The 71,775-nt window shown below is 46.3% G+C and overlaps 1 protein-coding gene and 1 long non-coding RNA gene across 2 annotated transcripts; one reads left to right on the forward strand and one right to left on the reverse strand.

The window, feature by feature from the left end:
- Window positions 1–4,594: 4,594 nt before the first annotated feature.
- On the forward strand, window positions 4,595–41,083 carry KCNJ5 (potassium inwardly rectifying channel subfamily J member 5). The gene is made up of 4 exons (XM_080983586.1): window positions 4,595–5,016; window positions 14,946–15,088; window positions 17,583–18,529; window positions 40,265–41,083. The coding sequence occupies exons 2-4, from the start codon at window positions 15,024–15,026 to the stop codon at window positions 40,639–40,641; spliced, it is 1,389 nt and encodes a 462-aa protein (XP_080839712.1). The 5' UTR covers window positions 4,595–5,016; window positions 14,946–15,023; the 3' UTR covers window positions 40,642–41,083.
- A 10,897-nt stretch (window positions 41,084–51,980) lies between these two features.
- LOC308464403 lies at window positions 51,981–60,314 on the reverse strand. The gene is made up of 4 exons (XR_013980015.1): window positions 60,275–60,314; window positions 59,836–59,955; window positions 53,427–53,520; window positions 51,981–52,483 (listed from the first exon to the last, which is right to left on the reverse strand). It is a non-coding gene; the product is annotated as an uncharacterized lncRNA (long non-coding RNA).
- Window positions 60,315–71,775: the final 11,461 nt, after the last annotated feature.

The following is a 71,775-nucleotide window of genomic DNA, read 5'->3' on the forward strand; positions in this document are numbered from 1 at the left end:
CATTTACCTTCCTGACACAGCAGTACCTGTTTATTTACTTGTGGTGGTATGCTTTCAAACTGCTAGGTTGGCAGGAGATGGGACAGAGCAACGGGAGCTTACCCCATTGCGCAGATTCAAACTGCCGACCTTATGCTCGGCAAGCCCAAGAGGCTTGATGGTTTATACCACAGCACCACCCGCATCCCTGGTTTGATCCCCTTATGGGGCAGCTGCATATTGGACTAGATGATCCCTTCCAGCTCTGTTCTTTTAAGCCTAAATCTAAGCCCAGCATTGCAATTCCTGCCGATCAAAACTCCTGAGGCACCCTTCAGTGAATGAAGCAAGTTGCCCGGGACCCAAGAACGGCATAGATGGGAGAGATGGATTCAGTGCAAGGAGATGCCATTGAAGAATAGGGATGAGAAAGTCAAAGTGCCAAATGCAGGAATTGCTTGATTATTGGGAAATGGCTATTGTGGTGATATCATTGACGGTTCTGATTTATCACCTAATTGCTTAGCTGTGGGAGGCAAGCCAGATGAAAAGAGTTATCATTTGAACAGCAGCACACAAGGTTTCATTTTTCATGCGACTCTCCTTTGTTTGGAACTGCATGACATCAGAGAGAAGAGTTAACCAATCTCCGGTGGCAGTTTTGCAAACTTGAATTCGCTGTCCTTAAGCTGTGAGAGGGACTGGAAAGTGCCATTAATCATTGGGACATGACATTGGATGCCTCCATCAGTCTGCTGCACACATGGAGCAGGAGAACTGAAGAAGAGCCTGCTGGATCAGGCCAATGTCCTAGCCAGCCTAGAATCCTGTTCTCACAGTGGCCACCCAGATGCCCCACTGGAAAACCCACAAGCAGAGCCTGAGCCCGCCAGCCCTACCTGTGGGTTTTCAGCAGCTGATATTCAAGAAGCGTTACTGCCCCTGGCTATGGAAGCAGAGCAGAGCCATAATGGCTAGAAGTTATCAGCCTTCTCCTCCATGAATTTATCCTGTGCTTTTCTAAAGCCATGTAGGGTAGTGAACATCACTGCCTCCTGTGGCAGTGAGTTCCACAGTTTAACTATGCTCTGTATGAAGAAGGACTTTCTTTCATCTGTCCTGAATCTTCCAACATTCAGCTTCATGGGATATCTGTGAGTTCTAGTGTTATGAGAGAAAGGGGGGGGGGACTTTTCTCTATTCACTTTCCCCATGCCAGGCATCATTTCATAAACTTCTTTTTTATTATTCTTATAATTTTATTGTTTATTTAAGATAATTATTACAAAATATAAGCAAAATGTTATAAATACAAACAAACATATATATTTCAAATAAGCACATATATATTGAAAAAAGGAACAAAAGAGAAGAAAAGAAGAAAGAAGAAAAACAAAGAGGAAAAAAGAACATTTCCAACATTTCATTTCATAAACTTCTATTATGTCACCTCCTACCAGCCTTTTCTCTAAAGTTCCACATGCTAAATGGCAGGGACAGGGAGACTGTGGCCCTCGGCTGCCATCAGCTGTGACCACTGGCTATGCAGAGACTGATGGGAGTTGCAGTCCACTGACATGTGGAGAGCCCTGCCCAGATCCTCATCTCTTGAGGTAGGTCTTTGGTTTCTAACAAGCTCTACAGAGGAGATTCTAGAGCAGGGTTGGAGAATCTGTGGCCCTCTGAATGTTGCTGGACTCCAACTCCCATCACCCCCCTTCCCATTGCCCATGCTGCCTGGGTCTGATGGGAGTTGGAGTCCAACAGCATCCCACAAGTCCCCTTTCCCTGGCCTAAAGGTTGGGCTTCTTCCCAGACTACTGATATCTGCTAGGTTTATATATATTTACAACAAGAGGTGCTCTCTTCTGAGCACCTGGATCCATACTTTTCCATATTGTCTCACATTTGTACACACAAACAGTACCTATAGCAAAGGAAAACATCTCTGCTTCAGTTGCCAGGAAAGGTTTGGCAGAATTCAAGGTTGGCAACACAAGCGAAAGCTGAGAATAGAGAGTAGGAGCCAAGCATCTGAGGCCAGCTGGCTAAAGCCAACAGACTAGAAGAGGTGAGTAGGATTGAATAATGGAAAAAGATGCCATGCTTTTCTCCAACCATGGGACATTTTGAAAGGCATGCAAGGTGAGCACGTGGATGGGAAAGAAGAGTCCGACATTCCGGTTGCAACCCTCTGTACATTTATCTGGAAGTAAACCCCGCCGAGCAGGGTGGCCCTTGCTTCCGAGGAAGCCTGCAGAGGTTCAGGCAATGCATGTCAGAGCCTCCTGCCAATTTTGAGAGACATCCTTGGCTTAGAGACCCTGTTCAAATCATCCCTAATGATGCACGGAGCTGCTTAAGGCAAAAAACCGAAGAAAGTGCTCACGTTCATATATTTAAGTTTGACTCCTGGAGGAGGTAATTTGTCATTTGCTTTTTAATGGAGCAGATAAACATGGACATCAAGAGTGACAACATGGGTCATTAGGTATGCCTCGAAGGTGGGGGGGGGGGCGGGGGCAGGAATCAGATGCCTGATCCTGTACAGAACAGAGGAAACATTTTTTTTTAAGAGCCATAAAATTAGCCTAGATTGTCTTCTTTGATCATCCTCTCTATTTCTTATGTTTAGGAGTGAGTGCCATTGTTTGGGAAGTTCAACTGGCATGCACACACACAGAAAAGAGAGGCAAGAGAAGGTAGGTACTTAGGTAGGTAAGTAGGTAGATAGGGTGACCTGATGGACAGCAAAAACAGCCCAGTAAATAGCTCAGCTGGTAGAGCGGAGGACTGTAGAATGTTTGAAATCATCATCCGTAGGTAGCTGGTTCAATTCCGGCTCAAAGGACAATGTGTGTTTTTTAAAGCTGGGATAGCTCAGTTTTGGGCAAAAGATTCCTGCATTGCCGGGGGGTTGAACTAGATGAGCTTTGGGTCCCCTTCCAACTCTACAATTCTATAAGGAATGCTAACTGGCTGTTGTGAGGTAGGAGGAAGCCAGGTGGAAAGGGGAATGGAATGGAGTATCCTGAGGAGGCTACGTCTGGACCCCTGAACAGGAGCACTCCACACTCAAAGGTTTTGTTGCACGTCCCACTTGTATCAGAATAATGCAACCTTTGGGGATTTCATTGTGGTTGGTGGCTCTCCACCCGCACACCCTCCTCCTCTTCCACCCACATCCTGCTCTTCCTGTTCTCCTCATTCCTCTTACTCTTCTCCTCCACTTGCCGCATAACCCGACAGTGCATTACCTCTCCTCTTGTACACGATAAAGGCCCACATTGAGGGCGCCACATGAACAAATAGTCATGCATTTCCAACAGCTTCGGATGCACCTCCGGGCCCTATAGAACTGCTTTGATACGTCTCTTGAGAGCCAGTGCACTATAATGCTTGGAGCGTATCCAAGCACAACCCCCAACAACCTAACAAACCTCTCTCTTCCCGCTGAGATGATTGTAATGCATTGCACCCTCCAAAACACTTCAGAAACTGTAACTGGTGCAGAATACCACAGCAAGCGTACTGACTGAGCCTGGGCCTTATGAGCACATGAGGCCAGTTTCTTGCCATCCATTTCTGAGCCCAATAAGTAACTGTTGTTTTGACCTCTAAAGCTCTTTATGGCTTGGGAGCCACACTATCTGACAGACAGCCACTTCCCCTACGCACCCACCTGTGCCCCCCCCAACAAAGATATGGCAGATGACCACTAGACAGAGGACCTTCTTAGTGGTGGCCCCTCATTTGTGGAAGGCCCTCCCCCAAGAGGTTTGCCTGGTGCCTTCTGTAATGTTGTTTCAGCACCAGGAGAAAACAAACAAACAAACAAAAATTCTCACAGGCCTTTAAAATATAACCCTTTTGCAATTGCTTTACCTCTGAAGTGTTGAAGCTGTGATTGTATATGATGTTTTCTTGTTTTTTACAAGGATGCCTGGGAGGCTGCTTTTCAGAATTGCATTTTGCACAGTGGAGTTTTGTCAGTATTACTAGAGGCTGTGCAGGCTGCCCAGAGGATGCTGAGAAGCTAATTGGGCAACTAATAAATACAGCAACGTAGCCTCCTTGGATTTGCCTGGTCTCAGCACAGACAACACCACCTCTGCCACCTCTTCCCTTCTGAATTCCACCCTTGAACCCTTCCTTCCCTTTGGTGGGTGGCTTGTCTGTCTGTTTGTTTGCAGAAACGGATGTGTAAACACCCACCATGTCCCTGTCTCCAGCATTTCCTCTGCCCGCTGCCGCTTCTTTCTGGAGATGCATCTGCCGATGAAAGAAATAGGAAGCCCAGTTCAGAGAGGCAGATATCTCCTCTCACGCTCTCTTGCTGTGCGCTTGGAATGAGAGATACAGAACTGTCAGCCAGGCAGCCTTGACAGGGAGAGGACGGGCATCTGTGTTTTCTCAAGGCGACTGAGGTTTAATCTCTCGCCCACCCCGCAATCTCTCCGCGCCCCACATCGGCCGTCCTCCTCCTCTCCGTGCAGCCTCTGAAAGGCACACTCTTGGCACACAAACCTCTCCTCTCCCCCCGCCTTCCTTTTCCCTTCCTGCTCATTCAGTACAGATGATGCTCTGATCACATGGATCAACCTCCCTCCTCGCCTAGCCTCCCCTCCCCTCCTCTCCACCCCTTTAAATAGCTATATTACCCAGATAAGTCATTTGTACTATACACAGAGAGAAAGGGAGAGGAAGAGAGGAAGCAGAAGCAGGAGGCATGGAGAGGGAAATTTAACAAGTCAAAGTGGCAGCTGGGGAGGGGTGGGGAGGGGCAGGTAGCAGAAGGCAGAGGTGGCTGAGAAGGAGGGGAGACAGGAGCTGCGTGGCTCCTCTATGCATCTTTTGTTGTAGCAAGCAGGAGGTGAGACGAGGAGGCTCCTCAGCATGGCCGAGAGCTCGCCAGCGTGCAAGCAAGTGGTGATGATGGCATGGACTGGGCAACTGTAGGAGCAGCTGCCCCCTTCCTCCCAGCCTTGGTACCACCGGCTGACCCCGGAGAGCCACACGAGGCACCACCATTTGCAAGTAAGTTGCCTTCCTTTCTCTCGCTCTTGATTGATTTCTCTCTCTCTCTCTTCCTTTGGCTGAGGAGGGGCTGGGAAGTTCTCAGAGCAGGCAAGTGGCAGCCGTTTGGGGAAAGGGAGAAGCCCAGGAGAGGACAATCCTACCCACACAGCTCCCTGCTTGCCTGAGGACATCTGGGGAACCCGTAAAAGCAAGCTAAGTTTCGGGTGGGTGGGTGGGTGTGGGGAGTTCTGCTCCATTGTGGAAACTAGCAGGGCCCAAATAATGCAAAAGTATCACGAAGTTGTTTCGGATGCTGGCCCTGTGTATGTGTGGCAAGGAGGGCAAATTAACAAGGAGGGTCCAATGAAGAAAGATGGGTTTGGAACTAAACCGCTGTGTAGTTGGAAATGCACCCTGGAGGCACCCATTTCAGCCTCAGAAATGTTGCGTTTTAAGAAAAGGAGACTGTAAAGTACAGCAGGGACTTGTTAGCACAAGGTGTGACAATGCCCAGTAGTAGTCAGGAATGAGGAGAGTTGTAGCCCAACAACATTTCGAGAGTGCCAGGTTGCAGAAGGCTGGATCAGATGAGTCTCGGAGGATAGCTAAGGGGAATTTCCGGGTGCCGTATATGCTTTGAATACAAAGTGCTTATGACATTCAGTGGGGAGAAGCATCACCTTTGTGCCCTGCCTATGGGGCAGAGTTGGAACCAGACTCCGAGCCCTGGGGAATGTTGGCAGGATCCAGCAGGGCTCTGCTTTTCTGCTAGCATAAGAGATGATTTGGGAACTAACTGCTTAATAATAATAATAATAATAATAATAATTCAACTTGTTCATTGCTTGCTACCTAAGAAGGTCTCCATGTGACTTCCATTTCAAAACAGACATGCATCTCGCTCCAACAATCCGACTGATCCCATGGATGAAGTGGATTGGAAAAAGTGTTGGGAACATAGAGTGTGTGTGTTTGAAGTGAGCAGATGGGTGTCAGAGGCAGTGGGAGCCATTGTGATCTCACAGGACTACAGGATGTGAGTTGGAAAGTCCTGGATTCAAACCCCTTCAGCCAAGGAATCATCAGGAGGCCTGTAACTGAGCTCCTATGATGGCAGCTGGCACCACGTTGGGGTTCCAGGAAGGGCTTTCCTTACATTCCTTCCTCCCAAGCTCTCCTGAGAACTCACCTTTCCCAGGATGCCTTTGGTTTAGCCCAACCTGGTGCCCTCTGGTGTTTGGGGCTACAGCTGCCATCAGCTCCCTTGCTGGCTGGGGCTGGTGGGAAGTGCAGTCTGAAACATCTGGAGGGCCTCAGGTTGGGGAAGGAAGGCTGCTGAACTGAAGTCTAAACCCATGTCCACATTCTTCGCTCATATTTATCCCAGGAGATTTTTGTTTCGCTCCTTCGTCTTTTCCTTCCCTCTCTTTTTCCTTCCCCACAAAGGACCAAACTTAGATGAGGTGGCAGCAGTCCTGTTTCATTAAACCAGTAGTGTATAAAAGGGGGAGTTCCAATTTTTAGAGGGGGGAGGGATCCAAGATCAAGGGAGCTGAGCCCGCCCCCCATTCCCTTCCCCAAAGATTCCCAGCTAACTATAGGTCTTCCAGGTGAGGCTCAGAGCTCAGCTGAGAAGCAGGGGAGGTAGCAAAGGAGCCAACTGCTAGGGGTGGAGGTCTCTTTGCCCCCCCTAAAATATTTGAGGGGGCCAGGGCCCCCAAAGTTGATGGGCATTGTCATTCAAATGGTGTGCGTGTGCCATATATTGTGGGATGGGGCTTACCTGGGAACTCTACATTGTTAAGGGTGCTGGGAATTGTAGCTCAGTGTACAGTTCCCAGAATTGTTTGGGGAAAGCCATATGCTTTAAATATATGCTGCACATGCAGCCATTGTGACTGGAGAAGACCCAGTTATCATATCTAGTATGTCTTTGCCTAGACTTTGATTGCAAGCTTTTAGGGGCAGGGATTTCTCATTTTGGGGGTGATCATGTCATGCTATACATCAATACCACTAAACACTTCTTCTTGCTGTTGATGTTCACAAAGACAAATGAAAAAGTCATTTTGTTAAATTCCAGCAAGACCTAGTCGTGCGGACAAACAATGTCACCGTTCAGGCCATCTAAACTTTCCGCTGCTGCAGAAGTCACTCTCTCCCTGGCAAAACTGAGTCCAATAAACTGACTGCAAGCCAGTGAAGTTTGAATCAACCTGAGCCAGAGGTCAGTGCTGGCACGACGCCGCTGGACCTGGCTCGACTGGGCTGGCATATGCCAGGAACTTAAGGGCAAAACTCTGTCCTGCGTGCTCAATATAGAGACAGGAGCTGATGCCTCCCACCTCCGACACCTGGCCAGTGTCTCCCAGCAGAGGGCAAGGTAAGCTCACCAGTGGGCGATCCCCAAGGACATTCTACTGTGCAAGTCCTGCTGAAATGAATGAAAGACCTGAGCAGGTTGCATTTGGTGCAATGAGGCTTGTGCAGGAAAATATCCTAATGGATTGTGAATGTGTATGGATGCAGAAGGGGGGTCACTTCAGGCCAGGCGAGTGGGACTTGCTTCAGCCCAGGAACTGCATTCCCTTATGGAAGGGGGTGTGGTGGAAGATGCATGCCTGTGGCTGCAGGATCCAAAGGCAAAAACAGGCAGATGCAACTTTCATCTTTGTGTGTGATGCTGCAATCCAGCTGTGCAAAACCAGAGGTTTCTTTCTACAGAGAGAGAGAGAGAGAGAGAGAGAGAGAGAGACCATCTCCAGGACAAAGGATGGTGCAAAGAAAGGTCAGAGAGAGGTGTGGCTTAGGTAGAGGGCGTGGCCTGAAGAAAGTTCCAAGAGTTCAATGGAGAGACTGTAGGGTGGGGCACATTTGGCCCCCAGGTCTGAAGCTCCCAACCCCCTGCTTTAGGTTGTTCCATTTTCCCTCTGGAGACCTGAATCCGCTCCAGTGGACCTTTTACATTCTGCATCCTTGAAAAGTGACCAACCAGATGTCCCATTTGGAAACCATGACTTGGCCTCCATGACTTGGCCTAATCCTCATTTAAAGACATCTAGGTTATTGGTCATCACTGCCTCCCAAGGGAGGGAATTCCATAGTTTCACTATGCCTTGCCTGAAGAAGTCATTTCCATTTCTTCAAATAGGATGCCCCTATTTTAATCGGAGAAATGTTTGATGGTATGATAATAGTGAATGGGATTGGTAAGTGACAGGTGTTAAATCTCAACCTTACCTTTTGCAATATTTAGCGAAGGGGCAAAGGGAAGAATCATTTGTGGGTTAATTTGATGGCCACACAGAAGAAAACCTATCACCAGAATCCCCCCCCCCCCCGTGTGTGTGTGTGTGTGTGTGTGTGTGAGAGAGAGAGAGAGAGAGAGAGAGAGAGAGAATTAGTGACGTCCTGGGAGTGGTTTGCACATCACTTGATTTTTCTGTGCTTGATAAATGCAACTCCAGGGATGAATGAAAACTGCACTGGGCATGGTGATTCTGAGGTGAGACAGGAGTTTTTTCTCTGTTTGTATTATAATCCCTGTTGGCGCAAGCCATAGTTGTGGCAGTTGTGGAGTGACAGATGGGGCAGCCAATATGATCCAGATGTTTTGGATGACAGTTCCCATTATGCCTGACCATTGGCCATGTTAGATGAGGTTGGCCCCCCTTGGCCTGCATTCACTTGCAGTGGATCTTGAGCTTTCAGGCTGTGTGTGTGTGTGTCTCCAAGCCATACCTGGAGATGTCAGGGATTGAACCTGTGACCTTCTGCATGCAAAGCAGATGTTCTGCCCCTGAGATTCAGGGCCTCCCCAGTCCCATAATCCAATGATCTGGCTGATAATTCCATTCATGAGATTCTGTGCCCTTAACTCCCTTGGAACAAGAATTGACAGTCTCCTTATTATTGCATCCTCCCCGTTCTTTGAAAAGATTTCTTCCTGGTCTATGATTTTGTTTTAATTATACCCCTAACGTGTAAACAGTGAGATGGCATCAATCAGCAAGTGCGCTGCAAATATTGATGTACGGGGGCGAGCAGATGCAGATTTGGGGAGCTTTGCATTGCCATTCTGATACTGAGAACCTTGGATTTGGAACTAATTAAACTCTACAGAGGGCAGGTCAAGTAGCTGGCCTCATTATTCTGGCTGGATCTCTGTCTGGTTTATATAGAGAAAAGCATTTGTTAATTACTGCGCTTGGTAGCACCACTAACACTGGCATTTATGCTTAGAAATGGTAATATTGGAGTTTCTCTCTTTAACTCTTCCACTACCATCGCTGCCACCGCTGCCAGTCAGCAGTGCTTCTGTCACACATTTCCTTGCACACACACTGCAAAAAGCCCTTAACCAGCTTACCTGAGAGATCACCATATTCAGTGCTATTTTTCTAGAAAAAGAGGTGCTGGAGCTCATTATGAACTTCTCCCTTGTTTTCTGAGAATGGCAATGTGGCAGAGCTGAGCTCCTGCTGAAAAAAAGCCCTGACCTTATCCTGTATATGCTCATTTGATTACTTGGCTCTCACTGTTACAGGTGCCACCTTTGTAAGAAATCAATCTTTTAATCTTTTACACTTTGGAGCCTTCCCTGTACTCATTTTTGGCACCTGCTAAAAAAATTTGTATTTTAGGCACGCCTATCCAGACATGTAGAACGTTGACATATGCTTTCATCTGTCTTTCATTTGTTGCTGATTTTATTTTTAATGTGTTCACTGATGATTTTATTGTTTTATTCTCATTGAGTTTGTTTTGCAATCAAGTGGTGAATGCATTTTATGAAGTAAATAAATGAAAGTCAGGTCTTGGGAGAAGGTTTTGACCTCTCCTACCCGGAACAAGCAAGCCTTAGGGTCCCTCATTCATGCCTGCGTAAGTGAACCACCATGACATGTTCTGCTTAGGGACAGTGCTTAAAATTGTCAGGGGCTTCCTCATCCCAGCTTCAGCCAAATCGTGCCTTCTAAAAAGAGTAGTTATGCAAGCATTAAGGAAACAGGAAAAGACCTGTTAGATCTAGTCCAGTATCCTGGTCACACAGAGGCCAACCAGACGCCCATCATGGAAATCCAGCAAGTAGGATTTGAGTGAACAGTGCCTTCTCTGCTTGGGATTCCCGACAACTGGCATGTAGAGACATACTAACTATTTCAGTATAGTATGGCAACACAAGAACGGGGCCTTCTCTGCAGTGGCTCCCTGTCTGTGAAAAGCTCTCCTCAGAGAAGTTTGCCTGGCACCTTCATTATGCACCATTAGGTGCCAGGCAAAAATGTTCCTTTTTAACCAGGCCTTTGGTTGATTGGATTGACATCCTATGCCCTTTTAAAATGTGTGTGGGGGGGAGGTTATTGGGTTGTTGTTTTTATTTTGGTTATGGATTTTGTGGTTTTATATTTTGATTTTATTCTGTAAACCACCCTGAGACCTGTGGGTATAAGGCAGTATATATATTCCAATAATAATAATAATAATAATAATAATAATAATAATAGGAGAACACAGGCATCATGGCTAGTAGCCATTTATAGCCTTATCCTCCAAGAATTTCTCAGAATTACCCAAGATATTGGAGCAGGGGCAAGCTTGTTTTCTCCTGCTCCGGAGGGTAGGACCCGAACCAATAGCTTCAAGTTACAAGAAATGAGATTTCGACTAAACATCAGGAATAACTTTCTGACAACAAGTGCTGTTTGATGGTGGAACAGATTCCCTGCATACAAAAATGTGCTTACTTAAGGGAGATTTCTTCTGAAGAATTTTCCTCAGGGTATTAAAAAAAGGAAATTCAAAAATTGTGGCACAAATGTGGAGAGCTGAATCAATGGTGATTGGAAACAGAGAGAACAAAAACAGACAGGTCTTCCCATCCCTGATGCCAAGGGATCCTAGCCCCCAGGGGCTGATGGGAATTGTAGTCCAAAGCATCTGGAGCATCCTAAGCACCAAGTTAGGGAACGAGGCAGTAGGACCATCTTGTGAGCTTGTGTGGTATAGTGGTTAAGAGCGGAAGACTCGCAATCTGGTGAACCGGGTTCACGTCTCCGCTCCTCCACATGCAGCTGCTGGGTGACCTTGGGCTAGTCACACTTCTCTGAAGTCTCTCAGCCCCACTCACCTCACAGAGTGTTTGTTGTAGAGGAGGAAGGGAAAGGAGAATATTAGCCGCTTTGAGACTCCTTCGGGTAGTGATAAAGCGGGATATCAAATCCAAACTCTTCTTCTTGTTGTTCAAGGCAGCTTTTTGACAGCCGGGACTTGAGTAGGGGCAAGCAGAGTGGTTTTAACCAGTATTTTTAATGTCACCCCCCCCACACACACAAACAAACACCACTACTACACACATTCAGGGATTTAAACCTGCTATTTCTGCTCCACTTTGCGTTCTAAACTGTTCTGGCCAGTTCTCCACCCCAGAGGTGAAGCAGGATAAAAAAATTTAAAAACCGAACTACATCAAAATCAAATCAGAGAAAGAAATGGACATCTCTGCCTAGGTTTGTGTGACTTCTTGGCATCTGAATTGGCCCACTGCCTGTCCAGCTCTCACGGAAAATAAATGTATTGTTTTAATCCAATGACTCTGTTTAAAAGATGGGAAAATGTATTTCAGCCAGTATGTACAAACCTAAGAACAGCCATGCTGGATCTGGCCCATCTAAGGGGGGGAGAATCTAATCCTGTTCTCACAGTGTCCAACCAGATGCCCCAGTGGGCAGCCCAAAAGTGGGGCACAGGGACCCTCTCCCCTCCTGGGGTTTCCAGAAACGGGCATTCAGAGATATTGCTGCCTCTGATGGCAGAGCCAGATCAGGGCTGTACAGAGTGGAAAGCTTTCTGAGAGCCCTGATGCTTTTCCCCAAAGCTAATGGAGAAAGCACGGAATGCTCCCTCCTTCCGCTGCCCCAATTTCCCTCCATCATCGCAGTGTTTCCAAGAGGAAGACGAGGAGCCCAGCTGCCAAGCAGCTGGAGTCCCATTGTCAGAGACAGAGAGGCTACCTGGCTGCTTTGCTAAGTAAGTCTCCTCCATCAGTTCCCTTTGTACTTCTGGAGGTGGGCATCTCATCAGCAGCCCTTAAAGGATTCCATTGTGAGCCAGCATTAATTCCCCTCTCTGCTATTTGGAAGTGTTCATGCCAAGGTAACAAAAACCACAGAAGATGAAATGCAATTTTCATTACTTCTGCACTGAGCCCAGATTACATTTTGAATGGGAATTGCTCCCAGAAGGTGGGGAAGACATGTAGGGATCCATTTTGTTGTGCTGCAGAGGGCACTCCATTGCTTGTCTTGCTCTGTGCTTCCTGAGAAATAATAATAATAATAATAATAATAATAATAATAATAATATTGCGGTGTAGGCTAACCAGGTGCAACAGCAAAGTTGTTTTCACATGACACATTAAGTTGTCAGGAGTTCCTAAATGGAAAGATCAATAATGATAAATGAGATTCCCTGAAAGTCGGCTTTTGTGCTACTAATGTTTCCCCGTAATAAGCAGCCACAGGGGAGGGGAAGCTGCGTTTGAGCACAGAGACAGGCGGAACAAAGGTTGGCAGAAAGGAAGGATCCCCGAGGCCCAAGGGGAGCAGCTGAACAGGGGCTTCGGGGAATCCTTTTCCTCAGGCAAAGACAGAATGCAGGTCAAATCCCTGCTCCAAAGAATCTTCAGCAAGGAGGGCACAGCAGGAGGGGGGGTGCATTTGATGAATTGTTTGCAGCTCTTAAAGGTGACCTTTTAAAAAAACACACCAAGAAAGCAGCAGTCTGGGATAAGGGGGTGGAAATGGCAAAGGAGCAGATTTTGGCTGAATGTTTGGAGACACTTCCTAATTGGAAGGGCTGTTCAACAGAGGAACAGGAAGGGCCTCAAGAACAGGGGGGCTCTCCTTTGAGGGAGTTGAGGGGCCTTTTGCCAGAGATGCTGAAGTTGCGCCCCTAGACGGAGCAGCAGGTTGAACTAGATGATCCAGAATGTCAGGGATTCTTTTGCCATGATTCCTATGTTGCAGAGGATTGGACTTGGCGATCCTTGGGGGTTTCTTCTAACTCTACACTCATATGATTCTATGATCTCCCAGGTCAACATCCAACTCTTTGATTTTACACACAGAGAGAGAGAGAGAGAGAGAGAGAGAGAGAGAGAGAGAGATCCCATCCAGCACAATGCCCTTAATGGCCACAGGCCACTCAGCAATACAGTGGTACTTCAGGTTACAGACGCTTTAGGTTACAGACTCCGCTAACCCAGAAATAGTACCTCAGGTTAAGAACTATGCTTCAGGATGAGAGCAGAAATCGTGCTCTGGCGGCACGACAGCAGCGGGAGGCCCCATTAGCTAAAGTGGTGCTTCAGGTTAAGAACATTTTCAGGTTAAGAACAGACCTCCAGAACGAATTTATTTAGAGTTGCCAACTATCCAGAACTGAACGTTTTTCTCCTAACCAGTTTCCAGACCAGGAAGATGGAAGGTCAAAATAAAATTGTATGGTCAGCTGGCTTTGCTGTTTCTGAACTTTCATTATGGTTTGTATTTAGAAGAAGAAGAAGACGGCCTTCAAAGTGCGGTTTTCTGCACATGCACTACGGCACGTTGTCCTTGCAAATGTTTTAACTTTCCTTTGACTACAAAGTACTCTGCAGCACAGTCAAGAAATCTTTGTGCTTAAGAAAGATGTGTGTCTTAAGAAAAGAAAGGAATTGTCAGAATGAATTCTGCACGTGCTCTGTGACACCCAGTCCTTGCAGTTTCACCGCTTCCCATCTGAAGGCGGAAAGCACTTTATTTTGCACTAGTTTATACTCCTATCATTTTTATGTGCAGTCGCCAAGGCCATGCTAAAAACTAGGCTGTGGGACATAGATTGCAAGGAACTAATCTCAGCTGTGGAAAAAACATGTTCCCCTCTTTATTTTCGGCTCTCTTGGGCGCAGGAATTTAACCTTAATTATTTACAATTTTTGTTTAACCCTCAAGAAAGAAGGGCTTTTTCGCTGGCTAGGTTCAATTCTAATTCTTCTAACCTCCTTTGGGGTAGGTTTGTGGGTACGGCAGAAGGAGATAGGATCTGCCCATGTGATGCCCACCTGGTGGAAACTCTAGTTCACATGGTCCTTAAATGTAAAATGTATGATGATCTCTGCCAACAATTTTTAGAGCATCTATGTATCCCAATATGAAAACCAGAGACAGAGGTCATACACTTCTTATTACAGGGGAAAGATCAGGAGCTCACCAAGACAGTAACTAAGTTCTTCTATTTGATTTTTTGCCACCAAAGTATGCTACAGGATCCTGCCCTTGCTGGAGACCCATAGAGGTGAAATAGAGTGCTTGCCTCCTCTTCTTCCCTTTGGCAAATGACTGTATTGTTGAAATGGCGATGAGATTGCACTGGCCTATTTATTCTGAATGTTTGTAAGTGATGCCAATAAAGGTTTGATGATGATGATGATGATGATGATGATGATTTTTGTGTGTGAAAGGATAAATATTATAAACTCACCTAGACATTCCCTTGGAGGACAGAGAAGCCAACTTGCTTAGCACAGGGACAGGGAAACTTTTGCAGCCAGAGGGCCGCATTTGCTCATGGACAGCGTTCCAGGGGCCACATGCAGGGGGTTAGACAAGATGACCCCTGAGATCTCTTCCAACTCTACAGTTCTATTATTCCTCCATCCTGGCAAGCAAGGGACATCATCCCAGTTCACAGTTGTATTCTGGACCCGCAAAAGCAGTCAAGGAGGATGTGGAGGAAGGGAAGGGGTGTGGACTAGCAAGGGGTGTGGCCTGTGGATAGTCCTGGGGACCTGATAGAAAGCTCTGAAGGACCATGTTTGGCTCCTGGGCCTGAGGTTCCTCACCCCCTGCTTTAAGAGAAACTGCCCCAAGTCATGCACATTCTTTGCTTTGCTCTTATCTTTGCAGCCGGAATGTGGAGGCTGACAGAGAAATGGTGATGATGCCAAGCCTGCCTCAAAGGTTCGTGCGTGAGATGGAATTTGAATGCAGGGCTCCCAGGATCAAAGCCAACCTCTTATGTCTGGTGCCACACTGCCTCTCATGCTGAGGTAAGGACTGTGTGACAGATGTACTTGAGTGAACTTCACTGGGCTTCCTCAGAGGCTTTGACTTCTTCTGTGAAAGCCAAGGTGGGAATGACAAGTGGGGAGAGTACTCTTGCCCTCGAATCCTTCTTGGGGGCTTCCCCAAAGCATCCGGTTGGCCACTGGGACGAAAGGATGTTGGACTAGATCGGCCCTCTTTGGCCAGATCCAGCAGGGATCTCCTTGTATCGATTGGTAAAAGGTAAAGGTAAAGGGACCCCTGACCATTAGGTCCAGTCGTGACCGACTCTGGGGTTGCGGCGCTCATCTTGCTTTATTGGCCGAGGGAGCCGGCGTACAGCTTCCGGGTCATGTGGCCAGCATGACTAAGCCTCTTGGTACTTATAAGTTAATTTGTTAGTAAAAGCTCTGACCTCACCATGTCTGCGCAGAGGTAAATCTTATGGAATTCAATGTGGGCAATTCAGTGTCAGAGTTTGGATCCAACATTAGTTAGTTAGTTAACATTAGTGAGTTGGGTAATTTATCAACTTCAATATTTACTTACTTATTTATTTGGCAAAATGGACATACTTCTTGGATATAAGGAAACCACTAAGCAGTTTGCAAGAACATAAGTGTGACTTTTGACCATCAAGGAAGTCTCAAAGTGACTTGTAAAGATTACAGAGAATTTGCTTCAGCTGCTCCTTGATTTAGACTTTCGCTTTCCCCGGGGCTCATCTCCCTAATCACATTGCTTCATCTTACTCTATCCATAAAGCCACAAAAAGATCAAAGATAGAGAATTAACAGCATTGGTTAGGGTTTAATAGGATTTGCAATGTTTGGGCATCAGGAAGCCTACTGCTGTCTTCTCTCTTTCATGTACAGAGGAGGTGGTGAGCACGTTCTCTACAGGGAATCCTTCCTTTGTCTGAAGCTCAATGATAAGTTTTCTGGCAGGTTCTTCTTTTTCTGTTTTCCACCACAAAGGGCTTCCATTAACAGACAAAGTATCTGCAAAAGACCCCTGGTTTGTTGGAGATGGTCCCTGAGAAGATCTGACAAATAATTTGCACCTCTGTGTTGTTATCTAACAAACACAATTCATTTGTGTCCAGGCAAAAGTAATGATAGCTGTATAGTAATGAGCAGAGTGTCTATGCTTTAATGAACAAATTTTTTTAAATGGCACAGCTCTGCACATATTTGATTCTGGCTCCACCCAGATGTCATTTAAGTGGTTTATAAAATCAATACATTATTAAAATACACAGTAACAGTCAATTAGGTCATGAAAGCACCCTTAATTAAAATATACACTAAAACAAACAATTAAAACAAGAAAACCAGTTCTGGGAAATGTTTAAACAGGTGTGTGTATTCAGTAGCTGGTGGTATGCCAATGCTCATAGAATCATAGAATCATAGAGTTGGAAGAGACCACAAGGGCCATCGAGTCCAACCCCCTGCCAAGCAGGAAACACCATCAGAGCACTCCTGACATATGGTTGTCAAGCCTCTGCTTAAAGACCTCCAAAGAAGGAGACTCCACCACACTCCTTGGCAGCAAATTCCACTGTCAAACAGCTCTTACTGTCAGGAAGTTCTTCCTAATGTTTAGGTGGAATCTTCTTTCTTGTAGTTTGGATCCATTGCTCCGTGTCCACTTCTCTGGAGCAGCAGAAAACAACCTTTCTCCCTCCTCTATGTGACATCCTTTTATATATTTGAACATGGCTATCATATCACCCCTTAACCTCCTCTTCTCCAGGCTAAACATGCCCAGCTCCCTTAGCCATTCCTCATAAGGCATCATTTCCAGGCCTTTGACCATTTTGGTTGCCCTCCTCTGGACACGTTCCAGTTTGTCAGTGTCCTTCTTGAACTGTGGTGCCCAGAACTGGACACAGTACTCCAGGTGAGGTCTGACCAGAGCAGAATACAGTGGCACTATTACTTCCCTTGATCTAGATGCTATACTCCTATTGATGCAGCCCAGAATTGCATTGGCTTTTTTAGCTGCCGCGTCACACTGTTGGCTCATGTCAAGTTTGTGGTCAACCAAGACTCCTAGATCCTTTTCACATGTACTGCTCTCAAGCCAGGTGTCACCCATCTTGTATTTGTGCCTCTCATTTTTTTTGCCCAAGTGCAATACTTTACATTTGATGTAAATGCTGATGGGGCATCTCATATTTCATCAGGCAACCCTGGTGCCACCAGTCATTACAGCATAATGCAGACACAGATCCTTAAGGCTAATCTTAAAATGTCTTCACCTACCAACAGACTAAGCACCAGGTGAGCTTACCTGGGAAGAACATTCCATAGCTTAGGCGCAGCAACAGGAAAGACCCTTCTATGCAGTTAACATTTTATATGACAGCTGAATCATGTGTTTTTTCAAAAAGTTGCAAAAAGGACTATCTAGTGTGCTTCAGCTAGAGCAACCTCACATGTGTTCAGGAGAGTTGTTTTGATCTCATCTTCTGTTTCTTGTTCTTTGCTGTAGCCCAACCATGGCTGGAGATTCTAGAATCTTCATGAACCAGGACATGGAAATTGGCGTTACTCCGAGAGAGCATAAGAAGATTCCCAAGCAAGTCCGGGATGATGTTCCCATCGCCACTGACCGAACGCGTCTCCTGGCAGCAGAGATCAAGAAGCCACGCCAACGCTACATGGAGAAAAGCGGCAAGTGCAATGTGCACCATGGGAATGTCCAGGAGACCTACCGATATCTCAGTGACCTTTTCACCACCTTGGTGGACCTCAAATGGCGCTTCAACCTCCTTGTCTTCACCATGGTCTACACCATCACCTGGCTGTTTTTTGGTTTCATTTGGTGGCTCATTGCTTACATCCGAGGAGACCTGGATCACGCAGAAGATGAAGACTGGATCCCTTGTGTCGACAATCTCAGCGGGTTTGTTTCAGCATTTCTGTTCTCTATTGAGACGGAGACCACCATTGGGTACGGCCATCGAGTGATCACTGAGAAATGTCCAGAAGGCATCATCCTGCTTTTGGTCCAGGCCATCCTGGGCTCCATAGTCAACGCGTTCATGGTAGGGTGCATGTTTGTAAAGATCAGCCAACCCAAAAAGAGAGCGGAGACCCTCATGTTTTCCAACAATGCTGTGATATCCATCAGGGACGAGAAGCTGTGTCTCATGTTCCGGGTTGGGGACCTGAGGAATTCCCACATAGTGGAGGCTTCCATCAGAGCAAAACTGATCAAATCCAAACAGACCAAAGAAGGGGAGTTCATCCCTCTAAACCAAACGGACATCAACGTGGGGTTTGACACAGGGGACGACAGGCTCTTTCTGGTCTCCCCTCTCATCATCTCCCACGAAATCAACGAGAAGAGCCCCTTCTGGGAGATGTCCCGTGCCCAGCTGGAGAAAGAGGAGTTTGAAATCGTGGTCATTTTGGAGGGGATGGTGGAAGCAACTGGTAAGCTATATGCCTGATATTTGTTCTGTCATTGCTAACCCTTGCCAATGTCAAACATGTTTCTAAATGATGTGTTATTCAGGTGTGTTGGACAGAAACTCAAGACCTGTAAGGCACAGAGAGGTTAGGCAAATCCTTCTGCTGATCATTGCTCATCTAAATAGCAGACTAGGAGAGGAATGGTCCAGGATGGGTGTCACAGGATGGGTATCTCACATTCAGCCACGCTCCCCATTCCATATGGTCGTACAATACCTGAAAGTTATGGGGGAATAAAACAGCTCTGCATGCACAAAAGTAATGACTAAATTAACTAAATTGGTCTGGTGAGTAGTGGTTTGGAACAGATAAATAATTTTAGGATTTGACCTCATGATAGTATATTGGGTGGAGGAGGACTCAGATGGTAATCTGTATTCCTTCACTTCAAAATGTGGCAAGCCAGTACTGCTGTTGGGGGGGGGGGTTCCTCCTGCCCATTCTGTTGAATGGGAACCTGCATCCAATGGGCCCCCAAATCCTGGCCTGAAGTCACAACCTCATATTTCACTGAAGAGACCAAGGCATCCCAGCCAGTATATTTTAACTGAACTCAGGAGTGTGAATAACTGCACACAAAAGCCACAGTGTTCATGCGTGTCACATGCATTTTAACTTGCTTCACTTTAAAATACACATGAGCAATGACTGGAACAGAGTTAGTCATCAAACCAAAACAAATGGTAAAATTCTCAAATAATTGCTCATTTTCGAGTTTGCATGTGCAGATCCCAGATCTCACAAATGAAGCAAGTGGCTGGATTCTGTATTTCTGTGGCTTGCAATCAAAGTTAGTCCTACTCAGAGTAGACCCAGTGAACATAATGGGTGTGACGAACTTAATTTAATGTTAATGAGTCTCACAGGCACTGACTCCCTGGGGCTGAGGCAGTTTCAGCCCCCCCCAAATGTATTTTTTGAGGAGGTTGGGCCCCCTCAACTTTGTGCGGGTGTTTGGCTTCACTCCCTGGCTCCTTGCATCCTGATGTCATGTCACACACACACACACACAGAGAGAGAGAGAGAGAGAGAGAGAGAGAGAGAGAGAGAGAGTCCTCTGGAGAAGCTGACACCTCTGATGCATCTACTCTGAGTAGAACCTAGTTGGATACAACCTTATGAAACTTGGGCTTATATTGAATGTTAGTCCTCCTCAAAGAAGACCCACTGAAATTAAGGAACATGACCTTATTGTGTATGCTCTCAGCAGAATTAAGTTGGGTACAACTTTTCATGATTCTTGTGTGTTCTCATCTCTTCGGGTTCAGCCACATTTCTACGATTGCCATTTTTTCTGATTCAATGGTAAACAGTGGATTTTCCTAGGGAAAGCAGTGGGACCCCCCCAAATTGCTCAGACATGGACAGAGAAATTTTGGACCTGTGCCTGGAAGTGTGGATAAGGATAAGCCGAAGGATAAACCCAAAGATTTGCCATACAAAAGAGAAAACATGTCATGTGTTGTGTCTTTGTTAGATCTGTCTGCATTAAGGATTTAATGGCTCTCTCTGTTGTTCAAAAAAACCCCAAAGCACATGATAGTTCCTTCAGGCACGATCCATCTTTCTGGACTAAAGCTAAGAATGGTCTGCAGAAACCTGATTTATCTCCTTCAGGGATTGGGAACCTGTGGCCCTCCGGAAGTTGTTGGTTTCCAGCTCCCATCAGCCCCTGCCAATGGTCATGGACAATGGGAGTTGTAGTCCAACAACATCTGGAGGGCTCCACAGGTCTCCCTTCCCTGATACAGTGGTACCTCGGGTTACATACGCTTCAGGTTACAGACTCTGCTAACCCAGAAATAGTACCTCAGGTTAAAGAACTTTGCTTCAGGATGAGAATAGAAATCATGCGGCGGCAGCAGGAGGCCCCATTAGCTAAAGTGGTGCTTCAGGTTAAAAACAGTTTCAGGTTAAGAATGGACCTCTGGAACGAATTAAGTACGTAACCAGAGGTACCACTGTACTCCATGGACTTTGCCTATAGGAAACAGCATTATAATGAGCCAAGTGGTTGTTCCTTAAAGGCCAGTGTTTTCTACTCTGAGTGGATCTCTGGCAAAGGTCTCTCTCATCTCCTGCTACCTACCTCAGTCCCACTGACGGGGGAAGGCGGGTGTGGGGGTGCCGTCCGTACCAGGTGTCAGCAGTTAGGGCGGGTGACATCGCTGTGCCACCCCCACCCCCCACTTGCTGTGTGGACGGTGCCCCCGAATGCTCACTGCGCAGGTGGCGGGCCACTAGGGATGCTGCTGCTGCTGGTGGCTAGTGGCGCCCCCACTTGCCGCACAGGCGGCGGGCAGCTAGGGACGCTTGTCATGTGGACAGCTAGCCCCGCCCCCACAGGCCGGCTAGCCTTGCCCCCTCGCCGCTCCGGGTGACGGGGCAGGTAGCTCCGCCCCTGCTCAGTCCCACCCAACATGGGGCTGTCCTGTTGTCATTGGACTCCATCATGACTGGATTATGAGCTGAGATTGTGAGGGTAGTTCAAAACATCTGGAGGGAACCTGGTTTTGGAAATGCTGATTTAATTGACTGCTAGGGAATGAGTTTGAGGCTTCCTGCATGCAAAGCAGATGCTATACCACAAAGCTGTGAGCCTTCTCCACTTAGACTCTTCCCTGAACCTTCTGTCATTTAGATTTTCAATATTTATAGAAAGAGGGAACTTTTAATCTGCCAGTGTGGGGTGGCTTTGAATTCATAGCAGCGCTGAGAGCAGTGTGACCTGTGCTGTGTTTTAATAAGGCTGTGTTGGTTCTGGTCTTCTGAGGTATTTAACCATCTTCTGCAGAGAAGCTCACAGGCATCCTTTGATTTAAAAAAATCTGCAGCAAGGGCCTGGTCCAGCCAGCCGGGAAAACAAAACTTTCAGTGTTAATTAAGCCCCAGTGGGGGAATTCAGGGTTGGCTCAGGGAAGCTCAGCCAGCTGGGAAGTGATTGGGCACACCTGAGACAAGACGGATGCTGGACTTGGTACAGGAGAAAATATGGGCCAGCTGTAGGTAGGTGTGTGTGTGTGTGTGTGTGTGTGTGTACACACAAACACAGTTCAGGCCAGAAAGTTGAAATGAGGCAGTGAGGGCAACCAACTTGGACGGCTTTAAAAAAGCATTAGACAAATTCATGGAGAGGGAGGGGGCTATTGATGGTCACTAGCCATAATGGTTATGTTCTGCCTCCGCAGTTGGAGGCCTCAATGCTTTTGAATATCAGTTGCTAGACACCGCAGGAAAGGAGAGGGTTCTTGCGCTTGAATCCTGCTTGCAGGTTTCCCACAGATTCTTCTAATGCTCTTATGTCTGCAAGCATGACATTTTTGGACCTAATGGCCAAAATTTTAAGGCATGAAGTTTTTCTCCAGAAAGCCATGCTATATGGCCTCGGTCCAGTATACCTGAAGGAGCGTCTCCACCCCCATCGTTCTGCCAGGACACTGAGGTCTGGCGCCAAGGGCCTTCTGGCGGTTCCCTCAGTGTGAGAAGCCAAGTTACAGAGAATCAGGCAGAGGGCTGTCTCGGTAGTGGCACCCGCCCTGTAGAACGCCCTCCCACCAGATGTCAAAGAGAAGAACAGCTACCAGCCCTGTTTAGGGAAGCTTTTATTGTTTAACAGACCATTGTATTTTAACATTCTGTTGGAAGCCACCCAGAGTGGCTGGGGAAACCCAGCCAGATGGGCGGGGTAATAATAAATTACTATTATTATTATTATTATTATTATTATTATTATTATTATTATTATCATGCATTGGGGGGGTTGGACTAGATGACCCTTGGAGTCCCTTCCATCCATTCTAAGAACATAGGAAGCTATGTTAGTGTTCTCTACACTGACTGGCAGCAGCTCTCCCAGGTTTTAGAGTCTCCCTCTAGAGATGCTGGAGGTTGAAACTGTGATCTTAAGTCTGCAAGCAGGTGCTCCACCTGGTTGACTCTAGCAACAGGTTTATCCCAATTCCCACTGAGATCCTTTAACCAGAGTTGCTGTGGATTTAACCTGGGCTTGTAGGCAAGAGAAACCTAGACCCTGCCACATCTATTGAATTAGTTATTCTGAAATAATTAATTGTTGCCAGGGGTCCATAGTAACAAAGGAAGATGCACTAAACAGAGCCCGCCAGGTCACAGCATCACAGGTGTAGGGGTGTGTGGGTGTGCAGGATTACACCACTGCCCCAAGCTGCGCTGGCAAGTGGGCAGTGCTTTGTCACACACCGAGAACCCACCATGGGCTCACTTTTCAGTGCTTGCCACTGGGGCTCCTGAAAAGCAATGATTTGGCCCCAAATCCACACAACGGAGCCAGTAATTTGAGCAGGAAACGAGTTTCAGTGAATGTATCCGACTTACCTTGATGTGTCTGGCCAGCACCTGCTCTTCATACCTTGTGAAACTGGGGTTGCTCAAAATGTACTTACTTAAGAGGTTCTGGGAATATTCCAGAGTAATGCAATCAAAACTGGCTTTGCCTAGGTTGGAAGGCATCAGCAAACAACAACCAGAAAGGTCACTCGACAGCGCAGGGAAAGGCCGCCCTGTGTTTTCACAGCAGCTGCCTCTGTCTGCTCCCCTGTCAGTCATAGTTGCTGTGGCTGAGCACAGGAAGGTGGGAGCAGGCTGGATTTCACCTTGCATCTCTGGTTTTACAAGGGCGAAGGAGCTGCTTTTACAAAACTAAGATATGGGATTCTGGACAAGGCTATGGGTCAAATGGGCACTGATCATACCCACAGACCATGCATTTAATGCACCAGGCCTCCCCACCAATAACCTTGGAAACTGCAGTTTAGCCCCCTCATATATATACAGTTCACAGTACCCTAAAAACTATAGTTCCCAGGATTCTTTGGGGGAAGGATCCAGGAGCTTTAAAACATATGGTGTGGATCAGCCGACTTTCCCTTCGGCTATAGGAATTAGGCACTTTATTTATTTGTTTTCAGAATGAATTCTGGTACATTTCCCCACCCCCATTGGATGCAAAAATCTGACGCCAGGCTTCATGTTTCTAAAGCCATCACACACCAGGAGGTGTGGCAGAACCTCAGTGCCTTACTAGCCTGGAACCCAAGAGCATAGCAAGAGCACTTCCATGTCAGACCAAGGTTCCACCTGGTTCATGGATGGCCAAAATGAAGACCTCCATATGTTGGGTTGTGGACTACAACTTCCACAAGACCTGGCCATTGGGCATGCTAGCTGGGACCGATGGGAGTTGTAGTCCAAAACATCCAGAGAGCAGCACATTGTCTATCCTGGGTCTAGTTCAATAATACACTTCCTATTGGGACAAGGAATGAAGCATTGCTCCATGATTGCCCCACTGGCCACTGTTAATCAGTGGTATTCTACCCCTACGTACATGGAGGCTCCATCATGACTAACAGCTGCTGATAGACCTCTTTTTCTCTAGGATCTCCCTGTAAAGCCCTGAATCCAATGTCTTTCTGGATGGAAACGTTCTGATGAACACAAATTTCTCCTATTTATTTGAATAACTCAATACAACACAATGATTGTTCTTAAGGAATTCTCTCCCCTGCTGAAACTTCCATTAACTCTCTCTTGGAGGCTCCACGAAAAAGCCACTTCTGTGACCTTCGTACTGCTGAGTGCAAGAAGATACACAAAGAAAGTGCATTTGCAAAAACTCTCCTCTCTTTTTCAATTCACTTAAAAAAAAAGATTAAAAGCAAAACTTGAGCCGTTGTGCTCAAGATTACTGCCTGAAACTTTCCGGCACTTGTAAGATTTCAAAAGAAGCCAGTTTGATCCGATTCCCTGCCTTGTCTATTAGGCAGCCGTGTTATTTATAGAAAAGGAGTGGCTGTTGTGCCTCCACAAGCAGTTCCAAATTTTGTCAAGGTGAGCAGAAGGAAAACGGGTCACTGTGAGAACGAAGGACATCAGAAGGTCTTGGATGCGGGATTGGGCCAAAGGGAGCCCATCTAGTCCAGCATCCTGTTCTGACAGCAGCCAGCCTGTTGACTCGATGGGAAGCCCACAAGCAGACCCTGCACACAGCAGCCCCCTCCACAATTATGAGTCCCAGCAGCAGCTGGTCTCTAGGGGCATTTTCTGCCTCTGGGAGTAAAAATTGAACTGCCAAAGCTTCTCCCGATGTTATTGGGGACTGCATTCTGGAGGGAATTTGTCTCAATTTGCTTATATGAGGCAGTAGTCAGCTGACGCATCCTGTCAGCTCTAGCATATCTGCTTGCAAAGCACAACTTTCCCCTCTCTCCTCCCTGCACACACACCCAGATCTGCTCCAGAGTCTTGGGAGAATCCCTGGACCAGATTTAGGGGGTGCATGGGGGAAGTGAAAGAGAGGGGGAAGAATGCTCCACTGTTCAAGCAAGAAACCTTGCACTGTCTAATCTTTTTAAAACCATATAGGATGGTAGTCCTGTGGCAGTGAGTTCCATAGTGTAACTATGCACTGCACTGTGTCTTCTCTTGAGATGGATCCTTCGTCTGACCCATCAAGGTTCTTGCTGTGTTCTCATGACTGGAAGCAGTCAGTCAGCCACTGTGAGAGGACAGAGGAGCATAGTCAAGTGCCTCCTCCTGAGTCAGATCATTGGGACACCTGGCTCAGTATTGTCTACATTGACTCTCCAGAGTTTCATGAACGGTTCTCTCCCAACACTTACTTGGAGAGGGCACTGGAGATTGAACCAGAGAACATCTGCAAGCCAAGCAGGGGCTCTACCACTGAGCTAAGACCCATCTCCTCTATTAATACTATGGAAACAAGATGCTGGGTGATAGATGTTTTGGTCTGAGCCAGCAGAGCTCTTCTTATGTCCAGCCTTTCATAAAGAAGTTTGCAACTCAAGACTCCTTTGGTGGCTTTTTGAAAGGGGACCAAGGAGCATGATCTCCAAGAGGTCCAAGATCTCACTGTGCACTGTGCACAAATCAATTTCCTCCTTTCACTGGCATTTGGTGACATTAATTATAGCTTCCACCCTTGACACTGGCTGTCTTCAGCCGAGGCTTTTTGTGCATGCTTGGCAGGTTAAGCTGTTCTTAACCTCACCAAGAGCTTCTCCTCTCCATTTCTGACAATATTTCCCATCTTAGTTTTGTTTTATCATGACCATTATTATCACTGGATATTTTTAACAGTGTGGTCATCATTCTGACCCAAAAGCAAAGGACAGTGTACCAGCCGCCGATAATATTGCAGCACATCCAAGTGGGGGGGACACACACACACACACACAAACCCTAAAAGCTGGTTGTTTTGCAGGAGTGCAACCCTAATTTATCAATAATTCCTGCTTCGGGTGCCCAATACTTGGTTGGGTGATTATCTCCCACGTACAAGCCATACCATGCCATTCCTACTCACCATCTTAGGCTACATGGAGAAAGTGGATTTGTTGTTGTTTAGTCGCGTCCGACTCTTCATGACCCCATGGACCAGAACACGCCAGGCACTCCTATATTCCGCTGCCTCCTGCAGTTTGGTCAAACTCATGCTGGTAGCTTCGAGGACACTGTCCAACCATCTCGTCCTCTGTCGTCCCCTTCTCCTTGTGCCCTCCATCTTTCCCAACATCAGGGTCTTTTCCAGGGAGTCTTCTCTTCTCATGAGGTGGCCAAAGTATTGGAGCCTCAGCTTCACGATCTGTCCTTCCAGTGAGCACTCAGGGCTGATTTCCTTCAGAATGGAGAGGTTTGATCTTCTTGCAGTCCATGGGACTCTCAAGAGTCTCCTCCAGCACCAAGAAAGCAGATTAAGAAAAGTTTTTCTCCCTCTCTCGTAACATTGGAACTCATTCAGTGAAGTTGAATGTTGGAACTCACTCCTGCAGGAAGCAGCGATGGCCACCAACCTAGATGGTTTGGACAAATTCATGGAAAAGAGGGCTGTCAATGGCTATTGGTCATGATCATAGAAATTGTAGAGCTGGAAGGGGTCGTGCTAGTCCATGCTAGTCCAATGCTTTGCCCATCGTGAGGCTCAAACCCACGACCTTGAGATTAGAGTCTTATGCTCCTAATGACTGTGCTACCCTCAGGTTATGCTCTGCCCCCACAATCAGAGGCAGTGATGCTTCTGAATACCAGTTGCCAGCAACAGCAGAAGGGGAGAATGGCCACTGTGAAATGGACTTCCCATTGAGGCATCTGGTTGGCTGTTGTGAGAACCAAAGGCTAGATTAGATGAGCTGTTGCCCATTGGGCTGAACCAGCAGGCTCTTCTTATGTTCTTAAGTGAATGGGTGGTGATGGAGAGCAGGAAGAGGGCATGGACCAAGACAAGAGGAGCAGTGAGGGCCCCTGCAGGGATGAAGCCCTCAGCAGGGGCCCAAGAATGTTCCCCCCTCCTCACTGATGGCCCTGACCATCAGCCGCACTTTGTAGCTTAAGAATAAGCAGCAACACCACCCCCTCACTGGCTCCTCATCATTTTAATTGCGGCTAGCAGGTCCCAGACGCTGCTTCGGGTGGGTGCTCAGACAGCCAATTAAGACCACGGTTGTTACGATGATTTTTGCCATTTGCGTTGCTTCATGAGCTCCTGTCAGCAGGATTAAGAGCTACAATATAGTCGGCAATCACAGGGGGGTAATGAAGAATATCTAAGCATCATCAGGGTAGCATCAACTGGATCCTAAGATTCAGCTGCATATGTGAAGTTCGTCTCGCCTGTTCTTTGACACATCTATCCAGCACAGCAGTAGATTTCAAGTTTTGCAGGATCAACGCTGCTGTTTTGCAGCGACCCCCACTGCCTCTGAGGTCCGCTAAACAACAAGGACCCGTAGCAAAGCAATGTCCCAGGTGTGAGGCCAAGCTACACCTGATGCAGCTCTTCTGGCCAGTTTTATGCTGAAGTACAAAAGGAGTCATGAGGGCCTCATATTATGAACTGGTGCCCTGCACCACTTTCAGCTGAAAAGCAGTCTTTCTCTCTTTCTCAACTGACCCTTAGGTGCTATTCACTGTGAAACAGCACCACCTTCATGGGAAAACAGCAGGCAGGGGAGACTTTTTGAGGTGGAAAACACTGTGTGGGGGACATTCTGAGCTGGGATCATGTTGTAGACAGGGACCTCAAAGCCACTTTATTATTTTTATTTCCCTTTAACATAAAAGTGGCTATTTTAAGGATAAAAGAGCCAGTGTGGTGTAGTGGTTAAGAGCGGTAGTCTCGTAATCTGGGGAACCGGGTTCGCGTCTCCGCTCCTCCATATGCAGCTGCTGGGGGACCTTGGGCTACTCACACTTCTCTGAAGTCTCTCAGCCCCACTCACCTCACAGAGTGTTTGTTGTGGGGGAGGAAGGGAAAGGAGAATGTTAGCCACTTTGAGACTCCTTAAAGGGAGTGAAAGGCGGGATATCAAATCCAAACTCTTCTTCTTCTTCTCTTCTAATGAGTGAGAGAGAGAAAGAGAAACCTGAATAATGTGGTGTGCAATCCAACCCTTAAAATTAAGGAAGAGAGTTCCTCAGGATACTATGCTCAGTTCTGGGATTTGTTTTCAGATTTAGGACTAAATTCAGGACAGACAAAATTCTTTTCCTCTTTTCTCCCCCAACTTTCTTCATTTCAGCTTCGTGTGTGTGTGTGTGTGTGTGTGTGTGTGTGTGTGTTTGTGTTCATAGAATCATATAATTGCAGGGTTGGAAGGGACCCCAAGGGTCATCTATTCCAACCCCCTGCAATGCAGAAATCCCTAACAGATGACCATCCAACCTCTGCTTGGAAACCTCCATTGAAGAAGAGTCAACTGGCTTCTGAGGGAGTCCACTCCACTGTCAAACAGCTCTTACTTATTCAGGACGGATAAAAGAAAGTACTTCATACAGTGCATAGTTAAAGTATGGAACTCCCTCCTACAAGAGGCAGTGAGGGCCACTGACTTAGATGACTTTAAAAGAGGACTGGGCAAATTCATGAAGGACAGGACTATTGATGGCAACTAGCCACAATGGATAAGTTCTGTCTCCACAGTCAGAGGCACCAGTGCTTCTGAATACCAATTGCTGGAACCACAGGAGAGGAGAGGGATCTTGTTCTCAAATCCTGCTTGCAAGTGTCCCACAGGCATCTGGCTGGCCATTGGCCTGATCCAGCAGGCTCTTCTTGCATTTGTAGTGGGAGACTGAGACTATTTGGGAAACACAAAGTCTGAAAAAGCAAGTGGGGCTGCCTCTGCTCTGAAGACGTTCTGCTTTGTTCCAGTTACTTGATGAATGACTTGGCTGATTCAATTAGAGAACATTAGAAAGTACCGTTTTGTCACCCTTAAGTCATCATTCCATATGATGAAACAGTCTGCACATCGTCTCAGACTTTCTGGCAGATACTGCCTGCCTGCCAAAACTCCCACCCAACCAGGGTCTTGTTGACAATTAGCCAGCCGTTATTTTTAGTGATGCTGACAAAATTCACAACTGAAGGACATGAAATATAGGCTTGAAGTGCAGAAATGTTCACTGCCTGGAAATACTCATTCTTATTGCAAAAATTTATCAAGCAGAAATGCAAAGAGATCTTAATTAATTGCAGACTACCTTACAGGGTGATATCTTTTTGCAACGGCATTGGTCAACATTCATCAGATGAACCTGATGACACCATGCTCAGAACTGGGTGATGGAGCCTTTCCTTTCAGATGAAAATATTCCCAGTTGCCAAAATTAGCTGGACGTTTTAATTGGCGGGGACAGAGGAGTGGATCCATGATGTTTCTTGCTCCACCTCACGAGCCCTGCTACAAACAGTTTTCCAGAAGTTTCTTGGGAAAATTCTTGCATGTTTAGTAACTCATTCCATTTCTTGTGTGCAGAGCCGGCCAGCCCATGAGGCAGGCTGAGGCAGTTGCCTCAGGTAGTGGAACCCTCTGCCACCGGTAGAGAAACGGTGGTAGCAGCAGTGGCTTCTGGTGTGATCTTGTGCGCTGCATGAAATCTTGCCAAACCTCACTGAAATTTTGCAAGATCTTGGGTACTCCGCAAGATCTCACGTGAGCTCTGTAAGATCTCACCAGATCCTGCCACTGCCATCATTTCATCGGTGCCACTGTGCAACCCAGAAAAATAGGATTCAGCTAGGGTGGGGTGGGGACACTTCAGGTGGATGGACTTGATACCTTGATTGTGTGCAGGTATGGGTGTGACCAGGTGTGTAGTCATGGGAACCTCCAGGTCCACTCCTGGATTTGGTTTAGGACCTGAGACTCTAAGGCAGTGGGAGACGTAGAACCATTTCCAGCCCCTTGTCAGTTGTTCCTTTCGTTTCCCACACAGCAGCGGTAGGACCTGTGAGGTGTGGCCTGGAAAAATGGGCGTGGCCTAAGGAGTGTTCTGAGGTCCATATTTCAAGGGCCACATTTGACCTCCAGGCCTGAGCTTCCCTTTCTTGCTCTAAGACGCAAAGAGCAGAAGGTAAATCAGGGCCTACAAGTAGATCTCAAGATGTGTTGCTGTAGACAAGGACTTGTCCATGTGAGATGTGCAGAATTAATTGGAAGCTGAGCACCAATTACTTCCCAACATCTGTTTGAAGTGAAAAACAGAGGAACAATATTGACTTTTTCAGAGTCTGAGATCTCAGTCAGATTAATCAGTGCAAATGGGATACGATTGCAAGCCAATTTGGAACTCTTGAGGGAAGGAGAGAAGCAAGCTTATTTGTTTCTGTGCTCAGTGATGACCGTTTGCTTATCACTGTATTAGCAAAGCCTTGGGGTTGCAGCCAATGCCTTCCCTACTCAGAAGACAGAAAGCTGGACTAGATGGTCCTTTGGCCTGATCAGGCAGAGCTCTGCGCCCTGCCATGAACTCCCTCGCTGGCCTTTAGGCAAGCTACATTCTCTCTGCCTCGGCCCCTCCCTCAGCTGCAATGCACGGCTAATTATGCTGACCTACTTTGAAGGGTTGCCAGAAGGATTACTGAGATAATGAAGGTGAAATGCATTCAAAACTCTAAAGTGCTATATAAATGTGAACGTGTGTGTGTGTGTGTGTTGAGAAGGAAGCTGGCAGGAAGGTCAATGGCCATACCAATCTATTTTAAGAAATGCCAGGAAGGCTGTTTGTATATTGATCTGGAGTTACCTGGGGGACAGATGAGGCAGCCATAAGTTCAGGTTCTTAATTGCTCCATTGATTACATCCTTTTAGAAAAAGAGGCGGGGGAAGCAGGGAGCATTTTGCTCGTAGTGCAACAAGTTCCTGATAAGGGGGATTATGTCAGGAAATCAAGGCATCTGGTCGTGATGTAGGATATGATCTGGACAGGTGTAATAAACTCTGGGTTATGTGGTGTCTCAACCTGGTTTCGAATCTGCACATGGGGCAAGGACCTGCAGCTAAAAAGTTGGTCGTGTAATTCTAAGCCAGTAGGTGCCCTCTTGGTCTCATAATTCTTTCATTTATTTAGGAACATAAATAATAGAAAGATAGAATTGTAGAGTCGGAAGGGACCCCAAGAGTCATCTAGTCCAACCCCCCACAAGGCAGGACTACACAGCTAAAGAATCCCTAACAGATGGCCATCCAACCTCTGCTTAAAAACCTCCAGTGAAGGAGAGTCCACCATCTTCCAAGGGAATCTGTCCCAGCGTCAAGCAGATCTTACTGTCAGAAAGTTCGTCCTAACTCTGAGCTGGAATCTCCTGCCTTGTCAACTGAATCCATTGGTTTGGGTTTCCCCTCTGGAACAGGAGAAAACAAGCCTGCTCCATCTTCCATGTGACAGCTCTTCAGATATTTGACATCCCCTCTCAGTCTTCTCTTCTCCAAGCGAAATGTAGCCACTTCCCTCAACCATTCCTCATAAGGCTTAGTTTCCAGACCCCTGATCATCCTGGTTGCCCTCCTCTGCACACCTTCCAGCTTGTCAATATCCTCCTTAAATTGTGGTGCTCGGAACTGGACACCAGACTCCAGGTTCCTCTCAATATCAGTGCATTATACAACTCTATTTTTCCTTTATGGAACATTCCACAGAATGGGGAGCCTCTCATGGAAATCAAAATGAGCCGAGTACGGACAGTTGCACAGATTTAATTAGTAACGGAGTCCCCAAAAGCTCCTGCTTTCTAACACCCTTTTGATGTAAGAAGTTGAACAATATTGACTTTTTCAGAGGCTGAGGTTTTAGTTAGATTAATTAGTGTAAATGGGGTACTAATTTTTACAACCATGCAAAATTATATTTCAGAGACTTTGATGCTAATGAAGGACACACACTGCCTAATTAGAGGAGCAATAGTTAGAATATTTATGACTCTTCCACTCGGGCAGGACAGCAGTGTCCACAGCGCCATCCCATCAGAGACAAGTCTCTTTGATCATCCACGTACCCTCTATGAGGGGAAATGGATTCCTATTTGAAGGACTAGATAACTTTTCAGCACACTTAAAAAAATAATTGCACTCAGCGTGTGAGTAGACAGAACTTAGAGTTAATAGAATCATGGAACCAAATGGTTGGAAAGGAGATCGGACCTCAACTTAACCCAATGCACGATCCACAGTACAGGATGCAACCACAGGAATTTGCTCCACAAGAGGCAGTGATGGCTATCAACTTGGATGGCTGTAGAAGAGGATTGGAGAAATTCAAGGAAGAGGAAGCTATGCACATAATGCTTCTGAATACCAGTTGCTGGAAGCCACAGGAGGGGAAAGGGCTCTTGTGCTCGGGTCCTGCTCGAGAGTTTCCCACACGCATTTGAGTGGCTACTATGAGAACCTGGACTAGGCATGGGGTGGTGGCCTTCAAGCCTAGGAGACACATGCCATCTTCCAGGTCTACCTTTCCTTCGGAGCTCTTCCCAGGCCACACCTCTCAATTTGCATCCAAAATTTGTCCTTGAACTTTCATCATAAAGAGGGGAGGAAGAAGGTGCATAGAAATTAGGATAATGTGCAAAGGTAAAATGGGCATCCATTGCCCCTCACACTTTTGCTTCTGACTCCACCCACTACTGGCAGAAGGTTGCACAGAGGGGGATGAGGACCTCAGGCTGAAAACTAGGACCAGAGAGAGCTGGATTCAAATTCACACTTAGCTATGGACAGTGGCGTAGCGAGGGTTGCCAGGACTCTGGGCTGTGCAGAGGGGGGCAGGTGGGTGGGAGGGAAATGGATGGAGTACACATGCACTTTCCACTGCCTAATGGCATCCACATCACCCAGAAGAGTCGTCCCATTGTCTGGAAAGGTCACTTCCTGGTTCGCATGGAGAAGCTGTTTTCAATGGAGCCCAGCAATGGAAGTGTGCAGTTCTATTTAGGCTGCACTGTGTGTTGACGTTTTGTGCCTCTAACAATTTTGTGCTTGGGGCAACTGCCCCTGCGCACCCCCATGCTACACCACTGGCCATGAAGCTTACTCTGATCTTGGGTGATGAAACAAGGATGATGATGATCAAGTTATCATCTGCACAGACTTTTCATGTATTTGACCCATGAATCTTTCACTCTGTGTGGTTTTTTAACTTTTGGTGCCATGTCAGCATAGCACATACATGTGCCTCTCCGCATTGCTCTCAGAGTGTTCCTTCAGATGGAAACTGCACATCAGACCTGACCCCTGGGGTCTCCAGTCCACTGCTGTGTGGGTTTTGGAAAAGGGGGTGGGGAGAAAAGTCCCAAATATGGTGGTTGCACTGCAGGCAAAAGGCAAAGTGACTGTTCCCGTCTGTCCTCAGCACTTCTCTCTTAGCACCGCCTCTCTCTGCCTCCGTTTTGTTTGAGGAAACAATTAACTGGGAAAATAAGAAATGCTTTGAGGAGCTCAGGCTGGAGAGAGTCGGCAGCTTCCAAAGCCGAGCCCTTAATGAAATCTGGAGCGCGCGAGGACACGGCTGTGCTGCTTCTGGAGGGACATTGGGGTTGCCAGGCGCCGCATCCCTGTGCGATTAACTCTGATGCACATGTGCTAAAAAGGAATATCTGAATGACATTATGGAGCAATTACAACTGCTTCAATTGTGCTGGCTCCGGGTGTCCCCCTGGGGTTACAAGGAAGCAGGCTTTGGCAGAAAGGCAGCGTTCAGGGCAGTGAAAGCTCTCCATTGTTCCCATCGTGAATGAAGGCTTACGGCCACTGATTTGGCTGTGGAATTCCAAATCAGAATAAGGATCTCCCTTTGGGGCAAGAGCTGTTCCAAGAACTGGCTGGAAGGCAGGCAGGGATTCCCCTGGGATGCTGAAGAACTTGGGAAGTCTCTTTTCCTTTTCCTCTCTGTGATTTTATCTCAGGGTCAAGCAGCCACACCAAGACCACAGGTACAGCAACTAGAAAGCTGCCTTATATCCAGTTAGGCCCTTGAGCTCAGTGTCACCCATACTCACCTGCCAGTGGCTCTCTAGGGTCTCAGGCAGGAAATCTAGTCCCAGCCCCACCTGGAGATGCCAGGGGTTGAAACTGGGACCTTCTGCGCGCAAAGGAGATGCTCTGCCACTGAGCTATAGCCTTTCACTGCCTACCGTGGAATAGAAAGGCCCAGGCATGTAGGTATGGTGTCAACAGGCCAGCCCTACCATTAGGTAGAGTGAGGCCACTGCCTCGGGTGACATATGGAGGGGCACAGGAATAAGGAGCTGCCTAATGCTGGGTCAGAGCATTGGTCCTTCTTGATTGATTTGATCTATTGTATTTCTATTCCGTTTTGCCTTCGAATGAATCCCATAAAAAACAGTGATACCAACAATGGGGGAATAATGGTTGTTAAAATTTAGCTGGATTTAGCTGAGATGGCGAAGTTGGCATGTTTGATCAGAGAATAGTCATTGTCAATATTTACTAAAGATTGAAAACCTCTTATAGACTTTTTGCATGAAAAAGAAAAGGAACTTACGGTATTTGGATTTCAGGATTGAAGGTAATATTGGTTTATAGAAAGTGGCTTTGTTGGGTGTTACCTTGGAAGGGATGTGCTGAACAATTTTCTATTTTTAGCTGACAGATGAAGAATCAGAAGTTCTCTTTTTATTCTTTTATTCTTTATTCTTTATCCTTTCTTCTTTTTCTTCTCCTTTACCTTCTCTTCTTCACTGTTTTTTTATTTAGGCTAGGTTTTTTTAGCCTTGACAAAAAGATATTTGATCGTAATCTTTGTATTCTTTCTCAGATTTCAATAAAATCTATTTTTAAAAAATAATAATAACAAAACAATTACAGCCTCTAAAACACTATTAGCAAACAAGCAACTAAAAAAAATTAAGCTAAACACTATTATGTTGATACACACACTCTCCCCCCACCACTGCCCAATGACTCATAATCTTATACTCTGTTCAGCCTGTTCATTTCATTGAAACACACAAACACATCTGCTGCACAATGAGGGCCCTGCTCTAATATAAGTACCAACAGTAGAGGTGTACTTTAAGTTATTAGTTATTAAGTTGAACCTGTGCCCCATCCTCCCAACAGGTGATGTTTGAGGTAGTCAGCAAGAGCAGCACAAAATCAGAAGAAATGCAACAACCTCCTTATCCTTGGGCTTCCTCAGCTGCTGGGGCCTCTGCTGCTGTTGCTGCTGTTGCCAATAGCAATGCATGTCCAGCGGGTGGCAGCTGCAGAAGCTCAGGCTCGATGACCTGGGTCAACACTAAGAGATCTGGTGCCAGGCAGAGAAGCAGACTGGCAGTGGCACTCCAGATTGTTAGAAAAGGAACTTTCTCCCAGCTCTACCTGGAGACGACAGGGATTGAACTTGTGACCTTCTGCATGCAAATATAAATATACCCACAGCATAACTGGCTGTGTTTAACTATATAATTCTTTATACATCATATAAACATAACTCTCTTCACATTATCTAATTGAGTAGAAGCAATTAAGGACCAACATTTAGAACAGGAAATACAAATAGATCAGTTCTTATATACTTAATGTCCAAATAGAAGCTTTTGTGTTCCACATATGTACAAATGAATCCCTTTTTTTAAATGTGATGTCCAAATAAAAGCTTTTTGTGTTCCACATTTGTCTTCGCGAATACCAGTGTCAAACGTAACAACTTTAAGGAGCAGTACTTGCAAAAGATGAACTTTTCTTTGTAATGTTCCACATCTGCCTTTGCAGATGTTGGTTGTTGTATGCAGTTGCTGTATGCAGGTATCAGACGAAGGATACGAAAGATCTTAACATGTGCCTTTGCAAAATAGAGTTGTTGTATGCCGGTGTCAGACAAAAAAATTAAACGTGACATGGATTCCCAGAATAATACCTTGTTTCGCCCTGCCGGTCTTCGTCAGCCAAGCATGCTCATATTTTGTGTATCAGAGACATGGAACGAGTGACATGGCGGATACCAAAGCAGATGCTCTAGCACTGAGATATGAATATATGGGCGTAAGTCGAGCCTTCTGGATGAGGCCCAAAGGGGCCCATGTTTTGCAGCATCTTGTTCTCCCAATGGCCACCCAGGTTCCTGTGGGAAGCCCACAAGCAGGATCGGAGTGCAAGAGCAACACCATACCTTCCAACATTTATCTGATGAAAATAGGGATGTCCTATTTTTTAATAATAATAATAATAATACCCCACCCATCTGCCTGGGTTGCCCCAGACACTCGGGTGGCTTCCAACATATAAAAAATCATAATAAAACATGGTGTGACTTTCCTTTTGTATTTCCATTATCAAAGAATTGTGATCCGAAAATGTTCTGGGATTAATTTCTATTTTTTTTTACTTGAGGTTCCAACTCTTTGGAAATCCATAACGAGTCAATTCTTGAACTGCTGTTATAAACATAAGAAGAATAAGTGAACCATTTGTCAAACAAATGTATTACTCTCCATATATCTATCAAATTTAAAGTTTGATCCAATACAAAAAAAATTTTGATGATCTGCCTTCTTTTGTACCTTTTTTTATAGCTGATCTGTCCTTTTCTAATGATGGAACTCCATTTAAGTCTCCCATTAAAATCATCTTTTGGTCCATGTATTCAAGTAATTCTGTTTCCTTTTTAAAAAAAACAACCCCTGCTTTTTTCTCATATATTCCCATCAACATCGCCTTCTCTCCTTGAATTTTTATTTGTATTATTCAGATGTGTAGTTACTTATCTCCTTAGCCCAGGGTTATATAACTCCATACCTTTCAACATTTCTGCAATGAAAAGAGGGAGGTCCTAAGGAAAGCAGGGACATTTTGGGATCAAATCAGAAACTGGGATGGCTTCAGTAAATCCAGGACTGTTCCTGGAATATAGGGACACTTGGAGGCAACACTCTCCCCTCCTACAAAAAGATAACACAAGGAAATCAAGAAGAAATTACAGCAGTATGTTAAACCATGCAAAAGTTAAAATACTAAAACAGCTTAAAATTCCCTCAACTTCCTGTCTTTCTTGTTGTTGTTTAGTCGTTTAGTCGTGTCCGACTCTTCATGACCCCATGGTCCAGAGCACGCCAGGCACTTTTGTCTTCCATTGCCTCCTGCAGTTTGGTCAAACTCATGCTGGTAGCTTCAAGAACACTGTCCAACCATCTCGTCCTCTGCCGTCCCCTTCTCCTTGTGCCCTCCATCTTTTCAGGGAGTCTTCTCTTCTTCTCATGAGGTGGCCAAAGTATTGGAGCCTCAGCTTCACGATCTGTCCTTCCAGTGAGCACTCAGGGCTGAATTCCTTAAGAATGGATAGGTTTGATCTTCTTGCAGTCCATGGGACTCTCAAGAGTCTCCTCCAGCACCATAATTCAAAAGCATCAATTCTTCGGTGATCAGACTTCTTTATGGTCCAGCTCTCACTTCCATACATCACTACTGGGAAAACCATAGCTTTAACTATACAGACCTTTGTTGGCAAGGTGATGTCTCTGCTTTTTAAGATGCTGTCTAGGTTTGTCATTGCTTTTCTCCCAAGAAGCAGGTGTCTTTTAATTTTGTGGCTGCTGTCACCATCTGCAGTGATCATGGAGCCCAAGAAAGTAAAATCTCTCACTGTCTCCATTTCTTCCCCTTCTATTTGCCAGGAGGTGATGGGACCAGTGGCCATGATCTTCGTTTTTTTGATGTTGAGCTTCAGACCATATTTTGCACTCTCCTCTTTCACCCTCATTAAAAGGTTCTTTAATTCCTCCTCACTTTCTGCCATCAAGGTTGTGTCATCTGCATATCCGAGGTTGTTGATATTTCTTCCAGCAATCTTAATTCCGGGCTTGGCTAAATAAGGATGTTTTTCGCAGGCACCGAAAAGCTCCTACCATTTATGCCATCATCACCCTGGTTGTGCCAGAATGCGGATGCTTCCTTGACCTACTTATTAGGAGAAGAACCCCGAATACCAGCCCAACCTCCTGCTTCCTGAGCAGGGCCCACTTGCCGCTTCAGAACATCCTGGGCTTCCTTCCCTCCTCTAGCACATTATTTTTTCAAAGCAGCCTCTGCACTTCCTGGTTCCTGAGCTTGCTGAGAGCCAGAATGCCGTGACTAACACTGTTCGTGCCCAGAAGTCTGCTGTAACAGAAGCCTCCTCTGCCAGCCTGCCGAAAAGCGGTCCAGCTCCGCATCCTTCCTTTTCTCTCTTCCCCAGCATGTTCTCTAGAAGTGGCTTCATCTGCTAAATATATGCTTATTACATTGCTACCCGACTTTTTCTTCCCATCATGAAATTCAGAGTGAGCCTGCACACACTGGTTTACCTGCCCGCGAGATCACCTTACCCCATATATGCCCACTCAACCACTTTGATTGGAGGAAATGACACTGTTACAGGTGCCACAGAACCTCAACTCCAAAGATCATGTAAGAACTCGATCTTTCAGTATGGCGGCAGCTACACTTTGGAACTCCCTGCCACTTGACATCATTGTGATCTTTTCAGCACCTGCTAAAAACATGGTTTTTTTGCTTAATAATAATAATAATAATAATAATAATAATAATAATAATAAATTTTATTAGGCTTAGGCAAGCCTGTCCAGATGTTTAGAATCCGATGCGAGTTTTGATCTATATTTTTCATCTATTGTTATTTTAACTTTGTGAAAGTTTTAAGTTATCGTTAATCTTTCTTATTGGTATTTTTATTGTTCCATCCTTTTTTGTAAACTGCTTTGGGGGGGGGATGGTGTGGTTTTTTTACAGTCAAGCAGTGGATAAATGCTATGAAATAAGTAAGATAAATAATATATACGACCCAATCCTGAATCTGAATTGGGCCAATTGGGGCTCTGGCTGAGTCAGGTTGAGGCAATCCTGGATCGCTCTGGGTTGGGTTGGATTGGGGGCCCTGGAGCAATCCAGGGAATCCAGGTAGTGAGGGCACGGGGTGGAGAGAAAGAGAGTCAGGCAGCCTCTGCGAGCAACACTGGGCTGTTTGCACAAGGGCTTTTAAACAGCTCTGCACTGTGCTTTGGCTGCAATCCCTTCACTCTGCCCCTGACCAAGGCTACCCCAATCCATGGTGCTGTTTGAGGCAAGTCAAGGGGGTGCTCCCTGCCATTCCAACCTGGTATAATAATAATAATAATAATAATAATAATAATAATAATAATAAATTTGTTATTTGTACCCCGCCCATCTGGCTGGGTTTCCCCAGCCACTCTGGGCGGCTTCCAACAATAGATTAAAAGTACTGTATGTTAAAACATCAGTCATTAAAAACTTCCCTAAACACGGCTGTAAATTAATCTTGCTATTATGTTGGTGGTGGGATAATGTCTTACGACCTCCTGAGGACAGGCAGCTAGCTTAGGGTGTCTAAGGCAGGCCACATGGCACCCATGTGACTGGCACCCAACATATCTGCCGCCTGAAGCTGTTACCTCACCAAAGAGAACGATAGGGACCCCAGCCCTCATGAAGTAGTCACAGAAAATATACAGTGGTGCCTCGCAAGACGAAATTAATTCGTTCCGCGAGTTTTGTCGTCTTGCGATTTTTTTCGTCTTGCGAAGCACGGTGTCGGGAAAGTTTTGGAAAAGCTTCAAAAATCACCAAAGTCTTTAAAAACCTCAAAAAAGGCTACCACACCGCGTTCTATGAGTTGCTCCTCGAAGTCAAGTCGCAACTGTATTAACGGTGTTAAGAAAAAGGAAACAAACTTGCAAGATGTTTCCGTCTTGCGAAGCAAGCCCATAGGGAAAATTGTCTTGCGAAGCAGCTCAAAAAACAAAAAACCCTTTCGTCTAGCGAGTTTTTTTGTCTTGCGTGGCATTCGTCTTGCGAGGTACCACTGTATGTGTTTGTCCAGTGAGAAAACAGCTAGTGCACTTAGTAGAGAGAAACCAAGGGAGAGATCCTGAGGTTTTGCAGCAAAGCTGCAGGAGGAGCCTTGGCCATTTAAGTCCTTTGTCGTGTCCCAATCATCATATGCTATTGAAACGATCTTCTTGTGCAATCAAATGTCCTGCTTTTGCTTGCCAAGAGGCATGGTCAGTTCATTGATGCTTGTGCTTTTTGTTGAAACATCAGGAACCTTTAAAAATATAAAATACTACTACTAATAATAATAATAAGGCTTGTTAAGCAAATCATTTTTCCATGTCCTGAAGCAATCAGGTATGGAACAACCATGAACTGCTTTTAAACTTGTTTAGAAAAGGAGGGAAGTTTAGAAAAGGAGGGAAGTGTGAGCATCTAAGGCGGCTTAACATTAAATCCCTTCTTGTTCCTTCACCAAATCCCCATCACGACTCTCTCTCTCTCTCTCTCTCTCTCTCTCTCTCTCTCTCTCTCTCGTCTCTCCCCTTCCTCCAGGAATGACTTGCCAGGCTCGGAGCTCCTACATGGACAAGGAAGTGCTGTGGGGCCATCGCTTCACTCCCGTTCTGACCCTGGAGAAGGACTTTTACGAGGTCGACTACAACTCCTTCCACAGCACCTACGAAACCAACACGCCAGAGTGCTGTGCCAAAGAGCTGGCAGAGTCGTTCCGGGAGGGGCACCTGCTGAGCCACCTGTCCAGTGCCAACCTCTTGGGGGGAGAGGAGTCGGAGAAGTCGAAAGAGGAAGAGGGGGAGGAAGAGGGGATCGTCCAGGAGAAGGACGGGAGCAAAGAGGAAGGCCAGGAGCCAGCTGAGTTGAATGGAGCCAACGGAATGGCAGGGGAGCTGAAGGACAGCATGTCCTTATAACACAGATTTGGGTCGAACTATTGAAAATTCAGGTGCATCTACCAGGGAAGGGGCCCAAGGAGAGCTGGGAAGGTGGATTTAAGACTAGAGGACCATGCTCTCATTTCCAGTTGTGTGACTGAACTCAGACGGGCCTGAACATCTGTTTGGGCTTCTCCCCTCTTTCCTGCAAAATGCAATTACTACAGGGACTTACTCACCACTTTGAGATCCATGGACACCAACAAATGTTCTAGACGAGAAGTATTATGATTGTGATGACCTTAACTAATAGTGACGTTTCACAAGTGTGTGCTTTGAATGCCTCCCTTCTGGCAGAGGGAGGGCATGTATTGTGGGGGGGGGGCCCTCTTTGGGGAATGGAATGTAGCTGCAAATCTTCTCCTTCATTAATTTGGTGGATTGTAGACACTAATTTGCTGAATAAAAAGAGAGGAATGGAGTGTGCGGGGGATAGAGATGCTTTCTAGAGACAGCCAATGTGTGACTTTCCTTTTGAACTGATTCATGAGGTACATAATTAAACTGTGATGGCTATCAACTTGAATGGTTTATAAAAGAGGATTGGACGAGTTCATGGGGGAGAGGAATATTGATGGCTATTCAGCACCATGGCTTCACTCTTGGTGGCTACCTTCCCAGGGAGTCCATTCACCGTTGAACAGCTCTTGCTATCAGAAAGTCCTTCCTAATATTGAGTTGGAATCTCCTTTCTTGTCATTTGAAGTTGTTGGTTCGGTTCCTCCCATCTGGAGCAGCAGAAAACAAGCTTGCTCCATCTTCCATGGGACAGCCGTATCATCCCTGAGCCAGGTGACATTAACAGTCCAAGCAAGACACTGTTGACACCATCTGAGTACTTTAATCCCATTTTTTCCTTTAAATGTCACAATGTATTAATGCGATTTCACTTCATTTAGAACTTTCTCACACCAATCCAAGGAGCGCCAAACAGTGACCTGCCAAACATGGTTAGCCTCAATATTTCCTCTCTGTATATTTCCTCTCCGAAAACTGCTGCCAAGCTTGTTTTCGCTTGTCAGGGAGGGAAAGAATCAAATCCTGCAATTGCCCAGATTGCAACTTGTTTGTTCAGGCTTTTCTTTCCCATTCTTCCTCTGTGGCTGCCCCCTCTTCATATCGTTAATGGTCTTCTGCTGTCCAACTCTTTGAAATCCAAGCAACAGTAATGTTACACATAGTCATACAAATGGGGTTCACGGGGTGAGGAATACATTTATGGTCAGAGAGGTGTCTTGCAAAATCTATTCTGTAGTGATCTGTTATTCTCTTCCTTCTTGAAACCTATTCCTCTGTGCAACAGAAAAACTGTGACAATGGGAATTGGACCTCACAGGGCACCCAGCCCAGGGCATTTTTATTCAGAAGTAAGCCCTGTGGAGTTCACAAAGGCTTATCCGCTGGTAAGTGTGCCCAGGATGGCATGAGGGAGGGAGGTTGGTGCTGAATTCTACACTCTGGCTTACACACATTTAAAGGAGCATATGGGAAGTGTGTGTGTGTGTGTGTGTGTGTGTGTGTGTGTGTGCATGAGAGAAAGGGGGAGTTTAAAGGGTAACAGGAATTATGACCAGTATGAATCAGTGTGGCCACAGCTTAAGATGGTTATTGACAAGCTGAAAGGTGTGCAGGGGAAGGCGACCAAGATGATCAAGGACCTGGAGACCCAAGCATTATGAAGAACGCTTGAGGTAGTTGGGTGTGCTTAATCTAGAGAAGACTGAGAGATGATAGGACAGCCATCTTCAAATAACTGAAGGGCTATCACATGGAAGACGGTGCAAGCTTGTTTTCTCCTGCTCCAGAGCATAGGACCCGGAACAATGGATTCCGATGGCCAGAAAGGAGATTCTGGTGAAACATTAGAAGAAGAAGAAGAAGAAGAAGAAGAAGAAGAAGAAGAAGAAGAAGAAGAGTAGTTTGGATTTGTTATCCTGCCTTATCACTACTCTAAGAAGTCTCAAAGTGACTAACAATCTCCTTTCCCTTCCTCCCCCACAACAAACACTCTGTGAGGTGAGTGAGGCTGAGAGACTTCAGAGAAGTGTGAGTAGCCCAAGGTCACCCAGCAGCTGCATGTGGAGGAGCATGCGGTTCACCAGATTATGAGTCCACTGCTCTTAACCACTATACCACACTGGCTCTGAAGGGACCCAGAGGGTCGTCTAGTCCAACACCCTGCAATGCAGCCACCCCGGGGTGGGCTCGAACCACCAACCTTCTGGTTAACAGCCAGACGCACTGAGCCATTATGTCTCAAGTAAGACCAGTATTATTACCCCCATATTGTGTGATGTGCTGAGAGTTGGTGGTTTCCCTTAAGCCACTGAGTAAGTAAAATTTGAACCCAGAAGTCTCCTAGCTTGCATTCTGAGGTTGCAGGTTCAATCCCCATATAAGGTTAGCTGCATATTCCTTTATTGTTGGACTAGATGAGACTCAGGGTCCCTTCAAACTCTACAGTTCTATGATTCTTGGCCACTAAAGATCAATATCACTAACTTCTGGCATAGCAATTAGAGTAGACTAATGAGGGGGCCATATTCACACCCAGCCATAAAGTTCTCTGGGACACCTGGGGCCAGCCTAACTCTCTCAGCCTAACCTACTTTGCAGGGCTGTTGTGAGGACATAATGGGAGGGGGTGATTCTGCATTCCCTGAGCTTCTATGAGAAACAGAAGGATAAAAACACAATAAATCCCTCTACTTGAGTGCTGTTGTTTGAGGGCTGAACAACAGTGGCCACAGAGTACCAAGTCATGGGAGGAAGGGTTAAGAGGATGCAGAATGAAATGGAGTATCTTGAAGCAGAGCACTGACCAGGAACACCCCCACACTGCAACATTTTAAATAACCCCCAAGAAGCTCTGTTCTCATTGGGATGCCCTTCTCCTGGACATACAACGCTTTTGAACAAGAGATCTTTTTCCCAGAAATAATTGGCAGGGATAAGTCTCCTGTGCCGGGTGGTGTGGTGTTCAAGCAAGCCCATTCCATCCACCACTGGGTGTTATATCAGAACTGCGTTTTTAAAAATCCCATTGCCAAACCCCAGGTGTTTCTGGAAGGAGTTAAAAAGATCTGCCAAAAAACAAATAAATCACAGCAGCCTCCTGCTCCTTCTCTGAGCTCTCAGGGGTACAGGACTTGTGCGTTTAGAGACATTTCCAGGGAATTTGAGCTTGCACAGAAATGTCCTAATTGGCAAAGCACCAGTTCGTTGCTTCCAGTTTCCAAGAGCATCTGAACCGCTGTGGGAATGGGAGTGAAACGAGGTCAGTGATGGGGCCTCCGCCCTGACAAATAAATCTTGAACCTCCCCCCCCCCTTGGAAAGGGGTGTTCATGGCACAGTTTGCATTGTTCTCCTACTTAAGAGGCTTGGTGTAGCCACCAGAGGGACATGTGGCTCTTATGGCGATGGGAACAAAACCAAAGCTGGATTTTACATATTGGGGTGGGGCACTGAGACCTAAATCTGGATGAAAGACAAAAGGGAAGCTTCCTCTGCTTTCAAAATAACTTTCTGGGGAAATGTTGGCTTCACACACACACCCCCCCCCCAAGCCCAGAAGCTCTTGCAGAATAATGGAGTGTGAAACAAAAGCCAGCCTCTGCCAGGCAAGAGGGAATTTGCAACTATGGAAAGGCACAGCTAAGCGCTGCAAGAAAGACAGGCTTGTCTGCACAAGAAGAAAAACAAAAATGCCCCAGTGATTCCGGGAGGCAGGTGGGCTTACTGTGTGACCCCAGGGAAGACGGCTTGGGAGGCTGCACCACCAGGCAGTAATGGGGAGGCCTGGTAACAGCAGAAGAGGCTGCTGGATCAGACCCAAGGGGACCCACTTAGTCACCATACCCTCAACATTCCTGAGATGAAAAAAGGGACATTTTGCACTCCCCCCCAACTGACCCTCCTCGACCCCTCATTTTTTGTCACACCCCTCCCCAGCAGAGCATTTCCTATCACCAACAGAACACAGCACACACACCCTCCACCTTCCTGAGAAAGCCTCTTAATTCCAATTTTATTCTATTTTATCCTTGCCCTCTGCCCGCCCCTCAGAGCCGGCGTGTAGCGTGGGGTTGGGCCTTGGTGGCAGAAGCCTCTCCTCCTCCTTGCCTGCTCTCCAGCAGCCACTACAAGCTGCCCAAGGGAGGAGAGGCCACAGGATGCTCCTTTGCAGCAGCCACTGTGGCAGTGGAAGGGAACACAGGGGCATTCCAGAATCGAATCAGAAGCCGGGATGGCTTTCACAATTCTACAGAACTGTCCCCAGAAAACAGGGACACTTGGAGGGTATGCTAGCCTAGAGCAGAGATGGGGAATCTGTGACTCTTCAGACATTTCTGGACTGCAACTCCCATCAGCCCCACTCAACACAGCTGATAGTCAGGGGTGATGGGAGTTGTAGTCCAACAACATCTGGAGGACCACAGGTTCACCACTCCATTCATACTTTAGGGTTAGGAAGAGGAAGACAGTGAGCTGGGGGCAGCGACATGCACTTTCCTTCCCCCCCCCCCCCAGGACCCAGAAGAGCTGATCAAAATATCATGCATTTGCCAAGAACAGGGGAAACATTTGTGTCATGCAGTTGTCACCTTGGTGAGAGAACAATGCTGATTCGGCTGGTGCCTTTGGTTCTTGAGCATGATCTGTAAGGCTCTAGCCTATTTAGCAATTTCTGAAGTCTGTTCAGGATGGAGAGGATCTAACAACTTGTTCCAGAGACAAGCTCTGCCATTGAATTCCCCCAGCCCACATACCTCAGAGTTCCTTACTGCCCATTTACTACTGAGCACTTTTCTTACCAACGGGAAGACTGAACCACTGAACAGCGAGGAATGGAGAGAAGACATTTGCACTGAAATAATTGATACCTTACGATAAGCTTCAGATGCTACATGGCTGGCTGTGTCAGCTACAACGATGTGGCAAACAGGCACATTGCCAGAACAGAACAAATAACACCAGCCATTTTCGGTGGTTGTGAGGCTTTCTTCATTAAGGCGGAGATAAATTTGACAAGCTGTGAATAACATTGCCTCCACTTTGGGACAGCAAGGCCGTACCAAGGATGAACTAGCACTGCTACAGGCGCCAAATAATACCCGTTCTGAACTTGTAAGAACGAGGAATTTGCTACCTACTGTCTTCCACTGATCTAAAAGGAAGGAAGGAAGGAAGCAGCCTTGTAAGCACATCTGCAAATCGACGGGTGCTGATGGACAGCACTTTTGCATCTCTTTTGCACAGGAACCCTAGTTCTGTCTAATTGTGCTGTGTGCCACTTTTGATGCAAAGATGGATGGCAGGCAGGGCTCTGCAGCAGAAGAAGGAAGTTTTAAATAATTGCAAGGCAAAAAACACAGGTTAATAAGCAGAAGAGAAAAGGGCCTCTGGCTGGGCTGGATGCCCGAGCAGTTGATAAAGAAGCATGAAGCCAAACAAAGGATCTCCCCCCCCCTCACCATAACAGCTCTGTGGTGTTCGTTTAATTAAGCCGTGTGTGTCTACCCAAAGAGAAAACAGCAAAGTCCAGGTCAGGGTCAGGAACAAAGGACACTTTAATTACTGGCAGTGCATTAGGTTAGTATTGAATGTTGCAGAGTCTTATTTGAATGGGAAAGAAACCATTTCAGCTGCAACTGAATAATAAAAAAAGGAAACAAACTGTTCTGTTCTGCATACTGGAGACCTGTCCACATTTCAGGGTCTTATGAGCTCATCTCCATCATGTTGACGGGTTGAGAGTAAAAGCAGGGGCTACTTGGATGTTCCTGTTTGCGTCTTCCACATAATGCCCAAATGGGGAACTTCTATCTTTACTTCACTGCCAGTTGTTGGTGCTGTGCGATGCCCCATGCGTCTCAGACACTTGCATTCAAATCCTGGTTCTGCAATGAATTCATGAAGTGCCACTCATGCCTTGCATTTTTGTAAAGTGGGGGTGTGACAAACAGATGCATCATTACTGCAAACTCCCCAGGGAGCTATGATTGGCTTCACCTCCCTGCTGAGCATCTGTTTAGTGGCAAACGTGGGTTTCCCTCTCCATGATACGTGAGAGTGGCCCCCAGTGGCCTTTGATCTAGCTCTGGGTGGCCTTTGATCAAAGCACTCTCATTTATAAAGTTGCAATAAATCATTGTCATCATCATATCCAGACTGCACACTTCCACAGATTCTGCTGGCCAATTACTCAACAAGCCATTTAATTGTGATACATTGACTCCACCTTTCCTGTAGCTAAATTAATGAAAAAGAAATTTAACTTTACATTTGCATCTAACTCGCTCTCAGATGTTTTGCATTTGAAGGTAAAGACACTCTTCTGTTTTGAAAAGTCACAGTGTTCTGTTGAGGTCAATGTACCATAAACTTGGCTCTTCCTGATGGAGTTTAATTTTTGAAGCTGTTGGTCACAGAGGTTTGAGTAAGCCTTTTCATCTGCAAAGCATTCATGCAATGCACTGAATAAAGAGAATTTGGGCCTTGGAATGCATCAGGGTTAATCAGCATCAGCACAATAGACAATATGATATACTCCATAAGGAAGGAATTTGCTTCTGTTATGATTTGCTTGTTTGAAACCACCCCCACATCAAAAAATCATCCTACAGATGGAAAGCGAATGTGCCAGGCAGAAAGCTAAACTAGACGATTTCTCCTTGACACCTTAAGTTGTAAAGAGATATCAGTGTGGGAACACTTATAAACCTGCAGTTCTTGGCATGTGCGCAGTTGTGGTAGAGTCCCAAGAGAAGAGAGTGCCACAGCAGAAACTGTGATAGGAATCAGCTTTGAATTTCACCCCCTGAGGGCGCATCAAACATTGCATGATAACTCTGCAGATCAAAATTTTGAACCAGGTAGTATCGCTGACCAGAGTGAGGTCTTGTCAACATATAACACCTGTGCTCAGAGATCTGCACTTCCTGCTGATTTGCTACCAGAACAAGTTCAAGGTGTTAGTACTAGTTTATACTGTCCTTAACATCTTGGGACCAGTTTACCTGCGATATCGCCTTACCCAACATGTGCCCACCCAACTGCTTTGGTCAGTGGAGCTGGCACTACTGCAGGGGCCACATAATACCTGTTCCACATTTGTAACAACCCGGTCTCTTAATGTGGCAGCACCTACATGTCAGAACTCCCTGCCTATTGATATAAAACATGAGCCTTCACTGTACTCTTTTGGGCAGCTGCTAAAAACATTCTTATTCAGACAAGCCTGCCCAGAGGCTTAGAACAGGGGTAGGCAACCTAAGGCCCGGGGGCTGGATGCAGCCCAATTACCTTCTCAATCCAATTTTAAAAAGCACCTTGTTTCTATATGGTATGTGTGAAATAAACAAACAAACTGGACATAGTGATGGTTTAGTACATGTGTTACCATTCTAGAAAGAGCACCATACAATTGCTGGCTGGTGAACTAGTATCCATGAGAGGGCTTATGACTTCTGTCTCTATGGCATGGGTAGGCAAACTAAGGCTCGGGAGCTGGATCCGGCCCAATCGCCTTCTAAATCCGGCCCACGGACGGTCCGGGAATCAGCGTGTTTTTACATGAGTAGAATGTGTCCTTTTATTTAAAATCCATCCCTGGGTTATTTGTGGGGGATAGGAATTTGTTCATTCCCCCCCCCAAAAAAAAAAAATAGTCCGGCCCACCACATGGTCTGAGGGACAGTGGACCAGCCTATGGGTGAAAAAGGTTGCTGACCCCTGGCTTAGAAGGTTGGTGTGAGTTTTAACCCGTTTTAGTATTTTAGCTTACCGCATGTTTTAAACTATTGCTGTGATTTCCCCCCCTTGGTTTTCTTGCTTTATGTTTTTGTGAGCCGCTTTGAGGGTGTGTGTTTTTACATTCAAGTAGTGTAGAAATTTTCAAAATGAAATGAATTTGACACAGATATATATATAGAAAGACTGTGGCTCCATGGGAGAACAGCTGCTTGGCTTGCAGAAGGTTCCCGGTTTGATCCCTGGAACCTCCAGAGAGAGCTAGGAAATTCTTCCTGCCCAAACTTTGAAGAGCTTCTGTCAGTCATTGTTGAACCCTGGAAATACTAAGCCAGATGGATGATCTAAGAAGAACATAGAATTGGTATTCATATACAAGCAACCATGTATATATATCCTAACCAGTTAAATATTCTCAAATTTCCTGACCAGATTTTTTTTTAAAAGCAGGTCTTTTTAAAGGCAAGATGTATTACTTAAGGGCATAATGCCACACTTTATTATTATTATTATTCAAGGGATGATTTCTGTATCCATGGAAACTTGGGCAGGAGCAGCCTTTGCATGATGTATCAGTTGCTAATAAGGAATATATTCCTATTTCCAGGAAACGACTGCATAAGATATTTCCAGGCAGGACCTTTGTGGCTGGCAAGCTTTAAAATTACCATAATGACCACTTATCTGCCAACAGACATATAGAAATTCACTTGCAGCAGGTAGTTCATTGGATGGATGGATGGATGGATGGATGGATGGATGGATGGATGGATCAATCAATCAATCCATCCATCCATCCATCTATCAATCCAGACAACTGGTAAGCCATATACCAGTTTGCCAGAAATGTAAAGCCAAGCCCCATGATCCCAACATTTGCTCAGTCTCCCTTGTCTGTTTCATTGCAGCCAGACTCCTGCTTTTCAGCACCAAGGACAGGGGTCATTCAAGCTAATTCACTTCCTATCCTAGAGCGCGTAAAGCGCAGGAATTTGAAGTTACTAGAGTCCCATTGAACACAGTAGGGTGTACTTCTGAGTAAACCACAGTAGGGTTTGAGTCCCACGTTGGGCAAAATATTCCTGCATCGCAGGGAAATTGAACTAGATGACCCTTGTGGTCCCTTCCAACTCTACAAATTCTATGATTCTATATCATGGGTAGGCAAACTAAGGCCCGGGGGCCGGATCCGGCCCAATCACCTTCTAAATCTGGCCCGCGGATGGTCTGGGAATAAGCGTGTTTTTACATGAGTAGAATGTGTCCTTTTATTTAAAATGCATCTCTGGGTTATTTGTGGGGCATAGGAATTTGTTCACCCCCCCCATATAGTCCGGCACCCCACAAGGTCTGAGGGACAGTGGACTGGCCCCTGCTGACCCCTGTTCTATGTAATCAGTAGGGTTCTATGTAATCAGTAGGGTTGTGCATTAATCCCCCCCCCCCAAAAAAAAATTACGAAGTGAAATGGGGAAGATTCTCACATTTTCAAGTCAAATCATCGCATTAACAAGCCTTTTCGGGGTAGATCAGGGACTCCCCAAGCTTCTGAGTAGCTCTGTGGCTTTGGCAGTCCATTCCAATCAATTATTCTTTTGCAAAATGAAGCTGAGCTAACTGGGTCAGCAAGGTGCAAACCACATCAGCAGGAACACCCAGCTCCATACTGGCCTCCCCTGCTCTACCCCCTGGTAAGCAGCAGTGACACAAGCAACCAGAGGTAAGCTGTGTGCTGCTGTGCCATCATGCCACTTGCTACTGGTGGCTGAACCTTGTGGAGGAAGGAGCTACAGTTGCATACTTTGCTCAGCATCCATGCCTTTTTCCTTCTCTGCTGAGCAGCTGATGGTCAGGAGGAAGCCCACAGGGCCAGATAAAACCTGATGGAAGTTCCCCAAGCCTGTTGTAGATTGGGGAGGGGGGCTAACCTGTGGCCCTCAAGATATTGCTGGGCTCCAGCTCCCATCAGCCCCAGCCAACATGATCAATAGTCAGGGTTGTAATCCAGCAATGCCCAAAGGACTACAGGGCAACCCGTGGACCATAGGCCAAAAAGGGGGGGCACAGGGTCTTTGTGCCATTTTCTTTTTGCCCACCTGCCATCTTTCAGTGGCAGGCACTGCATCCCACCTTAATATCCTCCTGCTAACCAGCACGGTGTGCAGAAAATGTGTTCTCCACAAGCAGAAGAAATCCACTTGTTGTGTAACTTTTGCTAACCACTGCCTTTGGACTGGCCTCGGAGCAATTGAGGTTCGTGGCTTCCAACAGATGAGAACAGATTGTCTCCAGTTCTCAAACTCACGGGCTGAGATCAGGCCATCAATGAAGTTTGTTGCTTTTATATGTCAGGCTACCGGTTCCTCTAATTAAGCGTAGTCTCTGGCTTAATTCTGACTTTTCTTGACCTTTTCAGAATGCTGCATTTATCACTGATTCCTTCCCCAACGCATTTTGCCACATCTGCTTCTGCTCTAAATTCTGATTCTTCTTTCTGTTGTTGCTGCAAAGCTGGATTCTCAGGAGCTCATCTCACCAGCTGCCACACTTCTGTCTAACACATACAGATTCCTCTTCTGTTTTGAAGCCAAACCAACATGTCCCTCGCACAAGCGTTTGCAGGGCTGGTTTCTTCCCACACAAGCTGGGCAGAATCTGGAAACTATTTGGGAGTTTTTCTAGATATCATCACTAGGATCTGTCCATTTTGGTTTGACTCAGTTCCTCATTTTTCCAGTCTTACATTCAGTTTGCCACATTTCCACATTCGGTTTGCAAATGTCTTTTTCTTCATGAAAATATACCAGGAGTTTAGTGTGCATTTCTCCTATGGACATTTTTTGTGTGCACTTTGGCTTAACGTATACCATTTTTGGCAAGCGATTTCCCCCTGATATAATGCATTTCCCCCCTTATTTTCACTTACATGAATTTTTATCCATGCATCCTTATTCCAAATATACACATTTTTCTCCATTTTTTTGTTCAAGAACTGTACCCCAAAATTCAGAGAAATGTGAATTTCAAATACTAATCACCTTTTGATTCACACACTGTTCCAGAAGTTGCAAATTAGGTATATTCTCCATAAAAGAAGAAGTGAAATAAATTTCTCCCCTACCCCTACTCACTGCCCAAGGTAGAACTCTAGATCAGGATTGATCTCATCTGCATTTTTAGCCACTCTATTACCAAGACAGTGTTGGGATGGAAGATTATTTTGCCCCACAAACCACCACCACCCCATGAGTGGATGGTGCCTATAATAGCTAAACAAAAAATAATATTCCATAGCGACTTAAAGGACACTTCCAGATGGGCTGTTTATTCACACAAATTTTGGTTGCTATCCTGCACTTTGTAGAGAGCCAGTGTGGTGTAGTGGTTAGAGTATCAGACTAAGATCTTGGAGACCAGGATTCAAATCCCCAGTTGGACAAGAAGCTTACTGGATGTAACCTTGGGCGTCTGTCGCTGCCTCTCAGCCTAGGTTGTTGCAGGGATTATTTGAGAAAGAGAGAATCATGTATGCCACCCTGAGGTCCTTGGAGAAAATGGGTGGGATATAAATGCCCAAAAAGAAAAAGAAATGCAATGAATAACTAGTGCAAATATTCCATCACTTTTCTAACTGCAAAAAAGTCCACTAAGAAAAGTGATGGGAATTTTCACTGGTGAGAACTTGTGAAACGGTGGATAAGGACCAAACGCTGGTGATGTCATAAAACCAGCATGCAGACGTATCAGAATGAATGCTCCATCGACAGGCAATTCTGCAACAACTGTGTTGGTAATGAGGAAGGCACATTCTCAGGTACTCTGCTACTATTCAGGGTTTTCTATCCTGATAGTGAAGTTACACCTCCCAAGGCCTTACAGGTATGCTGAAAGCGAGGGAAGGCGAGACACATCAACACAAAGAGGGCATCTCAGGACACGGTGAGTTATAGAACAAGTCAATGCACCAAAGCTATGAAATTAGGTCTCCATAAGAACTGTATTCAAATCCCGCCTATCCCTATTTCCTCAGTGGGTGACCTTGACAGCCCGCAGCCTCAGTTCTTTCTCTGTAAAATGGAGAATAAAAATGATCTTAAGTCAAGAGGTTACCGTCACAACAGCTGTAAAGCTCTTTTGACAATTAACTTGCCACGCAGAGAAGAATCCTATTACAAAGGCTGGTGTTCTATGAATCATTGCATTTCCTCAAAACACTCTGTCTTCAGGAACGCTCCAACACAGCAAATGCTCATGGAACATTAGTGTGCAAGGAAAAGCGCTTCTATCTCATTGAATGAGCCTGTGGTTCTGAATTCTGGCTCTATGTAGGTGGGCATTGGGGCTGTCCATGCAAGTTGTTGGGTTAACGTTAAGATCTAGCGCATCAAGTGGATATCATAAATCAAAGAATCATAGAATGGTAGAGCTGGAAAGGGACTCTGATGATCATTTAGTCCAACCCCCTGCTGCCCTTAATGCTCACAGCCCAGAACACCTGCTCCCAGAGGTTGCTGTCCCACTCCGCCTAATGGCACAGCCGGCCCTGGAGATAAAAACTGAGGGTGTTGGGCCCCTCATTAAACAGGCTTTAATTAGAAGGGAGGAATCGAAATGTCGGCATTCTGTTGTTCTGCGCTTCTTGCCTTCCCTGCTTCCGCTTGTAAAAGCTGAGGGTGGTTTAGTTAATACATCTGTGTGCATTTAATTTGCAAGTAGGAGGTCGAGCACAATAGGCTTCTGGCTTGCTCATAATATCTTTATTATTGTTTTTGTGGCTTTCTAATACAGCTCCTGAATTATCTTGCTACTGCAGTTGCTAGGGCTTGTTGGTGAAATATAATACTCATTGCACGCTCATGCAAACTTCCTGATTAGTCTCCCAGATGAGGAAAACAAACAAACACACACACAGAGAGAGAGAGAGAGACGTGCTCTCCTAGTCTAATTAATATAATACTCTACAAAGAAACTGATTTGTGATTGGGAATCGGACTGGCTTGCATTTCATACCTTTGTCTGAGCTGAGTTCCTCTATGTTTCCGGCCATGCAATTTCACCAGGAAAAGAGGAGCAAATGAAGGCAGGGACACCTCCCTGCATGATTCTTCAATAAGCATAGCAACATTAGAAATGGAAGGATGGAGCTCACTCAAAATACCTTATTGCTAATCTGCAGATTATTTGAATTGGGAGTAAAGATTTGTAGATGGAGGAAGTACATTTCTGCCTCAGGGGGTGGAAGCCTCTGCAGGCACCCCATTTCCTCTGCCTTTGCCTCTGCTGCAACCCTGGTACCAATTTCTGGTGAAATCTCGCCAAAATCGTGCAAGATCTTGCAGAAATCGGCATCGAGACCAGCGCTGCTTCTCAACCAGTGGTGGAGGGGGCAGAGCGGATGGCACAGGCAGAAGTGGCAGAACAACACCTCCCATTTTGCTTCAAGCAGTGGAACAGGAGATGCTTCCCCTGTCCAGCCAGCATGGCCAATGGTCAAGGATGCTGGGAACTGTAATGAAGCAATGTCTGGGAGGCCAGACTGGTGGAGTGTAGGGGTTAGAATGTCAGACTAGGACCTGGAAGACCAGGATTCAAATTCCTGCTCAACCATGAAACTCACTAGGTGACCTTGGAAGCCACTTACTGTCTCTCGGAGCCTAACCTACCTCACAAGCCATTTTGTTTATGCCACACCCACTGTGGCAGACATGTTGCTTTATGCCACACATCCCAGGGCAGCCATTTTGTTTTATGCCAAATCCCCACCCTCCTTGTGGCAGCCATTTTGTTTTATGCCACATCCCCCCACAGAAGCCATTTTACAACGGGCACACTTTCTCAGAACTCCACATGTGCCAACAGGCCCGAAAAGTTTGGTGAGCCCTGAGGGAGTCAATACTTGGCCATGAGGGCAAGTAGTCTGGTCTGGTATAAGGCATATTCCAATGCAAATAGCTGTCAAGAAAGGAAAGTAGGTTTCTGCTCTTCTCCCACTCGTTTGCGCTTGCTCTGATTTCCCATTTCCAGACTCTGCCATTCTGTCTGCGAAGAGTGAACCTGCTGCCCTCAGTCTCCCTGCATCTTAATGTTTGCCTTGTTAGCTCTTTAAAACAAATGATCTGGATAAAAGCCCATGAAAAATGGGAGGCTGGCTGTAAATATTCCGTGTAAAATAACCTCTCTGAAAAGCTGTCCTCTGCAATTCCACACAATTTTGCATTTTTATTTTATTTTTTTTAAAAAAGGCAGAAAAGGAAATAAGAGCACTTAGGCTTAATTCTGCTTGGCATGGGGTGAGAGTGGAACATGAATACAAAATGGACTTGGAGGAGATGAGCAGAATACCCTCTTGTTCATTACTGCCAAGATGATGGGAGCTTTCTTTTTCTTTTTTTAAACCCACTTAGGTTCATCCTAGTGATAGTATCAAGCCAGTAAAGGACTATCACACCCAGGTTATATTTCCTCCAGGGCTGCTTGCTTATTTGTTCATTAAAATAGCAACAGCCCACCTTTCTGATCTAAGAAGACCACTACGGTTGACTAACAATCTGCTTAGAAATTAAGATTAAAAGGTGACATACAACTGGAACAAAAGTAGGACAGAATACAGAACAGTAGGAAACCAGGAAAATCCAACAGCTATCATGCAAATTGCTGTCAAATGAGCCTTTCCAATTATGTTCTGCGAAAGTGCCAAGCTTTTACTGAATGATGGAAGACCAGTGGTGAAGGAGCCAAGCCTACCACTGCCGTAAAATATCTTCCGCAGCTGGGAGGAGGCATTCAACAACTCACACCTCTCTCTTTCTCTTTTTTAGAAAAACATACATTTTGTTTATCACTCCTTATAGAATTGCAAAGCCCCTTCCAGTATAAAATGAACGGAATTCTCCCCACCCCCTCAACTAGCAGTCGAGATCGATTCCTGCAATGGGAATCTTTTTCAGGGTGAGAGATGCATTCTACTCATGCAATGCTGTGGCAGAGTGCGCTCCATTAGTGGGTGGGGCCAAACTCAAAAGCGGGCAGGGCCAGACCCACATAGAATCATTCATTCTTAACACAGACAGAGCTATTCAACATGGAAACAGGGACATATTTTGAATTCTAAGTAGCTCCAATCAAGTTTCATCTTCATACACTTTTCGAAATTTGAAAGATGGGGGGTGAGGTGGTGGGTGAGCAAAAAGAACTCGATAATCCCAGCAGACGAATGCAAACAGCTTCAATGCACACCTGAATGGCAAGCACTGCTTTACAGCTGTTCTCTTCAAAATGCAACTGCATCCTGAATTCTTTTCTTTTTTAAAAATGCAGTTGCATCCTGAAAATAATTTGCTTGCCATTGCAGATGCATGTTTGCATACAGTGTTTGCAAGGAACTGTGGCTCCCAGTTGGCTTTAATCTTCTTGTAGCAGATTTCCTTGCAAGGGGAAGGAGCTGCAACTCTCACACACCACTATGTATGTATGCATGCATGCATGTATGTATTTGTCCAAGAATTTACATCCTGTTTTTCTACAGGGACTGCAGACTGTCTTAGGGTGTCTGTATGTTGTATTAATCCCCGAACAATAGCCTGCCCTCTATTGATTTCAAAGGCAGGTGGAACAACAACAGTTTGTGGAATGCTGCCGGGCTCTGCCCTGAACGGTGCCTTGATTCCAGTGCACTTGCATTTTCAAGAACCCATGTGGGACACACCTTAGGAAAACATGCTTTTATTGTGAGTGTTAGCAGTGGTCCTTTTAGCCCAGCACTGGGTACTCACTGACTGGCAGCAGCTCTCTGGGGGAAATGCTGGGGATTGAATCTGGAACCTTTGGTAAGCAAAGCAGATGCTCTTCATCTGAGCTATGGATGCCCCAAGAACCACCCACCTGCTCTCACTCAGATTAACTTCCACAGGGAGGGAGCTGGACCCTGATAACCAACAAAGTCAGGGACTCACATTAACAACATCTTAAGAAGGCATCTCCAAAGGCATGGGTAGGCAAACTAAGGCCCAGGGGCCGAATCCGGCCCAATCGCCTTCTAATCCGGCCCGCGGACAGTCTGGGAATCAGCATGTTTTTACATGAGTAGAATGTGTCCTTTTATTTAAAATGCATCTCTGGGTTATTTGTGGGGCATAGGAATTCGTTCATTTCCCCCCCCCCAAAAAAAATATAGTCTCCCCCCCCCCAAGGTCTGAGGGACAGTGGACCGGCCCCTTGCTTAAAAAGTTTGCTGACCCCCATCCAAAGGGATAGGAAAGGATCCCCCTTTGAAACACAGATTGAAAGCATTTCCTTTTTTTTTTTAATAATTTTTTATTAAAGTTTTAAACAAACAAAAAAGAAAAACAACACACACAAAAAACAATACAAAACTTAACAATATAAACACAAAACAATTAATAACAAACTCTCTTTTCCATTTCCAATTTTAAATTACTTATTTTCTGGACTTCCTCATACCTCCCTCTTTTGTATTCCAATCCACATTATTTATCCAGCAGTTTCTTTTCCACTTTTTTAATCCCAATCTTTAATTTAATAAAATGTTAAAATATATAACTTCAACTTTTTTAAACCTAATCCTTGATCTTAATATCCTGTAACTTTAAAGTTTTCCCTTTTAAAATCAAATTTCCATTTCTTTAAACTTCTTTAATCTTAATCTTTAATCTTAATCTATCCTTAACTTTAACCTGTGCAGCTGGAAACCACTTATTTTCAGTCCAACATCACTCTAACATTCCTTAATTTTGCAGTGTTTCTGAAGATAGTCTTTGAATTTCTTCCAGTCTTCCTCCATCGACTCTTCTCCCTGGTCACGGATTCTACCAGTCATTTCCGCCAATTCCATATAGTCCATAAGTTTCATCTGCCATTCCTCCAGCGTGGGAAGTTCTTGTGTCTTCCAAACACAGATTGAAAGCATTTCCAGTAAAGTTCCAGTTGTGGCGTCTTAGAATACCCAAAGAAAGCAGCATGTGGATTTCAACAACTTTTGAAAACAGCTCAGGGCTGGCCTCGGAGTTTTTGGCAGAAGCCAGTGTGTTAACAGGACTCCTGTTTCCTGTTCATTTCGCATCTTCTTATCAGGCCAAGGGGGCTTCCAGAACTGGGAAGTAGTTCACAGCTATTGCAGGAGGCGTCAAAAGATGTCAAGAGCACATTAGGTGGGAACAAGACCGCAGCACACACAACCACTTGCAAGTGTTAATCCCTTACTCAGTAAAAATAGAAGGTGGCAGCCGGGTGGGGGTGGGACAGGCAGTTCCAAAACAGGAGAGCCCCCCATGCTCAGCCCTTGCTTAGGTCTCCTTACATCTGTGCAAGAAGTTGGATCAGCACGTGGTCAACACCCACTTAGATGGCTTTAAGGGGGGGTCTGGCAAACCCATGGAGGATAAAGATATCAGTTGCTACTAGTCATGGTGGGTGGGTGCCATCTCCAGAATCAGAGGTGTTGTTGTTGTTTAGTCGTTTAGTCATGTCCAACTCTTCGTGACCCCACGGACCAGAGAACGCCAGGCACTCCTGTCTTCCACTGCCTCCCGCAGTTTGGTCAAACTCATGCTGGTAGCTTCAAGAACACTGTCCAACCATCTCGTCCTCTGTCGTCCCCTTCTCCTTTTGCCCTCCATCTTTCCCAAGATCAGGGTCTTTTCCAGGGAGTCTTCTCTTCTCATGAGGTGGCCAAAGTATTGGAGCCTCAGCTTCACGATCTGTCCTTCCAGTGAGCACTCAGGGCTGATTTCCTTCAGAGGTGACATGCCTCTAAATACCAGTTGCTGGGGTGGGGGGACAGCAGGAGGGGGTTCCTATGCTTGGTTCTTGCTTCCTGTGGGCTCTCCTGTAATGCTGTCCTGCTAGAACTCATAGCAGTCTGTTTAAGCTGAATGATGAAAGGGAGAAAAGACAGGATTCAGGGGCACTATCTAGGTGGGGCTTTGGGATCCGAGCCCCCCCCCCCCAAAAAAAAATTCAAGGAGGGGGACAGCCCCCATCAATATTCTGCAGCCTGGTGGTCCTTTTCATGGTGGTGATGGGCCTCAATGGGCCCACCCACAGCCCTGCCAGGTCTACCCGCAGCTATGGCAGGGCTCGAGGGGTGCAGCCGCAGAAGGCTCTGTCTGGCCACCTCCCGCCACATGACCTCACACACACAAGTTGGGCAGAATCCAGCATGTGTGACAATTCACACAGAGCATCAAGAAACTACTGAATTCGCTTCCACAAGAGGCAGTGATGGCCACCCCCTAGGATGGCTCTAAAAGAGGACTGGAGAAACTCATGGAGGACTATCAGTGGTGATCCACAGCCATGATGGCTAGGCTCAGTCTCCACTGTTGGAGGCAATAAATGTGTCCGAAGGTCAGTCACTGGGGAGAGTGGTGTTGCACTCAGGTCCCGCTTGTACGCATCCCTGCGGGGCATCTGGCTGGCCACTGTGAGAAGAGGAGGCTGTGCAAGATGGGCCTGATCCAGCCGCAGGTTTCTCCTTGCATCTGGTCAGACATGGTGGTGGTGGTGGGGAGTTGCTGGACCAGATATGGATTTTCCAGCTCTTCTTCCTACATTCGGCTACAGTGGTACCTCGGGTTACAGACGCTTCAAGTTATAGACTCCGCTAACCCAGAAATAGTACCTTGGGTTAAGAACTTTGCTTCAGGATGAGAACAGAAATTGTGCTCCGGCGGTGCAGCAGCAGCAGGAGGCCCCATTAGCTAAAGTGATGCTTCAGGTTAAGAACAGTTTCAGGTTAAGAACGGACCTCCAGAATGAATTAAGTTCTTAACCCAAGGTACCACTGTACTTGCCTACAGAAACAGAGGGTGTGTTTGGAGGGGAGGGAGGAGGGACATTTGTCTGGAGGCTGCCCTCTTCAGAGATCAGCCAAGGGTGGGTGGCTGGGTTTTGCCACATCTGAGAAGGCATCCCACCCATCCCCCAATCAGTTCCTGCCATCTCTCAGCTGAGAAGAGGCCATGTTGGAAGCAAGCAGGGGTGCAAGACATCCTTTCCCAGGAATACAGAAAATGGCTCTCATAGATTAGTGGCCTGTGGTGCGAGATGGCTGGCAGTGCATTCTGATCCAGCCAAGATCTATTTGGAATCCCTGCTTCCTGTCACTGTCACTCCCTGTGCTATCTTGTCCATTTGCTTTCTGATAAACCTACAGAGTCTCTTTAGACCTGCTCAACTGCTGGTACACCCCCCCCCCCCAGTTTTCCTAATATTCTCCCGGTGGTTTAGCACACATGCATGCAGGCACAAATCTGTGTCGAACGTGAATGGGGTGAGAGAACCTACTTTGAAGACCATGTCACTTGCTGGATCTACCAGCAAATGTTTGCAGACCTCTGTGTGAGAATGGCCAGTGCACTTGCAAGTGCTCAGGCAGATTTGCACAGCAAACGTCTCTCACCTTTCGCTTTGCTGCCTCCCTCGTGCACGGGGTGCTACGCCAGCTTTTGTCTTTGCCTCACGTCGGGAGGGGAGGAAGATGCAGGCTGGTATCTCTCTCGGCTACGCAGGTTGCGGTCTCCTGAACGGGCAAGAAAGCAATGGACCAGGGTGGGCATGATCGAGACACTGAGCCAAAACACCATTCCCTTTGAAGTTTGCGGGCATTTTGCCAGACTTCAATGGGATCCACATTTGGCTGGGGGAGAATGAGCACTGAGAATAAAATTTCAGACACCCTCCGGCTATAGATGCACTTAGAGACTTTAAAGCACTTGCACAGCATCTAAATTTAGAAGCCGTGCTTCCCTTTCATTAAAAATTCTCCTTTATTTTATATATATATATATATATATATATATATATATATATATATATATATCTGTGTTCAGCTTCCTTACCACCAGATGCAGCTGATGCCTTAAAATGACTTCTCTTCTTATGGGCTCGGCCTAACCCACAGATTCCCCAGGCTTATCACCCTTCCTGGTACCTAAGAATAGAACATGAATGGAATGAGATCATGAGTAAAATGCAAACCTCAGAGCATGTTTTTCCCCACCACCACCGCCACCACCCCCAGTCTCCATCCTCCACCACCTCCCCCTAGTTATAGGAAGAAGCCACTCTGACACAAGGCTGAAAGAGGATTTAGGGCAAAACAACAAACAAATCCAAACCTGAGCAATATCTTTCTTAGGACCAATCAAAGTATCACAAAACAGAGGCAGATTCTCTCCCACTGTTCATCTCTTTTGCTCCTGGAGTCCAGAATCACTGCAGCCCTCTGGCTTCCTTCTGGTTTCATCCCTTTCTTCTTTTCCCCACTATACTATAGCTCCATCCAAGTTCTCTTTGCCAGCTTTATGTTATATACATAATAGGCATCACCCACCCCAAACACTTGCCCAGTTAGAAGAGCTCTTTCGAGTTCTGATTCCTATAAGGTTCTTGGTTTCTCCCTGGAGCAATTTCTGCACTGGGCCCTTATGATGGAATAGCCACAATTTGTTCACTCTCTTTTTACAAGGCGTTTGCATAACATCATTACCAAAGCATCTTTTCCCCATTTTCCTCCAGTTTGGTATCCTTTAAAAAAAACACCCAAGAGATAAGAAAATCTGGCTTGTTAACTTAGGTGGAATCTATGCATATATAAAAAATATTGTGCATATGCTTTAAAAAAAAACATTTTGAAAAATATATTGAATTTACCATAGCTCACAATCACCACCTAGTGTCACATTTGTATAATGCACATTACAACACACTTAAAACATTTTATTTGCAGCTGTATAGCTGAGTCCTTAGTAGAGTAGCTGTGCCATTTTCCCAGGTGCCAATGATCTTGCTCTTCTAGTTGGGTTCTGGATTCTGCATAAATTGCTCAGCCATTTTCCTTCTCTGTGGTCCACTTCTCTCTAGGTATCAACCCTATCACTTTAACCCTTCTTTTTCCATATAGCATTGCCTTTATGTCAACCCTTCACATACTCTTCCTATTCCATCACAATCAGGAGTTCGGTGGGAGGGTGGAGAAAATATTTAACGCAATACACAATTATCTCAATGCAAATTGTCCCCTTCCCAACATCTGAGGCCTGGGAAAGGAGGACTGCCCACTTGGTCAAAGAGGTGCAAGAATTTTGCAAGCAGAGTCACTATTCCACTACTGAAAGCAGAGCAGCAATGATCAGCTGCTGCTAAATTGCCCATGTCTCTAAGCAACTGTAGGTCTTTAGGTTTCATTTCCCTTGAAATGTCAGGTTCCTGGGCTGAACTTCTGAGCTTCAGGTGACTTTTTACAACCTCCTGGTAGAAACAGAGGCTCCAGGGTTGGGGGTTGGCTTTGGTAGCCCCCGAAGTTGTGGAACTCCCTCCCCACAGAGGTGAGTCTGGCAGGTTCCTTGTACAGCTTTGGGGGAAGGCTGATGTTTAGAATCCACCTTATTACTGCAATTGTAAATTGTAAGTTGATTTAGATTGTCTTTAACGTTTTTAATTGCTTCAACTTGCCCAGGGACCTTAAAGTGAATGGTAAGTAAATAATGAAGAAGAAGAAGAGGAAGAAGAGGAAGAAGAAGAAGAAGAAGAAGAGAAAGAAGAAGATCATTTTGCAACCAATAACAGGACCAAAAAACACCCAGCGAGGCAATTATTTTCCTTTGCATTTGGTGATATTTGTTCAGTTCAGAGGATCCTTGCAAGAAGTCCAGCTGCCATATTATGAAAAGCGTTTTCTGCTTTTCACACCACCGACAAAACCCAGATTAAGAAGTCAGACGAGGGGAGCTGAGGTAAGTCTCGTCTCCCATTGAGCTTTCCCACACAAAGCATCCAACTTTGTGACCTCCACTAATAGGGCTTTGTGGGATATGTAGCCTCAACTTCACTGTCTTATCTGGAAAGGTGGCCCCAAACACACACTGCCAGAAGCTGGTGACCTCACAAGATCTCTCCTTTTCCAACTCGACACTTTCCCTGAAAATTAGTGGAAGGGAGTTAATGAAAAGGTAATGCCACAACCTCACCGGAGACAGGCTGGCTGAGATGCTTGGAAGTAACAGTCTGACATTTATTAAACGGGGGGGCAACAACAGCCTCTGGGTTGTGGGCAGAACACTTTCCGGGCAAGGGCAGACAAAGAAAACCTCATTAGCTCTTACAGACTCTCTCCAGCACCCTAACAGCCATTGCTTGGACTGCAGAAAGGTTTGTGTGCGTCCCCCACCCCTCCCTTTCTAAATGCTTTGGGCTCTTTATTTCAGCAGTAACTGAGGCAGCCAGGACGCGGGTGGCGCTGTGGGTTAAACCAGAGAGCCTAGGACTTGCTGATCAGAAGGTCAGTGGTTCGAATCCCCGTAACGGGGTGAGCTCCCGTTGCTCGGTCCCTGCTCCTGCCAACCTAGCAGTTCAAAAGCACCTCAAAGTGCAAGTAGATAAATAGGTACCGCTCCGGTGGGAAGGTAAATGGCATTTCCGTGTGCTGCTCTGGTTCGCCAGAAGTGGCTTAGTCATGCTGGCCACATGACCCGGAAGCTGTACGCCGGCTCCCTCGGCCAATAAAGCGAGATGAGCACCGCAACCCCAGAGTCAGTCATGACTGGACCTAATGGTCAAGGGTGTCTTTACCTTTACCTTAACTGAGGCAGCCAGAGAACAAAGCATGCTGGGAAAGGAGGGCAAGAGTATGGATTCTCTGCCAGGTAGTTGTTACCTGCTCTGTTTGCAGAGCAATTCTGGGAAAGACACTCAAGAGGGTTTTTAGTTCAACACTGTTTCAGGATGGCTTTCAGAGGCAAATTAATCCACCACCTTTCCTATAGCTCAGGGTATGGAGAAACTGGATAGAGAACAGTTCTTCTCCCTCTCTTGCAACACCAGTACTCCTGGACATCTAAAGAAGGTGAATTTCAGAAGATTCAGCTCAGATAAAAGAAAATCCGTCTTCACGCAGTGCAGTTAACCTCTGGAACTCGCTTCCACAGGAGGCAGTGATGGCTGCCAACTTGGATGGCTTTAAAAGAGGATCCAACAAATTCATGGAGGAGGAGACGACTATGGGTGGCTATGAGCCAGAATGGCTGTGCTCTGCTTTCATAGAGGCAGAAGGAACCTGCTCTTGTGTGGCCCTGCTTGGGTTCTGAGATTGGCCACGGAGGTCCTGCTCAAGGGTCTGCCTCCAAGATCCATCAGATCATCAGGAAAAGGAGCAGGGCCTTGTCAGGGGTGTCCCCATCCTTATGTGCCTTTGCTACCCTGGATTTTTTTTAAGAGGCCTTGAAGGCTTGGGTGTTTCAGTCCACTTTTAACTGAGTTCACAATGCTCCTCTTCCTTTCTGTGAGCTTTACACGGCAATTTTTTTAAAAATAGTTTATATTGACACTGCTGTTTCCATTAATCCTATTTTATACTTCTATTGTTCCATTTCTCAGTTGCCTGGAGATAGCTTCTGCATGGAAAGGTGGTATAAAATATCATTGCTATTTGTTTTTTATTATTCTTATCATTATTATGATGATTGAAGTAGTTTTAAATCCTTGTCTAGCCATCCACATTTTGGCTTGCAGATCTGTTAAGGTTGCATCTTACCTGGGAGTTAAGTCCCTTTAGGGTAAACTTGCAGAGGACGGAGCTGAGGATGGGAGAGTCTGTTAATATTAGTTTCTCTCTGGCCCCATTCATTGAAGGCACTATGATACCACTTTAAACAATCATAGCTTCCCCCAAATAATTCTGGGAACTGTATTTTAAGGGCGCTGGGAACCATAGCTCCACAAGGGGCTAAACTACGGTTCCCAGAATTGTTTTGGGGAAGCCAAATGTGACCTTCCAGGAAGTCAATGTGACCTTCCAGGAAAGGGGTAGGGTTTGATATATTTATCTACGTCCCACATTTCCTGTAAGGAGCTCAAAGCAACATACAGTGTTATTTAGTGACTGGCCCAAGTTTGCTCAGTGCGTGGGGATTAGAGCTAGGCCTCCCTGATTCTGGCCCAACACCCCAACCCAGAAATGCTGGACCCTTGGGCATGACCCCTGGGGCTGATGGGAGTTGGAGTCCTACAGCAGCTGGATGGGGAGGTTGACACAGTTGTCCTGTCCCTGTTTTAACCACTACACTATACCCATGTTTCAAGAGCTCATCCGAAGGCTACCCCCATATAAGCACTATTCCTCCCTGTTGAAATCTGGATGTCCTTGGACAATGGACGAGATGGGAAGGGCGACGTGTCCCTATTTTGTCTTCTTTTCGGTGTGCTCTTGAGTTGTTCAAGGCTGAGCCTTCTTCAGACTCAGAGAGAGACTTGCTGGTCTCCATCATTTATGAATAAGGTGCCGGCAGGCTGATTCAGAGCTCAGCCTCTTAGTGATAACACTTCAGTTGACTCTTGGTATAAAATATTCAGGATACAAAATATGCTCTCATCCATGGGAAGAGCGGGATGTATAAAAAAAAGTGCTACCTGGGCAACTGCTGGAGAGATGGTTCCTGAAGGGTGCTTCACTGCTAGACAAGAGCTATTCTATTTCTTTTGTTCTAGGTTTAATGGCCAGCTGATAAAGTCAGGTAGATGGGACAATTAATATATCATTGGAAGCCTGCCAGCTCCTACTCCCCACAGCCACTGCTTCAGACCACTTCTCTATCAGAGGAGCAGGGGCAGAGGAAGGGGGTGCAGTGGGGGCAAGTCGCCCCGGGTGTCACAATTTGAGGGGAGTGACAAAATGCCTGGCGGCACTCACCACAGGGCCTGCAGCGCGCTCGAGCCATGCGTCTCTCCTGGGAGTGACGCGTGGCTTGGGTGCCCACGGGCTCCGCACTGCCCCAAACAGTCTGCCCGCCACCTCCCCCTCAGCTGTAGGGCGGCTGAGTGGGAGGAGGCAGGCAGACTCCCCGGAGGCCCCACAGAGCGTCCTGCCCCAGCTGCCCCAGGCGCCCAATCGGCTTGCTCCACCACTGCAGAGGAACACTCGGTGCCAAACAAATTCTGGGGGAATGACCCCACCCATAACATGTTAAGAACATAGGAAACATCCTTAGCCTGAATCAGACCACTGGTCCATTTAGCTCAGTATCATCTACACTGACCAGCAGAATCTCTCCGGGATTTCATAGAATTATAGAGAGTTGGAAGAGACCCTGCAATGCAAAAACATGGCGATGTCCCCTACAGGGATCAAACCTGCAACCTTGGCGTTATCAAGCAACACGCTTGTTTGCACCACTAGTTATAACAGATTTCAGGCAAGTCTCTCCCAACCCTGCCTGGAGATGCCAGTGAGGGATTGAACCAGGGAGATGCTCTACTGCTGAGCTATGAGATCCATGCCCCGTTACGATCGGTCTACCAATGGCTGTACATCGCCTGATGACTTGAGATTGGATTGAACATGGCCAACTGGATAGAATGCCTCCAATGGGAACTTGGAGGAGAATCGACATTCATTTACCCCCTCACACAGGGTCTTGTTGTAGCCTTATTGAACCCATTCCTTCATTGTCTCCTGGGACTGCTGCTCTTTCCAATAAGCCTGTCTTCCAAGCAGCATTTCAAACTTCTCCAACTTTATAGACATATCTTCTTTAATTCTCTGGCACAGGCAAGAAGAGCGCCATTGGAATCCTGGCAGGGGGCAAGGAGAAGACTGAGACTGGAGAAGCTTCAGCCTGTTAACTAGGAGAGAGCTTCTCAAGCGACCTATCCCAGTCAGAGCAACAAAGAGGAAAAGGCTCTCCGAACACATTAAAAAAAACAAAAACCTTCATTACTTTAATACATGTGTGTACAAGTTTACATGCAAACCTAGAATATCACACACACGCCATTCAAAACTGATCTTCCTCTATATGAGTTTGGTGATGTGAACTTGAGGATGTTGAACATGGAGCAAAACACTTTCCATTTATAGGGTTTCTCCCCAGTGTGAGTTCGCTGATGTGCAGTAAGGTTTCGTTGATGTGAATTAAGTTTTTCACTTTCACCGAAGCTCTTTCCACCCTCTACGCACTCATAGGCTTTCTCCCAAAGCATCTTGGAGGGCCATTGTGACACTGGCAGCCACTAAACCAGGATGAGGAACCTGTGGCCTTCCAACGTCGCATCAGCCCTAGTCATTGTGGCCAATGGTAAAAAATAAATAAAAATGGTGGGCGCTGAAACCCAACAGCATGTGGGGAGCCACATGCACCAAACTCATCTTGGGAAACTAAGAATTTTCAAACAAGAAAGTTGGGGCCAAAACATTCACCCACCCACTTTACTTCTTCGTGCACTGCATAGTTAAACTGTGGATCTCACTCCCACAGGAGGCAGTGATATCCACCAACTTAGATGGCTTTAAAAGAGGGTTGGACAAATTCATGGAGGAGGAGAGGGCTATCAATGGCTACTAGCCACAATGGTTGTGCTCTGCATCCATCATCTGAAGCAGGGATGCTTCTGAATGCTAGTTGCTGGAAACCACAAGAAGGAAGGGCTGCTGTTGTGCTCAGATCCTGCTTGTGGGCTTCCCTTTGAGGCATCTGGGTGGCCACTGTGAGGACAGGATGCTGGGCTAGATAGCCCCACCCGGGCCTGATCCAGCAGGCTCCTCTTTTGTTCTTGCGCAACTAATGCCCTTACTTATTATCATTTTGCAATCCTCATTTCCTAGAATTTGGTGACCATCATGCTGTTGTTACATAACCTTTCATATTATTCTATTCACAGAGCAAGGTTTCTTCCACCTATTTGTTAGAGGACCAATAACAGCTTAAGGAAGTGCTCTTGGGCCGCAGGTAAGTTTGAGCTGCAGGAGGCTCTGATGTGAGATGGACATCCACAACAAGACAGTTGTAATGAGTCCCAGGGGTTTAGCCGGAGAGATCAGCCTTTCCAGAAGTAACAGAGCAGCTCCTTGCAAAGTCAGCATTGCTTAAAAGGGGTCAAAAAATTGCTGATGGAAATGTAGAGATGCCCCCAACTTAAATGTGTGGTCTCAGCTCTTAAGAAACTCCAGAGCATATAGATTTGTTGAGATGTGTTTAGGCCGTGGGAGAGGACTACTTAGTTTTATTAAGAATTTAAAGATGTATCATGGCTGGGTGATAAATGCTCTGGACCTAAAGCCACCAGTCCAGATTTCTGTGATGCAAAAAAACAAAAAGCAAGCCCCTTCCTCTCCACAAACCTCTGGATCCTAAATGTGGTAAGCAGAATACACTGTCCAAATAAGGACATCAGTTTCCCTGGAATTTTTGAGCCAGAAGAGCATCACCTATGCCAACCCCTTCTAACAATTGATTTGAAACTTGGCTGCATTCTTTAGGCAGGAACCGTCATCACAGGTGTTGTTCCAGCAGCCTCTTGAAAACACCAAGGGAACAATATCCCACCCCCTTGTTCCACCCCCGACCTTTTCCTGTAATATAAATCCACATGAATTTTAACACCTGGTGCTCACAGGCAGCGAAGCAGGGAGGAGTGGGCTGAGCCACAAATAGCAGACCAGAGCCAGGTGTTGGGGCAGGTAAGGCTACAGCTCTATTGGTTATATAAAGAACAGGTTGGGCTTAGGCAAGGGCCAGGGATGCAGCCCCCCACATGCTGATCCATGTGTCCTGCAGCCAAAGGTTAAGGCAGAAAGTCTTAGAGGTTAGAAGAGCAGGTGGGGGGGGGGGAGAGAGAGACTGCCTTGGGTGCAGAGCAGACTAGGCTGAGTCTTCAGTCTGGTCTGCACCTAGATGCCATCCCAAGGAGTCCAATGCAGAAACAGAGTAGGAGACACCTGTAGGCAGTACAGTGGTACCTCAGGTTAAGAACTTAATTCATTCTGGAGGTCTGTTCTTAACCTGAAACTGTTCTTAACCTGAGGTACCACTTTAGCTAATGGGGCCTCCCACTGCTGCTGCGCCGCCAACAGGCAATTTCTGTTCTCATCCTGAAGCAAAGTTCTTAACCTGAGGTACTATTTCTGGGTTAGTGGAGTCTGTAACCTGAAGCATCTGTAACTCAAGGTATCATTGTATTGGGAAGTTTTTAAGATCTGACTTATGTTTTTATATGTATGTGCTGGAAGCCCCCCAGAGTGGCTGAGGAAACCCAGCCAGATGGGTGGGGTATAAATAATAATAATAATAATTATCTCCCTCAAGCAGGACCCCCACCCCCAAATCTGTGCAGGAAAAGCCTGCTGCCCCCATCCTTTGTGAGGCCACAAATCAGGCTCCCGGGTGAGTCAGGGAACTGGGATTTGTTCAATAACTGGGAGTCAGAGATCCTTGTTGATTTCCTGCAAATCGCCCAGCACCTCCATAAACTCTCTTATGCCCATCCCTGTCTCACACAACCTTTCTAGGCATTCTCCTTTTGCCTCTGATCATTTTTACTTCTGTGAGAGGCCAGTCTTATTCCAGGGAAGCCTTCATGCTGGTTCTCCTTGGAGAAATTTGTACTGGATTGTTGTTGGGCATCCCGTTGTTTCCTGATTCAGGGGAAGGTTGCTTGCTTGCTTGCTGCATCTGAAGAAATCTGGGCAAGAGACACCAACATGGTCATAGCTACAGAGCTGGGACTCGATCCCTGGTCTACACCCAGCATTCCAGTCCATCTCAGGCCAGCAATTTTGACTCGTGATCTTCGGCCCTCCCATATAAGGTTAGCAGAGGACTTGTCAAATTAGCTCTTGGTGTTACTCCTGGGAGGGTTGCACACGTAACCCCCTGTCTCCTGCAGGGATGGCAATGTCAAAAGTGGTTGCCTGTGACTCAATCATGGCTAATGCTATCTCCGTCCTCTGCTGCTACCCAAGATGCAGCAGAGTGTAAATTCTCCGGAAAGCGCAGATATTAACCGGGGAAAGTAAGAGATGCAAGATAAAGGGGAAACAGAGGCCTGAGTCGAGAAGCAAACACTCACAGCACGGTGCCCGGGTGGTCCCCAAGCATTGCTGTATTTTGGATGTCCGCCCTTGATCAACTCTACATCTTTAAAAGGCTGTGAGCTCTCTGAAGGGAGGAAGCAGCTCTGCTGCTTTTGGATGGCAGAACATGCTAGGAACATCCTAGAGGAAGTGTCAGGCTTCCAGCCAGCTCTGCGCTGGGGGAAAGAGTGAATTTCTGCCAGTTAAAGGCACACCGCCCTGCCAGGATAAATCGGCCACGGTGGAAAGGTGGCCACTGGAGAGAGCCATTTAATTCTATTTGCTCTGCATTGCCACAGGAGAATGAATGAGGCAGGTGCCATTAAATAGGATCAAAGAGGACATCACTGCATTGATAGGACAGAGCAGGCATGTCTCAGCTAAGGCCAGGGTACAGGGAGTAATCCAAGCAGGGATGCAGCAAAGGATGGACCTCAGAGCCCAAGTCCAGGGGGAGTCCCGGCCAAGGGGGACCACAAATGACTGGAAGCCCCCTTCCCCACGAGAGCAGCTGGGCATGCAGGGATCCAGCAAAGGTCCACCATGCCTGCTGGTGTGAACGAACTTTAGTGGTATGTACCGGTATATTAGGACACGGGTGACACTGTGGGTTAAGCCACAGAGCCTAGGGCTTGCCGATCAGAAGGTCGGCGGTTCGAATCCCCACGATGGGGTGAGCTTCCGTTGCTCGGTCCCTGCTCCTGCCAACCGAGCAGTTCAAAAGCACATCAAAGTGCAAGTAGATAAATAGGTACCACTCTGGCGGGAAGGTAAACGGCGTTTCCATGTGCTGCTCTGGTTCGCCAGAAGCGGTTTAGTCATGCTGGCCACATGACCCAGAAGCTGTACGCTGGCTTCCTCGGCCAATAAAGCGAGATGAGTGCCGCAACCCCAGAGTCGGCCATGACTGGACCTAATGGTCAGGGGACCCTTTACCTTTACCTTTTTACCAGTATATTGGCCAAAGAGCCACAGTTCCAGCAGCAGCGGAGGAAGCCGCCCGGGCACATGGGGTGGCATGCCCAGGGGCAGGGCAAGCTGCCCATAGGGGCAGGGTGAGGGCAGGGCCTCTGGAGTCTGCCTGCCTCCTCCCACTCAGCCGCCCTACAGCTGGGGGGGAGGCAGTGGGCGGACCGTTTGGGCCTAAGCCACCTTGTCTCTCCCAGGAGAGAGACGTGGCTCGGGAGCGCTGCAAGCACCACGTTGAGTGCCGCCTCGCATTTTGTCAGCCCCCCAAATGGTGACACCCGAGGCGGACGACACCCACCGCACCCCCCTTCCTCCGCCCCCGAGTTCCAGAACACTACAGATTCTGCAGTGCAAAAGGAACATTAGAAATTGGGCCCAGAGCCTTAGCATTACAACCGGGAAAACTAGCACAATATTCCCCACATCTGAACACAACCTGAGACTTGGCATTGGTCCCCCTAGTTCAGTTCCTCTGCTTTCAGGACTGGGGAGGAGAGGAGAAAATAAAGAGGAAGAGCAAAGTAGAATGATAATAATAGCACCACGTTAAAAATAAATAAATCACAGCACAATTTCTGTGCAAAAGGCTTGTGTTAGAAGAGAGATACATGCACTCCTCTTTCCTTAAAGAAAAGAATCAGGTTGTTGCAAGGAGGGCTGCTTTTCAGCTGGTTTCCTCGCAGAGCTGGTGCTCCTAATTCCTCTCTGTCCCTTCTGCTACCATGGGGAGAACAAAGCTGTAGGGAGAAGATAAGCCACAGTGGGGGGTGAAGGGACAGCCTTGACATGCTTATTCCAGCTGCCTCTCAGAGCAATCCAGCCGCAGTTCAGGAAGAGGCTGGCTGATGATGATGACAGTGATGATGGAGGGAGAGGAAAACCTGGGAGCAGAAAGAAGCCCCAGAGGTATGACGGCAAATACCCGCAGCCACCCTGGGGAGGCTGTGGATCTGTTTGAGCTAGCTCTGCTGTCGATTTGCGAAAGGAACAGCTGAGCTTTGATCCCAGGTGAACAGGGCTTGGGGAATTCATTTCTTTCTGGTTTCCTGGGATACCAAAAATGAGTACGAAGGCTTACAAAAAACACAACCCACATACCACAACTATTGTTCTCTTTTATTGGCAGGGCACTGCATTGTGTGAGTGCAGGGCTTACAATCTCATATACCAAGGGTGAGGAGCCTTTCCCAGGTAAAAGGGCCACAATCCCCTTGTGGCGGAACCTTCCACAAGGACTAGTATTGTGTTTTTTTATATAAAAAAAATCTTATTAGAAGGGTTTTATTTAAAAAAAGATAGAGTGAGGGGGAAAGAAAGGAAGTACAGGTAAGTGAGTGAGTGAGAATGGGAAAAAAGAAAAAAATACTGTTACATTACCATACATTAATATTCAGATGTGTATATTCTTATTATCCTAAAATATATATATAATTGTCAATGCTTTTTTTCTGGGGGGACGCAGGGATATGCATACCCCTAAACATGTTGTGAATCTAAGTTTGGCCTCATTGAGGGACAGTATTTCAA

The sequence above is a fragment of the Podarcis pityusensis genome (assembly GCF_964106645.2).
Source record: "Podarcis pityusensis genome assembly, chromosome: 15".
In the NCBI taxonomy this organism is placed as follows: domain Eukaryota; kingdom Metazoa; phylum Chordata; class Lepidosauria; order Squamata; family Lacertidae; genus Podarcis; species Podarcis pityusensis.

Coding starts and splice junctions, on each gene's coding strand:
- KCNJ5 (XM_080983586.1), top strand. CDS start 15,024: ATGCAGGGCTCCCAGGATCAAAGCCAACCTCTTATGTCTGGTGCCACA. Junction 15,089..17,582: donor ACACTGCCTCTCATGCTGAG/GTAAGGACTGTG, acceptor TCTTTGCTGTAG/CCCAACCATGGCTGGAGATT. Junction 18,530..40,264: donor GGGGATGGTGGAAGCAACTG/GTAAGCTATATG, acceptor CCCTTCCTCCAG/GAATGACTTGCCAGGCTCGG.